We start from the raw sequence: 72,089 nt of genomic DNA, 5'->3' as shown, positions 1-72,089 counted from the left end.
TCAAATGAATGTTAGTTACAACTGTCAAAAGGATAAATCAGTGAAAAGTCTCATATTGATTAAAAATAATCAAATAAAGACCATAAGTAAAAAAAAAGCCACACAGAGTTTGTGATTTGCTATGAGAATGGTTGAAAATATAATTCAAAGTGCGTGTGAGAAGTCTTGTATTTGTTAAAAAAAAATCAAGTGTGTTATAAAAAAAAAAAAAAAAAAAAAAATCAAGTGAGCACCGAATAGAGAAAAAAAAAATCTTTTTATCCATTTTTTTTATATTTTTCTTTAAGTCTTAAATAGTTTCCTTTTTTAGTAATGGGAGTATCAAACTGCTCAGTGCACCAAATTTTTCTCCATATATTTATTTGTAGAGGTGTGCATAGATAGAATTGAACTGAATTTTTTGAAGAATTGAACCGAACCAAATTGGTTTAAACGATTCGGTTCAGATTGAAAATGGCTCGATTCATTTTGAAAATCAGTTCGATTCAAAATTGGTTCGGGTCAAACCTTTTCTGAAAAAAATAAATAAATAATAGAGAGATAAAACGGTTCGGTTCAGTTTAAAATTGATTCGTTTCGATTTTTGAACAGATTTTTAAAATTCAATTTGTTTCTTAAACTGGTTCTTTAAAAATCAGTTTGGTTCATGAACTGATTTTCAAAAATCAATTATTTTAAGAGCAATTCGGTTCAGTTCACAATTCAGTTCATTTTTTTGATTCTTTTACACATTCCTAATTATTAGTATTATATTGAAATTTTGGAATATTATATTCTAAAAATTAGAATGTAAAGTGTTATTTTCATTTTTTTTTCGTACATGAGTGGTATTTGTCTTGATTCATGTTTGGTCAACTAATTTTGGTTCCTATTGACCGTGGAAATAGTAGGGCCAATCCAAAAAGAATAAATAAATAAAAAATAAAAAAAGTAGTTTTACAAGTGCACGTGTGAATTTGGAGGCTTCGTGAAGCTTTCCGAAATACCATTCCCATGGTTTCTAGATTCTTATCTACACGAAGTGAAATCAAGTGCAAACGAATTCGGGAGTGTGCCCAACATCCCCCATTGGTTGAAAATTAAAATCCCAGCCTTGGGGCCCAAGCATATGCTAACACGCACGTGAGTCCTGAGTCAAAATTCAAAACTCTCGTCCAAACAAATTTGAACTTCTGCACTTGCAGCCTCCTTTCGAAACTTCTATCATGAAATGGATAATAATAGGATTTAATTTTCATCCCCATGTAAAATCTAACATTCAATGACATGTATAACAATAATACTACCTCGATCATAAACAGCTTCCTCACCTTTCTTTTTTAACCAAAATAATTCATAATGATGAATAAATATTTATCAACATTAAGAATTTTGATTTTGTTTCCATAAATATTTTGAAGAGTGTAAATGTAATATATTTAATATTTGTTATTTATCAATGAAATTTGGCTTTAGGCTGTGGTTAGGGGGTAAATGTACTAGGCTGGTCTACAGGAGTCTATGGCATCAGTTATATTATGTCAGGCTACATGTTACAAATAGAATAGGCCTGGGCTTTTAAAAAAAACCTACTTAAAAAATAAGTCATAAGCTTTTTTTTGTATATATCGAGCTTATAAACTTACAGGCCGGCATATATCATAATATTTATTTTAAATAAAATAAATAAAATTAATTTTAGTAATTTAAAGTAATAAAGTAATATTATTTTAGTTATTCTTTTAATTGTTGAATGTTTAATAGGTTTAAACAGGATAACAGTCTTAGGTCAAGACTTTTAATTTTTAAATATAGGTAAGGTCAGACTTGTAATTTGAAGTCGATACAGACTAACAGGCCAGATTAGACCCAATATTTTTTACACAAGTTTGACCTAATTAAACCAAAGTCTAACCTAGCTTAGCCTAGTCTATTTACACCCCTAACTGTGGTATCTACGCAGAGGAAATTAATTATTATATGTTATATTTTCCATTATAAAAACATGAATTTCAGTTACTTCACTTATATAATTCAGCAGACCCGTTTCCATTTATCAGCTCAATTCAATTGTAATTAGAAAAAACAAATAAGGAAGTTTTCTATGAAAAGACAACTGAAAAAATCATATAAGTAAAATAAACTGGAAAAATGTTTATACAGATCACGTATTTTTTTTAATATTATAAAAAAACATTAAATATAAATGTTCTCCATATAATTATAATGTCTTGTATTTTTATTATTTAGTGGTTGGAAGAGGCCATCAACAAATAAAAAGCAAAACTATTATTGTTCCTCTTTGTTGGGGGTATTGTGCTAATTTTTTATTATATTCAAAATGAAACAAGAAATATGTAAATAAGCAACTCAGTTAATTAAAGTATATTTTATTTATTTTTAAATAATTTACGGTTTAATATTTCTCTTATAAGCTTGATATAAAGTTAAATTCTATAGACACATATATAAGGGTGCGTACGTAAGATTCTTTTTCTATTTCTTTTTATAATGAAATCCACTTATTTTATATAATTGCAAGAGAGAAAATATTTCTATAATGAGAATATAAATATTTTTTTCTTTATTTATAAGGTTATATTTATCGTATGTTACGTAAAATAAACACTCTTTCTAAACACACAAAAAATGAAGGTGGGTCTCACATCTATTTTTTCCCTCTCCTCTTATATGTGGGTCTCACTTGTAATTTTATTTTTATAACATGAGATAACTATTTTTCTACAACATAAGATAAATATAACCCTTATTTATATATGGTAAAATTATTTTTGCAGCCGCTTTACGTACAGCAACGACAGGTGTATGGTTATGATTCTCCACATTTAATGCTTTCATCTTTTGTATGGTTATGATTCCCTGCATTTAATGCTTTCACGTATATATATGGTAAGTTTTTGATTGTTGTACATACAACAGCTGGAGAAATGTAAACCCCGATATATATATATATATATATATATATATATATATATATATATATATATATATATATATATGGGTAAAGGATTTCTCTAGTCAATGGAGATAAGTTATCTCCGGTGAGCCCAAAACGACGTCATTTTGGGACAGAAATCAAGAAGTTTTTGTAATTATAATATATTGCAAGGTTATATTAGTCTTTATCATTATAATTTTTTAATTTTACAACCCAAAATGACGTCGTTTTGAGCTCATTGGAGATAAATTTATCCCCAGTGACTGGAGAAATATTTTTTCTTATATATATAGTGAAAACATTTTCTCATATCGTAGGAGAGTTGTTTTCTCCTACTAGTGACCCTTAGATTTTCGTGCAATATTTTCTTTTGTTTTTATTTTTATTTTTAATAAATGTGGGCCCCACATAAGATGGGTCTGTAACATGAGAAAATCTTCTCCTACCGCAAGAGAAAATTGAAACCACACATATATATATATATATATGGGTTCGCTTTTTCTGCAGTTATTGCAGATAAGTTATCTGCAGTAAGCCCAATACGACATCGTTTTGGGGCGAAAATCATTGTGTTTTTGTAATTTAAATTTATTTCGGGTTATAATAGTCTTTATATTTATAATTTTTTAAGATTTCAATACCAAACCGACGTCGTTTTGGAAATAAATGCAGATAACTTATCTACATTAACTGCAGAAACATTTTTCCATATATATATATATGTAATTAGTTTTTCAAGTTTTGAAATTCCTAACAAATTAGTTAATTTGTTGTCTTTTATGAAATTAGACTGGAATTATTAACATCAGAGGAATAAATTCATTTGTGTAAGACAAGATCATACGAAAGAATCTCAAGTATTCTCAACCATCTAAATACAAATCAATAATATTTTCACCCTTTATTTTTCTACATTTTCTTATCATTGATTTGTACCTTAATATTATCCCCTCACATTTATCTCATATGACAAGATTCACTTTCATTACGCAATCCATTGTGCTTGCATGACTATTAAATATAATGTCGGTTTCCTTTGGGAGGGAGGATATTTTGACTACCAAAAGTTTCCACTACCACCTTACTACCTATCTAATCACCATTGAATTAACATTTTCTCTCTCTTCAAAAACTTTTTAACATTCTCTCTCTTTGATCCAATGGTGATTTGATAGGTAGTAAGGTGGTAGTAGACACGTTTGGTAGTCAAAATATCCCCCATCTTCCTTTGGAACAGAAACTTTGACAGTTTTTATTTTTTTGGGATTATAAGAGAAATTTTTTTATCTTATTGATATAAATAAAGTGAGCCCACTGATTTAAAAAAAAGAAATGACATATTATTCGATATAAGTACATAATGAGAAATAGATATGTAATATCATATAATATGAGAATATAATTTCTCTTTTTATTTTTATTTTTTATTTATAAAATTTTATATATTTATTTACATTGTAACAATACTAGCTAGCTGAGTTCAATGATGTGGCTAGATTGCAGTAATCGAAATAAGTTGGAAGGAAGAAGAATTGGGCGGTGCATGTGGAGCACATGACGACAGCATACATAAGCATTTAACGTATCAGGTTAGTAGTTATTATTAGTTAGTTTAGAGAAAAACACATTACATAAAAATCAAACTTTAACTCAAAAAAAAAATTAACTTATTAATTTTTTTTTGGGTAGACAAATTATTGTTTAATTTTACAAATTTTATAAAATTAACTTATATACAAAAATAAAATGTAGGAACTTAATTACAGGGATAAAACTTTTGCATATAATAAATTACTTATGTAGACAAATTTTTTATTTTGAAAGTTAAAAATTTATATTAGGAAAAATTTGAAAATAACTTTCAAAATTCTTGATAATATCATTCTAGTCATCTAAATTTATGTTCATTAATTACGAAAATTGGAAATTACAATTGTAAAGATTAAGAAACATACTAAATAAGCTCAAAGTTGACTGTAAGCATTAATTTCCGATTTATTCATCTTGACACTATAGAATAATTAAATCTATTATTTGCTATCGAAATTGAGCTTTGGAATCTCCATACATCTATGATTTGATTTTTACTGATTAAAATTTGATTGAGAATTTGATTTATTTGTTTCCTAATATAAAAAATATAATTTTGTTCACAATTAGTAATCAATTGTCTTAAACAAACATAATGAGACTACTAAAGAATCTTTAACACAGTGTTTAAAAACCTGGCTCGGTCATCGACCCGGCCGAGGTCAGGGGTCACGGGTACAACCGGGGGTCACGGGGTCACTATACTGACCCGGTTTTATATATTAAAAAAATATAAATATTTATATCCTATATGAAAATATTAAAAAAAAAATCACCAATCATCAAAAATTCAAAATATACTTAATATAATTCACCAATTATAGCCACAAGTCAATAGTATACAAACTAATTAAAGTATCAAGATACCAAAGTACAAAACTCATATTCTAATGATATCAAAGTATCAAGATACCACAAGTCTAGGTCGGTGGGAGAGAAGATAACGATTAAATTTAGGTTTGCAAGTATTTTTATTTTATTTTTTTAATAAAACGACGTTATTTCATGAAATTTTCTTAAAAAAAAAAAAAAAAAACATGCATTGACTCCTCTGACCCGGGAGTCACTGAAACTCGGCTAGGTTTTGGGGATTGGAGGGGTCGATGTGCATATAGGGTCTAACTTGTGACCCAACCATCAGAGGGGAAGGGTTAGGGTTGACCCAGGTCAACCCGGGGATGGAGTGAAATTTTAAAACACTGCTTTAAAATCATGAACAAATCTATGTTAATAATTTATTTATCGCTTATATTTATATAGTTACAAACTCGAAATTTACCCATTCGTGTCAGTTGCACTAATTTTATTTTTTTAATAATTCTGCATTCTTGAACCGATATAATAGATTAGTGGTAAATCAATGTAATATCCCACTCCACACATGACACACCCACTCCACTTGCTGTTAACACTGGTTAGTTTCTATTCTTCGATGTGATCTGGCTGATTGATTAATGATTATGATTCCCTTTCTTCCTTCCTGTCCCTAATTCCAACCCCGTAACTAACATAGGCGATACGACATTGCCCCCATTTTATTTTATTTGAATTTTCTTGTAATTTGGGATGCAAATTGTAGTACATTCACTGAATGATGGATGAATGAACCCCTTTCCAAGTTGTCAAACAGTGCTCATTTACAAATGTCAGCCCCCATTGACTAAGAAAAGTCGTTGGTGGTGGCTAATTGCACTGCCCTACCTGCTGGCTGCTGTGGACGAACTCTAATCTGGACCATAGCTCTCTTAATTTAAATAAAAAAGAGTAAAAAGAAAATTAATAAATAAAGTTCCTTTTTTTACTTTTCGCTGATTTTGACTTTTGAAACTCTGAACTTGACCCGTTTTCCTTAATTCGCTTGCGCTTAGTCTTGTCAGTTCTTCTATTTATCTAATTCTTACTCGCAAAAAAATAAAATAAAAAATTGATATATTAAAAAGTCTTTTTTTTTAATTGACCGAGAAAACAATTCTCATGACTGAAACACGTGCTCCATTATACTCCAACTGTATTCTCTCTGTGAATTTATTTATTTTTTATTTTTAAATCAATAATAATAGTTTCTATTTTTAATTGGGCGCTGCGCCTACTTTCACGCAACTTCCCTCAAACTCTCACCTCTTTATAAACACATCACACCCTTTTTACAGTGTCACACTTCACCTCCAACCACAACACAAGAAGCATAAGCACCTCGCCCTTTCTTTCCCACGTTTTTTTTATCTCAAGTTCCGTGTCGATTACCCATATTAGATGGCTCTCGAAGCTCTCAAATCTCCCACCACCGCCACCCCATCCTTCAATACCCCCTTTGAAGAAGTCAATCTCCGCTACTTAGAGGCACCCTGGGCCAAGCGAAAACGTTCGAAGCGTACCCGAATGGATCACCAGCCTTCAGAGGAAGAGTACCTCGCTCTCTGCCTTATCATGCTCGCTCGCGGCGGCAACAGCGGAGGAACTGTATCCACCGCCAAGCCTGCTCTATCTGATCATGAGTCGGCGCCGCAAGTCACCGCCACCGCCACCGCCAACACCAAGCTCAGTTATAAATGCTCTGTTTGCAACAAAGCGTTTTCCTCTTATCAAGCACTCGGTGGGCACAAGGCCAGCCACCGGAAACTCGCTGGCGGCGGCGCTGCGGAAGATCAGTCAACCTCCTCCGCCGTGACAACCAGTTCCGCATCCAACGGCGGAGGTAAGACCCACGAGTGTTCCATCTGCCACAAGTGTTTCCCCACGGGACAGGCCTTGGGAGGACACAAGCGTTGCCACTACGAAGGAGGTAGTAACAGCGCCGTCACTGCCTCGGAAGGTGTTGGGTCCACCCACACTGGGACCCACAGCCACCCCCGCGACTTCGATCTCAACCTTCCGGCTTTTCCGGACTTCTCAACCAAGTTCTTCGTGGACGACGAGGTCTCCAGCCCTCTACCAGTGAAGAAGCCCAAGATTGAATTCCCTCACTACTGATGAATTCCAAATTAATCAGTGATTATTTTTTTTACTTTTTTTTTTTCAGTTGTTTAGTATTAATTTGTTACGGTACATACTATTTGGATCTTGTTAATTCGTTGGTTTTAGATTCTAAATTTTAATTTGGTAGTGCTTATTCAATTCAATTTATTTATTTTTATTGGTGGAAATCTATCTTAACTTGTCTTTATCATATTCATATCCATGCGTAATTGTAATGAATGATTGAGTATTAGGACGTGGAATCGCCATCACGAAACAGCAGATCCGCGTGATCGGTGCTGCAATAACGGCAGTGCCTCTTGGTTTGAGTTTTGTTTGTTGACGTCACTTGCGCATGTTTCTTTCTTTATGTGTGCGCGCGTGACGGGCGGTTTTACTGTTTGAATAGTACACACCAGAAAGCTAGGGTCCCCCTTCTACTAAAAACTTATTATCTTAATGATTGAGATTGCTGTGAGCTAGTAGTGATTCAATTCAACAATAACTTAGTAGCTGGGCCCCGGTTGATGACATGGAATGGGAGGAAGGTAGAGGAGGTTTCGTATTTGGTGTGCGGATAAGAACGAAGGTTCGGCCTTGTCCTCCCTTTTACACGCTGTGATGAGAACGAAACGTGGAATTACTTATCCTTGCATTATTATTGTTATTTTATTTTATCTTATAGGGACTAGAAGGCAAACTCAATACTTTTGTCCGTCTAATCGTATGACGCGTCATTGAATGGTCCTTACATTGCTAAAGGTCGAAGTTTTGATCTCATACGTTTTACATGCGTATGAACAAAAAAGAATTGAAACTTCCTTTCGCAGGTGTATGAGGTAGAGAAGAGCAACTGAAATTTCTAACCGTGATACGTTGTACGTGTCAATTATTTACCATTCTTATCTCCAAAGAGTTCTATTTCTGTTTTCCTCTTCCCTCTCGCAATTACCATACTGCAGTCGCACGCGGTATCGATCTTAAAATTAGACTTAGAGAAAGGAAAAAACGTCTTTTAGTGGGCAACAAGGGATGCCCAATTTTATGCCAAACTCTGGTGTATTGTCGTATATTCCCGTCAAATGAACCATATTCTTTCTTTACAAGCTTTAATGTTTAACTCTATCTATCATCTCTCTTTCCGTGTTCATTGTTCACACTCGAATATTCTTTTATTTGGCAATCAATTAACCCGTGTATAACGTGAAATTCACGCGAAATTTAATTGCATCACATCACACAATTTCCATATTTTTGTTAATCAATCATATATGCTGTAACGTGAAATTCATGCGAAATTTAATTGCATCACGTCACACAATATCCATATTTTTGTTAATCAACCATATATGCTATACAAACTTTTGACAATGCAGAAATCTTAAGATTTTATCTAATTGACAAAATATTAAGATATTAATTTTATCTTTTTCTGGGAAAAATTAAGATATAAGAAATCGAATCTTATCTAATTTCGATGACTTTAATTAATCAATTCAGAATTGATTGAATAGATTTTTTAAATTATATCGGTGATGGTCGTTTAGGCGAAATTGATCCTGACTACCCTTTTAATTACAAATTTCATATTTTATTTATTGGTTTTCATTTGTTGCCTTAGCCTATTCACTGATTTTACTTATCGCTCTCGTAGTTGAATAATGATATCTATTTATCATTCGATTGTAAAAACAAATCAATCTTAAGTAATAAGGAGTTTGTTTCCTTTTTTTGTGTGGAAGAGTTTGTTCCCTCTTAATCAGAAATGTCAAGCTCAAAATAGGAAATTGTAAATTAGTTTTTAGAATATAAATTCTTCATCAAAATGAAATACACTAAATTTTTCTATTAAAATAATATAATTTAAAAATTATTTATAAAGGTGATATAATTTGACCATTTTTTTGATTATGCATGCATGTATCGTGACACATGTTAGCCACATGATAATAACATGTGTTATGTTTGTGCTATCCGCATAGTTAAAAGTAATCAAAATGGAAAAAATAGTCAAGGTATACCAATTTGATAAATATTTAAATAAAATAAAAAAATACTTTTCACAATATATAAAATTATCTTTTGTAAATCCCAAAATGACGTACAATATCTTTTTAGAATTTGGGGGAAATATAAGACATATAGTTAAAAAATATATATATCATGTATTTTTTTTTTCAAATCTCAAAACAATGTAATTTTAGGATTATAAGAAATAATCTTATCTTTTGTGACAAAAAAAATATTAAATCCCTAAATAAAATGAGATATTTTATGATTTATATTTTATTTAATTATAATTTAATTTTTAATATCATTATAAATATATATTACTGTTTTATAATTTATTCTTTCCTTTTTGTATCTTCCCTTTTATCTATATACAATATAAAATTTATTTTATCGATTTTATTACATCATATTTTTTAATTATTTTAAGTTTTTTTATTAACTTTTCATTTTACTTCTTCGTTTTTTTTTTAACTTTTCACATTTTCAACCTTATTTCTTTAAAAAAAATTTAAATATTCTAAACAATTAGAAAAAAAAAAGATTGATTTTGAATAAATTAAAAAAAAAACGTACTTTTTTTCCGGTAAACAAAAGGGCTTACGGCCCCAAAAAAACACGTACTTTATTACTATATAGATTGATATGAAATAGAAAATATATATTAAAAAATACAATTCAAGTAAATTTATTTATAAACTTTATTTTCATATAGTCTTATTCTATGATGTCCCGACACTTCAAAAAATCTGATTAATTGTGTCCGATATTTTCTGAAATTCCAACACACGTTACAAATACTCAAAAAAGGTTCAAAAGTTACGTTTTTAGTTTCCACAATTAGATTCGTTAGATTACGATTATCATTTTAATGAGCTTAATATAAATATTTGTGATATATTATGTTTCTTTGCAAAATTAATTGGTATTATAAATTTAGCTCCATTTTTTGTTAAATTATTGAATATTAAATATAATATACACTATATAAATTAATATTATTTAATATCAAAATGTGTCTTAATATGTTGAGATTTAAGATTTTTTAGAACTAATTAAGCTGTCACGTGTGAGTATCGTACATCAGAGGTATTATTTCATAAGTTCTTGAAAAAATATTTAGTTTAATGAGTTTAATATTTCTCCTGCAAACAAAAAGTAATTTTATCTTCATTATTATTTAATTAAAATCAATTCAACGGTTCTCATTTAATGTTATTTTATAATCATTAATTTGATTTTGATCGAATGTTAATAAAATTGATGGTGAGGTTGCAAGGGAATAGTGGTTGTAAGTACAACCTCTCCTATAATTAAATTAATAGACGAAAGTATTTTTATTTTTTGTCAAAATAATTTTTTTTGGGACTTAAGAGAAAAATTGTTAAGATTGAGTTTGATTTTTTTTTTTTAAAGACAGAGTAATAATTATAAAGGTTTTTCATGTTTTAAATTTTTTTCTTGACATGTTAAAATAAATATAATATCATATATATAAATTTAAAATTAAATTAAATTGTATAATCATCAATTTTAAATGTAGGTCTCCCTATTATACTTTATAATATTAAATAGCCAGTCCAATGATTAGTATCCTAACTAATGTTGTAAAATGACTAAAAGCAAATGAGCAAGGAATGTGGACCTTTTAGCAACATAGAATCAATTTAATATTATCAAAAACAATGAAAGTAATTATTAAATAAGTTAAAAGTAGTAAAATCATTCATTTATTTAAAAGGTTTTAATAATAGTACATTTATTTTATAAAAAAAATTACCAAAAAAAGAAGTTGTCCATGTACTATGTGGGCTAAACGAGGCTCAGACCCGGCCCAAACCTAGTCCTATCCAAGTCTCACCTTTGCATGAGTGGTATCCTTCAAGCCAAATTAAACTAATCTGTTTAACCTAACTAGTATAAACTATAAACGGAGTTATATTCGGCCTAATATAATGCGTATATGGGCCGGATAGAACCCAGACGTGATACCCAACCGATTTCATTTTATACTCTAATATACTGGCTTAATATTTATCATATAATTGAATTCCTTCTTAATAGTCATTATATCATTGATCAGATACCAGCTTGATCTTATTCACTAGACTAAGCTTGGAAAGTCAACGTTTTTTTTTGTAGTTAAGTCAACGTATTTTGATTTGGTCATTAGAAGACTTGTGCGAAATGTCCGACTAACGAGCAAATACGTAATGTTTTCGGATCAATACACCGTCAGAGAGAGAGAGGGGTGGAGAGAGAAGAGAGGGGGCCAGGGAATTAATTTCCTAGACGGAGATATTTTTATAGACATGTAACTTGGAATTTTTAATTATTTTCATCTTTCTTTAATTATTTTTTTAAGTTTAATGTTATTAACTTTAAAAGACTTAATCGTATCTCTTAAAAACACGGTACTATGGTCAGGTTCCAAATGAAAGATGATTCACTCAACACTTATTTGCAGGTTTTATTGGTATAAAACAAGTACAATAAAATTTTTCTGAGCATATTGGTGATTGGTCCAATATTTTCAATCTCTAATTCATAAGCCAACAACTTCAGTTGATGTTCATCAACTCTATCAAGATTTGGGAGTGCAAGTACTACTACTCTATCAAATAATGTTATTTATATAGTTTCCGAAAAAAAATAAGTAATCATATTTATATATTTACAAAGCCAACATTGTGCTTTGTGTGATGTTGATCGCTCACCGTTCAGCTAGTTGCACTTATCAAAATTATATGGACTCGTGATTTTTATATAGGGTAAATGAAATGTTATGTTAAGTAGTGTAATACAAATGTTCTGCGCACACAATTACATATGGGCCCATTATTTGATTTTTCTCTTTCCTCTCTCTTTTTAACTGTGTGTTATAGGAAATTCATGTTGCATAATGTAACAAAATATTTCATTTATCCTTTTATAAATTGTTCACTGTAATGCTCGATGAAATTCTATTAATAAAATTCTAGCATCTAATAAGTTGATGTCATAGTTCATTATATATTATATAGGCTTTAATATACTATAGTGAACGTAGATAAATTATTTATATTCACTCTTAAAATGATGTCGTTTTGGGTTGAAAAATAAAAAATTATAATGAAAAAATTATTATAACCCTGAAATAAATTATAATTACAAAAATACATTGATTTTCGTTCCAAAAAGACATTGAACTGAATATAGATAAATTATCTACATTAAATGTAGAAAAGACGAATCCTATTGGTAACATTAAAATTTCATAACTATATCAAATATCCGATACGTCACAAAATAATTGTATTTGTTGTGAAAAGTTAAATAGAGTTACTAAACATTTCTGCTTTTGTGGATTTTTTTTTTATTACACTTATATAAGTGAATTTTTTATTTTTTCTCTTCTCTTCTTAATAGATTCACTTAATTTCATGTGTGAGTGGTAGAGAAAGCATAAATATATTTTCTAATTTGTTTATTACTAAAATTTGAAATCCTAAGTTAAAAGCATGAGTTCGCTTTTTCTGCAGTTATTGCAGATAAGTTATCTGCAGGAAGTCTAATATAATGTCGTTTTGGAGTGGAAATCTGGTGTTTTTGTAATTTTAATTTATTTTAGGATTATTATAGTCTTTATAATTATAATTATTTAATTTTTCAATCCTAAAACGACTTCGTTTTGGAAGTAAAAGCAAATAACTTATCTGCATTAGCTGCAAAAATATTATCCCGTAAAAGTATTTGTCCCAGATTTGTCTTTTTTGACCCACGAATAATATTAGTTGTATATAATGTTCAATTCACACAATTAATATGTATGATTGTGCACCTTCAAAGAGATGAAAAAAATTAAAAAGAAAAAGATAAAATAATAACTGTGATTAAAATTTTAAAATTATTGATGTTGGGAAAAAAAAATATATTGTTAACATATTTTCTTAAAAATATATGTATATATATTTTGGTAAACTTGTTTTAAAAATATGTTTACATTTTTTTTTTTATAATAAAAAATATGTTTAAATTTAATATCTTAAAAACAGGAAAAGTGTTTAATAACTAAAAAACTGTTTAGAAATTTTAAACCATGTAACATTGTCTTGAATTATACATAAGTACTTCTACATTTAAAAAAAAAAAAAAAAACTGTATAGGGTAGGTACAGTTATCCGCCTAAGAGTTAAAAAATGTTAATATATGCTTTTCATTAATATTTATTAAATAAAAATTACTCTTATGCTACATGTGATAAATTTTTTTCTACACACACTTCGATAACTGTGCCATTTTTTCTTTTCTTTTCTTTTTATTTTTCAAATGATGGATCCCACAAGTTTATCTCTATGACATGAGATAACTTATCTCCTTTTAACATGAGATTAATAAAACTCTATTTATTATATAATAACTTAATTTTCATGGTTTGAAACATTTCTGTTAACTTGTCGTACAACACCGGTCCCAAGTTATTATAACAAATAATAAGAAAATGATTTTTTTTTCTCTTATTAAAATAAATTTTAGAAAAAAGTTCACCAATGTTCTTGTGATTTGCTTCAGAATGACCTATGTCCTTGTGATTTTTTTCATATCACATATGCCCTTATGGTTGCAAAAAAGTATGTTTTTTTTATCACATATGCCCTTGTGATTTTTTACTTTTTACAAATCACATGAGCATATATGATATAAAAAAATCTCACGAACATAGATGATTCTGAAACAAACCAGAAGGGCATTGATGAACTTTTCTCTAAATTTTATTAGTATGCTCTCATTTTTATATTATTTAAAAAAATTGATCTTTTACTAAAATTTAATATCGTTTGACTTGAATTATTTAATGGATTAAATGAGTTATAATTGATTATTTTGCTCGTTAATGAAATAATCGATTACATGTCGACCAATAACTAGTCCATAATTGTGAAAGTACCCAACTTTACACAGTCTGAATCGTTCACAAATCACAATGCAATGAAGGAAAAGTAAAGCAACACTTTGAACTGATGTGGAACAAAAAAAACCCACATTCATCCGTTCCAAAACATGAGCACTAATGGGAATAACAGCAAAAAGTTACCAGCAAAAAAACCCACATTCATCCATCTAAAAGCCTAGATAAATTCTGCAACTTGCCACAAAAATAAGAAAAATGTAAGGACTCACCAATGAATACCCATCGGGCAAGCAAAACAAACTACAAAGTGTTACGATATGATAGATTGATATGTCCAATTAGAGATTGGTATATTAATATAGGATCTATTTGCCCTCCCTCAGGTATCTATAGGAGAGGTACCCTAAAGATAAGCGGATCATTGTGCACAATAATATAACGACATAGTCAAAGAGTAGGGTGTGTGCACAGTAACAAGCTAAGAGAGAGGGTTTAGAATGTGTGTACCTTATTGGTTCAACTCCTTATTTATAGATGGGTTACCTGGCAGGAGTGGACTTTTGGGCCTCTCAGGAGCATTGGGGGTCCAATTGTTGATCCATTGCTGTCGTAGTAGGATTAGCATAATTAAGGAATTTTCCCTTAATTCCCTCTTAGCTGTTAGCCCTATTTGGACCTTATAGAATATAGGCCTTTGTCAGGTCCATAACAGTTGCCCTCAGCCCAGTAGTTTGGTTGTCCAAGCTGCCGGGGTGAATTGTCTTTCCTTTTGCTTCAGGTTTTCTGCTGAACTGAGAGCGTTTGAGTTTTTGTAAACTAGCTGCATATATGTTCCTTACATCTCAGGCTTTTTAAATCGGGATCGTTATTGCCCCTTATCTCGACGGGTTGATCATAAAGGAAGGAGAAGGAGGAAGGCGAGGTATTAACCACCAGCACGACAGGAGGGAACACACAAGTTCTGAAAGATACAAACTATGAGAGCTTTTCATAGGTTCTGGAGGAATAACAATAATCGACGAAGGAAGATATGCAACTTCAAATTTAAAAAGCATACTGGCAAGAAATTGTTCAAATGCAAAATGACAAAATAGAAACAGCAAAAAAGTGAAGATATGTGAAATACCTGTTGAAAGAAAGATGAAAAACTGAATTTGAAATGCTGGGAGTAAACGAAATGAAGTTGATGCACAATGCTCAGAAGGCAAACGAAAACATGTAAGGGGAAACAGAGGCTTATATAGCCATGACTAGTGACCACGGGGGTCGTGAATAGCAATGGTCAAGGCTATTTAGGTATTTCCGCTCGCCAAATCATAACTGCCACAATCGTGGGTGGAAACCGCAGTTATCATGTGCGGAAACCACAGTTTGGAGAAAGCCAAGGGGCAAGGGCATTACTGCCAATCTACCCCAAAAAACAATGATTAGACAACTGAAACGATGCTACAATAAATGCACACGAAATGCAACGATGGCATAAGAACGGCTGCAGCACGCTAAAGTACGCGGGCTGGAACACGTGGCGTAACGCAATGAGTATAATTCAAAAACCTACATATGAGACAAGGTGTATATGAACATACAGCTGTTCACCGAGTTCGAAGCTGATGCTGGGGTAATAGTCAACTCACGGTTATTCCAGCACAACTTCTACCCGGTTACACAACGAAATCTTAGACGAATTCTTCAACAACCCGTCCAAGGAAGCAACAGGCATACATGCATGCCCCAGTAACCCGGGTAAAATGCCGACGTTGGGAGCAGTTCAAGCAGTCGAATCGCGATTCTTCAAACGAGTCCTCTGCCCTACTGCTTCGTGAAAACGCCGACGGGATCATGCACAACCCGTCGACCAAATAAATATGCAGATACAGTCCGAGAAGAGGAATACCGCTTGGGGGCAACCCACAAGTGGTATTAAAACAACTCAAGCGTATTCCTAACTCGGAGTAGCAATATGGTTGATGCTCAACCAGCAAGGCAACACGAGGGAAATGGCGCTGCACATAACGAAGGTCAAGAACCCGAAAGCAACACGTATGCCGACATTAGGAGGCAACCCGACAGCTCGAGATTGTACCCGGCCAGAACAATGGGGTGCGCAAAATTTCTCACTGGGTTAATGCTCAACCCATCGACATAAGGAAAAAATTCCCTCATAAGCGGAGCATGCAAGTCTACAAAAACGTAAACACATTCAGGGGTAAAAACCTGGAGAGATGCACTCATAAGTTCATCCCGACTACCCAGACACCCAGGTATCCGGGCTGAAGGGCAACTATTATGGACCCGTATAGTGGGCCCATTAAGTAGCAAGCCCAACAAGGGGCAATCCAAGATATGGATTGATACCACTAAAGGATAGATATCCAATAAGGATACTAATCCTAATACGACAGCATAGCTATCAGGCCTGGACCCTCATCAGAGGAACCAAAGGCCCATCCACACTACTCTCAAGTAACCTCTATAAATACAAAGGTAAACCTAAAGGTACGTACGCTCTCTCTCTTACTGTTATGCTGTCACTGTGCGCACACACACCCAATTGGCTAACGCCGCTATAGTATTCTGTGCAATGTGATCTGCTTGACTCAAGGGTATCTCCTTCATAGATACCTTGGAGAGGGCACTAGATCCAATATCAACGTACTAGCCTATTAGGTTAGACATCTCTGTTTCAAAGACAGAACATTGGCGCCGTCTGTGGGAAATTCTTCTTTGAATTTGAAGTTCCCACTAAATCGGAGAAGGAATGGCAATTCAGACGAGGAGCAGTAGCCAGCAGCCACCCCCGAACTGGAATCAACCATTGGATCCAGTCCTGGAAGAGGTAAACCAGCCTCCGAACCAGATTGGAAATAACGTGGATTACGACCACATCCAGGTCGAAGACGATGTCTCAGATACCGCTTCCACTCCAGCGCGTCGAGATAGGGGGCTGGGGCGAACGTAGCTCCAACAAGAACCAACCCTTCCCAGCATCCTGGAGATCTGGCTGCGCGTATCGCTCAATCGGCTAATTCGAATACTCGGTTGGCCAACAACGCGTTCGCTGTAATCATGGAACGAATAACAGAGATGGAGAACCGTAATAACTTGCAACAGCAGCAGGATTTCAGGGCTATACGGGAGGAGAATAACAGAGGAATGCGAGATCTGGAGCAGCGTTTAACACGCTTGACTGGACCAGTAGCAACTGAAGCTGACATCCAACTTGTTAATGGCCGTGAAGGAGCTCGGAACGTGGTTCTCCCAAACCGAGTTCCCAATACAGAAGATCATAACAGGCCCAATCTTGTGAACGCTGCAGACCCGAATAAGGGAAACCAGGTTGTTAATGGCCAAAATGCTCAAAACCATCAGGCGCAAGTTGATGGTCAGGAGGACCGAGTTAGAATCCTTCCTGCACAGAACGCTCAAGATATCTGAGGTCGGGTAGAACCCAGCGGGTATAGGAGGAAGTACAACAGGGGGCAGTACAACAATAGCCCCTTTTACTGGTGAAATACTAAACGTCGTCTTCCCGGAGGATTTTGACTCGGCACGTCTGCCAAAGTACGATGGGAGCCAGGATCCGCAGGTCCATATAGATGCTTTCGACACGGATATGTACATATGAGGAATTGATGAACCTCTCATATACCGGATATTTGCCATAACACTGACTGGAGCAGCGCAGGCATGGTTTTCAACCCTTCCTGCTAATTCCATCGGGTCATTTGAAGAATTCGGACAGAAGTTCCTTTTGAACTTTGCAACTAGCAAAAAGCATCCGAAGTCCGAGTTCACTCTCGGAAAGATACGACAGCAACCCAGAGAAACCCTCCAGAAATATCTTAATCGGTTCAAGGATGCTGCATTGCAGGTCCCAGGGCTGCAAGAGAATTTCCATGTTCACCTTATTGTGGCGGGTTTGGATGGTGCATCCAAACTAGCCAAGTCGGTCTATAAAGACCCAGTAAGGACGTTGGAAGAATTCAAAACTCGTTCGAAGACATATCTCGAACTAGAGCAAATGGAGATTGCAAATGCGCAATCCGATGAGGGAAAAATGTTAAACCCAAGAAGAAGGAGCCCACCTCAAAAGGGGAAAGAACGAGTTGACAATAAGAAGAAAGATCAACGCCCCCGAATCCCGGACATGAGGGATCGGGTTGGGAGATATAACAAGTATACACCTTTGAGTGCGTCGCGCTCGCAAATCTGGAGGGAAATGGAACTCACGGAGATGAAGAAGGTGGAACGACCCCGGCCCATATTCGACAGACGGTGCCAATGTTACGATCTGATAGATCGATATGTCCAATCAGAGATTGGTATGTTAATATAGGATCTGTTTGCCCTCCCTCAGGTACTATAGGAGAGGTACCCTAAAGATAAGCGGATCACTGTGCACAATAATATAACGACATAGTCAGATTGTGGGGTGTGTGCACAGTAACAAGCTAAGAGAGAGGGTTTAGAATGTATGTACCTTATTGGTTCAACCCCTTATTTATAGATGGGTTACCTGGCAGGAGTGGACTTTTGGGCCTCTCAGGAGCATTGGGGGTCCAATTGTTGATCCATTGCTGCCGTAGTAGGATTAGCATAACTAAGGAATGTTTCCTTAATTCTCTCTTAGTTGTTAGCCCAATTTGAGCCTTCTAGAATAGAGGCCTTTGACAGGTCCATAACACATAGTGACAAAGTTAACCAATTATGGGTCTATAAACTCATAATATAGTTCTGTCTGAACAACCGTCACTGTCTCAAAATTCTCAGAATATCCGGATATTTGTCGGGGGCATATCCAAATACCATATCCAGATATCCATATCTGGATATCTATATCCGGATATTTCTAACCCCATATTCGGATATTTCCAATCCCATATCCGAATATTTCGCGACAAAATGTAATTTCTGCATTTTGCGAGATATCACTCCCAAGGTTCAACTTTTAACCCATTTCAACGTCTAAGCATGCATTTTTATACACATTTAGGTTCATGTTCATGTTGGTTACCTATACAACTCATATTACATGCCAAGACTCTTCTTTTAACAAGGAAAATCATGATCAAAAGTTCAAGAACATACCTCAAGCTCCAAAACAGAGATAAATGATGCTCTTGGAGCTCTCAAGTCAGCTCCAAGGTGCTCTCAAGTCAGCTCCAAGGTGCTCTCAAGTCAGCTCCAAGGTGCTGACTCTAAGGGTACATGAAAACGAGCTTTAAGACGGTCCCTTTCTTCACAAAGATTGCTTCCTGGTGCACCAATTACCAAGAAAATGGCTTCAACATCTCAAGCCAAGGAACTCAGCCCACCAACTCCAACAAACAGAGGTTGAACACTCAGAAAAAGGCTACCTCTCACCTTACAAGATTGCTCTCACCAAGTTGTGATGATTAGAAGAATAAACTAGGGCCAAAAGGTGGCTACTTTAGGGTTTCTATGGAGAAGAAAGATATGAAATGGTGAAGGAGAGGTTCAGCAGCCAAGGGGTCAGAATTCTCACGAATGAGGCACAAGGAATAAACCTAGGATCATGTGCCAAGTCCTTACATAGCCTCATTAAATTTTAATCGCATTGTATTAGCACTAATAGCTACATTTAGCGTTTTAATCACAAACTTTGGATTCTGAACCTAGCAATTTTTCTAAGATTTGTCATATATTTTTTTTTCGCAGCACTTTGCCGGTACGCGCTTTTACTTAGCCAGCATCAATTATGGCACCAATTCTCATTATTTTGACTTCAAAATTGCTATACTAGTTCTAGATATTATTCTAGTAATATGTACACACTTTTCATAATTTTCCGGGATACTTCATCGGTACGCATTTATATCGTGAGGCAGAATCGATATCTGTATTTTTCGTCAGAAAAATGACTTTCAACATAATTAATCACTTACTATAATTATTAGGGTCAATTATAAAATTATCTTATTAATCTCTTAATTAATTAATTTAATTTCTTAATTTAACGGTGCGAGTTCTTAGATTAATAATTGATTACCATAATATCTTGACACTTAATAAATTAAATAGTTATTATAATCGGTTATTTGGTCCAGTGACTCTAGTTAACAGTTAAACAGGGGCAAGGGGCATGTTAATACATAAATTTTGAATAGAGGTAAAATTGTAATTTTAAATTTAATTTGGAACAAAATGGTCAATCCTCTCAAATAATAATGATGAAGCATTCTTATAAAAAAAAAACGATGAAGCTGGACACACGTAATCAATCCATCGGCTGCATAGAAGACGAGGGCAAGATAGAGAGAACAAGAAGAAAGCGCCGCGGAAACACGGAGACGCTCTCGCCCAGAGTTTGGAAGTTTATTGATATTCCTATTCCCTCTACAGACCCACCCACCGGATCCCACCCTTGACCACATCGTAAATAATCATATAAGTTATTAGAATAAAAATAAAATAAAATAATATTTGAATTAATTATAATTACGACAATAGAAAGAAAAAAATATATTAAATTATTGAGAGTATTTAATTCCGTAGTAGTTAAGTATTTTGGCTGGAGCTGGAAATCAAACTCAACTTCAGTTACTTCCTTATACGCCTGTGCTTCCTCTCTCTCTCTCTCTGTGTGTGTGTGTGTGAAGCCATCAAATCATGAGTTGCAACGGTTGCCGAGTCCTGCGCAAAGGGTGCAGTGAGGGGTGCACCCTGAGGTCGTGCTTGCAGTGGATCGATTCCCCTGAAGCACAAGGCCATGCAACTCTCTTCGTCGCTAAATTCTTCGGCCGTAGCGACCTAATCTCTTTCATTTCCTCAGTCCCCCCAAACAACAGACCTGGTATAATCAGATTCTAATTCTTATCTGGTTTATTCAATTAATTTTTTTATTTATTTCTTTTATCTTTGGTTCTCGATGTATAATTTATTTTGATCTTGTTATGAAATCTCAGCGCTGTTTCAGTCTCTGCTGTTCGAAGCGTGCGGCAGAACAATTAATCCCGTCAACGGTGCAGTCGGATTAATGTGGAGCGGTAACTGGCACGTGTGCCAGGCCGCCGTGGACACGGTGCTCTCCGGAGGCGTTCTTCGTCCGTTACCGGAGGTTATGACGCCGACCATTGATGAGTCATCAGACAGCATATACTCTCAATTCCGGCCGTTGGAGATGATTCAAGAGTCTTACTACAACAGCACAACCTTGGAGGCGCTGAATAAGGGCAGTGATGCAACGCCACAAGCTACGTCATTGGTTACTGGAGAATCGGAGATGACGAGCTATGACATTTACAGCGAGAATGAGAAAAAGCTTTTGAATCTGTTCGTGTAAAACTACATGTTTTATATATTATATATATATATATTAGTATTAGTATATAACATAAGAAGGATAGATCCACAGGGATTGAGTCCGTGAAGGTGAAATAATTCAGAGAGATAATCAGAAAGGCAAATAGCCATCGAAATTGTAGGTCCGGAAGGTGTTCCGGCGAGATTTTGCCGCAATTTTAATTATTGTTAAAAGGCCTTTATTTATTTTCTCAAAGCTCTTTTTTTCTGCAATTCCGCTTCTGATTTTCGACTCTGGAATTGAAATAAAATTTGAAACACGGTTAGAGAAAAAGAGGTAATGAATGAGGCGTGTTTGTCGGGTTGCGTGATCCTCTGTTGCTATATGATGACGTGCAAGTGCAAGGGCATAGTCCGGACCGTACAATAACATGACGAGGTTTGTGCAATAGGTGCGACCTTTACCCATTAAATTTTTCATATATTAGGCTCATCAAATAAAAGAAACACTTGCGCAGGTGCCTCCCATGTGGGGAGTGATTCTGTTTCCATACACGAGTAAGGGTTATGTGAGTTTTGTCCAGAATCCCAAAACGAAACATTTGATGTCGTGAAAAATTCGATTTAACTTAAATAAAAACTTAATATGTGGATTGGAGTGGTCCAAATGTAAGCTGGTGCTCGCGGTGGGACACTTAACCCACTTTAGGACTCTGGTAGCTGATGCAAGAAAAGGGGCACAAAAACACAAGTAATGGGTGCATTACTTTAACGTTACGCCGCATAGGCGTCTGAAGATTTGAGGAATCGACACGAAAGAAGGTCTGAAATGATGGTGCTGAACTGCTGGCTATTTTAGCCGTAGGATTCTGCAGAGCAAATCCACATGATAAAAATAAAGATGGTGCGGTGCACGTCAGCCTCTCCCGTAGGCATGGATCTCCTCCATTAGAAGTGGGTTCCACGGCAAAAGCCACCATTGACATAATCATACTTTGATGATATACGGAAAAAACATTTCTACAAAATTTTATCTGCATTTCATTATGTATAACCGTTAATATATATTGTAAAAATAATAATTTTTTAATTAGTGGATTCCATTTTTTTGAAAAAAGATATCTTTGTGGTAGATATTTTTCTCTGTCATAACTGCAGGTCCGATGAACCTTGATATATATATATATATATAGAAAAACATCTCTTAAGCAGCTTGAGATAAGTTTATCTCCGACTATCACAAAACTATGTCGTTTTATTTATTTATTTTTTTATATTAATTGATTCACCTTTGAATGATTTTGATTTTCTTTTTCTCTCTCTTCCTTTATCACCATTGATCCATCTTTGTACGGTTATGATTTACTAACCGGAGATAAGATTGTCTCAAATAACTTGAGAAACGATAAGCCTCTATATATATATATATATATATATATCCCAAACTTAATGCTCAATATCTTTTTGTTAAAGTGTTACTGGAAAAATAATTATTCTTAAATTGACTTTTATTTTTTATATATAAATGTAGGGAAGTCTATTTTTTAACATGTTTTTTAATTTAATTAAAAAAAATACCACGTAAAAAGTTTAAGGAGTTAATTTGTAAGAAATTATTTTAATGCTCAAAAATTAAAAATTATAACAAAAGGTACATATATTTAATAAAAAAACGAAGAGCCATCACAGCCCGGAACAAATATTCTCATGCCTTGTTTTAATATAATTATTTTACGTAGAATATCCAACTCATTTATTTATAAAACAATGGTTATAATAAAAAATTTATAAAAAAAATTTATCACCACAATTACTAATATTAAAATCTGAATAAATGACTTAAATTTTCTATGTCATGTTATTTTTTTAAAATAATACATAAGATTATCCAATTAGTATAACTCAGTTGACAAATATAAATTGAGTAGGTGGGAAAAAAAAATCTGAATTTGATTCTCACTAATTTTTTTTTTTTTTAAAGAGGCGAAGATCTTTAACTGTAACCAATAATTAAGATCAATATAAAAACAATTCATAAGAGAAAATTATCATTTCAACCTCTGTTAATATATAAATAAATAACTGAAAATTTTCTAATAGTTTAGCACTCCAATCCCTAGTGCCTGTGCTCCTACTTCCTCTATTTCATTCGCTTCGTCGCATCTCACAACTTGTCCTGTCAATGTGGATTACATGCTATCCATAATTTACTTATCAAATCCGCAATTGCGAAAGCGTGTCAAGAATTGGGTGGTTTTAAGGATCAGTTTATTTATACTTTGTTTGCTTTCCATACGGAGACAAATAACAAATTTGATATGGGCTAGAATCTTTTAGTGGGAAAAAAAGGAGCTCATCACATTTAAAAATTAAGATATATTCTAAGTCTCAATGAAAATTTAAGTAAAAATTGCTGGCACAACAAGTTGATAGGGTTTAATATTTTTCAGAAATAAAATTTTCATACATATATATATAAATATGTGGAGCCTATGTGAGAAGATAAAATAAAAAGATAAAATATAAGTTTCATATTATATGTATATAGAAAATAAATTTATCTTATATCTTATTGTGAAATAATGGTTTGGCTATGATTATCTGAAAAGATTAGAAATCCTGCTATTTTTTTTATTGTGAAGTTGGCGATAGCATGATAACGAACAAGGGAGAGAAGTTTGAGTTGAGAGGAGATTTAATTTTCATTTTCTAAAAAAAGAAAAAAGGGTAAAGGATGAAACTATGTAACCATTTTCATTAATTATGTTTATATGTTTAAAATTTTAAATTTGAGGAGTGATACAACTGGTAAATACATAGATTATGCCCAAGGATTAAATTCTTGGGGCTGAAAAGTCTTTAATTCGATATATAGATAAAATAACTTAGGATCAGTGGCAAAAATAAAAAATAAAAAATTCTCAAAAAAGGAAATATTCACAAAATGGGTAAGAGAGTTTTGAAAGATTACATAATAATTACTTATTTTTTACCCTAATGTTGAAAAATTCCTAAACAAGGAAACATTTTAATTCAAATATACTATTTCTCTCCCTTTTTACTCTTTCCTCTTCTATCCGAAGTCCAAATATACTAGAAAAATTGGGGGGGGGGGGGGGGGGGAGAAGTTAAATTACATCCGGGTAAGTAATTTTGTTTAAACATTTGACAACAATGGAATTTAGTAATTTACTTCCTAACTCAGATTTATGATCTAGGGCTTACCAAAACAAGGTTAGGTAGGGATGTAAATAGGTAAACCGGTCTAATAGGAGCATACGACTCGACTTACATCAAGCCAGACTCAGTTTATTACATATAGCTAAAATGGAATAGGTTTAGACATAAAAAAAAAAAGTCTATTTAGAAATCAGACCATATGCTTTCTTTTACATGTCATGCCTATAAGTTTACGGATCGGCCCATACCATATAATTTATTTTAAATAAAAGAAATAAATTATTATTTTAAAGATTTTGAATAATAAAGTAATATTATTTAATTTTAGTTTAATTATTGAATACCTAATAGGCTGAAACAGGCTAATAGGAATATGCTAAGACTTTTGATTTTTAAATATAGATCAGACTAGATTTATAATTTGAATTTATACAAAGCTAATAGACCAGATCAAACTTAAAGTATTTTACATATGTATGACCTCTTTAAGGAAAAACCTAACACAGCCCAACCCAATCAATTTACACCTTTATTTCTAAGTAACGTGATTTTTTAATAATTACATAATAAACTATTCATATATAAAATTATTAATAGAAAAAAGTTTTAATGAGATTAAATACCGATATTTTATCAACTTCAATCTCTTTGAAAATTTCTAGGGCATAATAAGGTATGTATATATTATCGTATTTCTTACCCAATCGGCCAATAGTATTTGGCTGCTATATAAGTAACCTGCAAGTGGAAAGGAGCATTATTATATTTATATTTTGGTAAATGAAAAGAACTTTATTTGTAATGTGAGAGGTTTGAATCCCAAAATTGTCACTTCAGAAAATTTCTCACCTAACTACCACCCTCACCTGAAAATTTGATATTATAAAAATCGGACCGATTTGATCGGGTTGACTCAGAAATCAGTGAATCAGTCATGTAATCGGTCCAGTTTTCATATTAAATTTGCTCGTTTGGATGGAGTTATAAAAAAAGAACTTTTAATGCGTGCTTGTTTTAGAAGTATTTTCTTTTTATAAAAATTAGAGTTATTTAGATTTTTTAAATAATGTTTGACTTTTGACTTCTTCTTTTTTGGAAGTTAAAATTTTTAGCTTCCAACCAAGGTAGGTTTTTAACTTTTTTTGTGACTTATGTTTTTTTTTAAAAAAACAGACATCCAAACATATTGTAATAAGAAGTGTTTTTTTTCCTGGAAAAAAAAAGTCTATCAAAACAGCCCTTTAATCACCTAACACATTTCTACTTAATTCCACTTATCGCATCTATTAATTTATAACTAAATATTTAATTTCACATTAAAGTATACATAAGTCAAGATAATTATAAAATAATACCGTTACCTCACTTTACTAAAAGCAAGTCTGTCGTGCATTACACAGGAGTCTTAAATTTAGGTAAAATTAATACAAAATTTAAAGAAAAAGAAAAAAATATTTCAAATAAAAAATATTCACACTTGATTCAAATAAATAAGAAGATAAATATAATTAGCTAAAATTTGAGGGAAAATTAAATTTTAATGTAAAAATTTTACACGACTAAATGAACTCGGCTTCAACCAAGTCTTTTTTTGAACAACATGCTTCAACCAAGTCTTTTTTTGGCCTAATGTAAATTAGGCCCAAATCATGCTATGTCCAATGGCAAACTCCAGGCCTAAGCAAAATACCGATTAATATATTTTCTGTTACAGTTGATTTTTGCTGGAGGGGGTTGTTATTGGGCCGAATACTTCATTGTAATCGACCAAAAGGTTTTAATACTTTTTTTATTTTATTTATGCAACGACCAATAAGTTCGGATCTAATGCCAAACAACAGTATGTTCAAACAATGGGATGTAGGCAGGAAGCCCGTTAAAAGGAACAGTAGGAGAGCTTGATAAGGAGCATAGTTTTTATTTTATTTTCAAATTTTTAACCTCTGTTGATTGGCTCTATATGCCTCCATCACTCAAAAATATCGTATAATACGCAGCAACCCTCAGAGTAAAGATAACTATTTTGAGGTCGCTATGCACTGCGCGTAAATGCATCTCCAAAATACTTTTCTAATTGCATGTGTTTAATTGATACTTGCTGTGAACGCCTAATTTTGTCCCTAATATTTAAAAATGACAAAAAAATAGAAAATATAAGAAAAAAAATTAAGTTGTGAACACCTATTTTTGTCCCGAATTTCTTGAAAAATATATGATAAAAATTATTTAAATTATGATCCCTATTTAAACAATTAAATAAAAAAATGAAAAGATAGAAAATAAAGAAAGAAAGAAAGAAACAAAAGAATGATAGAGGAAGAGTGTCAGCATGCTTAAAGTGACTTTGCTCTCCACGGTCAAAGTAAAAAGAAAAGAGTTTAATGCTGGGAAACAAAATTGAGCCAAGGAGAGGCAAGCATTTGAAACACAAAGAAAGGACCTTGAAGAACAAACATCAAAGAGGATGGGTCAACTGTCTCTCTACACAAAGGAAGGCTAGCATGACTGTTACAAGCAGACCAACCACCAATGGGATGGAGTTCGGAAGAGCATAAAAAAAAGGATAAAGGAAAAAAAGAGGGATATTTAACCATGATCCTCTCCATCGAAAAAGGGGCTCAATTCAACCACTGTGAGTAGCTCTCATCTCTACTTTAAACCACTCTCCAGTTTAAATCGAGGGATCTTTACCTGTGCAAGTGGCACATACCGTTGTGCCTTTCGCAAGGGGATGGGTCACTGCAAACTGTTGTCCGAGATTCACACAAGTTTCAAAGAATAGAGCGATAAATGAATGCTGTGGTGATCTCGTTTGATTGTGGATTCTAAACATATATTCTGGAGGTTAGTTTAAACGTTGGAGAAAGAAGCTTGAACCTTATTGATATTAGTCTATTACTTCTTTTCTTTTCTTTTTTATCTCGACCGTATGTCAATGTGGGTGCATGAGTCTTTATGTATTCTATTTGTTGCATTTGCGATATGGAGACCGTATACTGATATCGATGCATGAGTTTTGCCTTGTGTTTCTTACTATTTTCATAATATGAGGTAGAATCAACTGGTGTCTAATATATTTTTTACTGAAGTTACCGGAAACATCAGATGCTAAAAACATCGTTAAAATAATGAAGTTAAATGATATCACATGCAAGATTCACTTTTGATGAGACACACCTGTGGATGTAGCCATGTTATTTACTAAGGAATATACATATCCACGAATCCACGATGCAGCAATGTTGCCATCTTTCAATATTTCAATGTTTTAATGCAATGTTAACATCCACTTTGTGAAAGGAATATTTTAATGTTTTATAGGTTAGCTAAGCTTCAGCTTTTTCTTGGTCAATATATATACACTCCCGATGCAAATGTTGTCGTACTTTAATGTTTTGATATTTTAGTTTTGCAACGTTGCCATCTACTTTTGATTGTTATGAAAGACAAATATTTTATTACTTTAGCAAACATCATCTTTTGTCTCTGTCCACGCATTACTATCTTTAATTCATTTTTTATATAAAAAAAAAAAATTGATTATTTGAGTACCTTAGCTGGTTCGTTTTTAATTCACAGGCTTTTTCATATTTTGTTCAGTTTATGTTGTTAAATTATTTCATACTTATTATTTAAGTCTTAATCAGGTAGTTGATTTAAGAAATAAGTAAACTGACAAATCACTTATATTTATGGTAAATTGAGGTATTAGCTGATATGTGACATCTTGCTAATCCTGTAATTTTTAAAATCATTTCGACTGCGACAGTCTGATGATTTTTTAAATCGTTTAGTAATAATAAACAAAAAAGATAATAAACAATCATAGTTTCTATTTAAATTTATTTGACGTTGGGTTAATTCAGAAAATAAAGAATAATTATTAGTTAAAAAGGAGTAATTTAACCGTGACGGTTTGTTAACTCCACGTATTTCATTTCGGATCATTTTAACCGTGACGGCTTGATGATCTGAAACAAATCAAATTTATCATATTTTCATATCAATTTAAAACATATAATAATGTTAAAATTACGCCTAAGGGTGATTTAGCCGTGACGGCTTGTTTAATCCTGCGTGTTTGGTTATGGATCATTTTAACCGTGACGGCTTGATGATTCGTAACTCATTAAAATTGTCATATATTGTTTTTTTATAACCTTAAAATCATTTAAAAGGGGTAATTTAGCCGTGACGACTTGTCAACCCTGAGTGTGATCAGAATTATTTTAGCTGTGCCAGCTTGGTAATCCGAAATTTATAAATAAAAAATCAAAAATAATCAACATGCAAACATGTTTTTTAAAGAACGACGTAGCTTTGAATTCCTCACTGTACCGGAGGATACGTCGGAGCGGAACTTTTTCTGTCAAGCTAAAAATAATATTTTAATAATTTAGTTTCCTCACTTCCTGAGTAATTATATTATTTTTAAAAGGGATTAAGCAAATATTTTTAAAAGCTATTAATAATTCGCACAATTAATTCAAGGTAACCGTTTTTAAACGGATGTGTCAGGGGTGCAGTGGGATTAAGTTTTCACCCTTCCCTGCACATAATTAGACTCCCGAACCTTTGATCTATAATTTTAAAGACCAGTTTGCAAATAAAGGTTTTCCAATTTTTCCAATGTAAATAAAATTGGTGGCGACTCCATTGTTTTATTTTCTAAATTTTGGGTCGTTACACTTGCGATTTCGATAAATGTACCGGTCGTACAATAAATATAGTAAAAATGAGTAGGGTTATCTTTTCCACAATGACTGTTTACCAAGCAATAACTTATCTATGCGACTAAAGTTGGATTGATTTTAAAATGGATTTGTTGAGAATATTGATTTAAATTGTAAAAACAGAATTTAAAAAAAAAATTATTTTTAATTTTCAATATTAAGAACCAAGAACAATATTCAAGAATGAAGAGTGCAAAGAAAACAGTTTCACTTTAATTAATAACGAGCGTAGCTAGGGTTTCGACATCCCAACAGTTTCGTAACAATTCTAAGTTTCATGCAATCAACATTTAAGATCAATTATCGACAATACTTTCTAAACTAACTAAACCCCTAATCCCTTGGTGAATTTAATTCTTTACTTTATTCCAAAGCCCTGACCACTAAGATCCTTTTTCTAGAGCAAGCATTAAGATAAAGAATCAATAGTTATAGAATTTATAAGCCTATTCCTAGAACATACAAATCCTAGCAATTAACCAAACAGAATCAAGAAAGCAATATTCCTATTGATATGCAAGATTTTAATGCCCATCCAAGATTGATCAGATCATAAACAAGACCAGAAATTTAAAATAAATTAATTGCATTATTGAAACATGAACATTAATTGCAAGAAAGATTAAACAAGGTTCAGGAACCCATTGGTTCTGTCTCGCCCTAACTACATAAATTACCTAACCGGACATAATCAGGAAACTAAGAAAACAAGATAGAAACTAATAGAAAGCATAAAAAGAACATAAACCTCGTTCTTCACGGCTAAGCTTTGACTGTTCCTCTGCTCCTCATGTCCGAAATGGAGCTTTTCTCTCTCCTAAGTTGATGCCATTCGCCCTCTGTCATCTTCGCTATGTCCCCGCATAATAAACAAAAGCCTTAGCCTCTTCTTTTTAATGAAATAAAATTGGACTTTTTAATTTGGATCAAGCTCGCTGAAACGAGCTCAGCGAAATCTTTTTAACTCCTCGCTTGCTTTGCACACAAGCGAGCTGCAAAGCGAGTGAATGCGAATTGCAAGACGTTCTCATTGGACTTGCTCGCTTGGGCGAATGAGCAGCAAGCATAATTTAATTTTGATTAATTCTCCATTTGTCTTCATCCTTATCCCTTCCAAGTCCAACTACCTTTATCCCTCAATATTTGTAATTGTCATTTTAAATATGAAACAATATGAAAAGAGATAAGAATCAACGAATGATAACAAGTATAAAAACTTTATACTCTTATGTATTTATTAAATTATACTATATTCTTTACCATATTTATCTTTATTTAATATATTTTTGATATTAAAAATATAATGTCTATGACACTCATACATGCACTCAAGCTTTATTGGTTGTCTTCTAATAAGGACGTCCCTAAATAAAGTAATCATTCAACAAGAAACAATTTCTACAATTAGTTCCCAAATTTTGTCTTTTCTCTATTATGGGAACGCGACTTATTAGCAACCCCAGAATTTGAGACTTGAAGATTGTGTATTATATGGATGCTGTATCTTAGTTGCAGAGCATAGGTGTGCCGTGTGCGTATGAACCCTATAAAAATGTATAATTGTCGGTCAGTGATCTAAAAATGTATAATTTCTGCTGGCTAAAGCTAATTCATGAGGTGATAAATTCGTGCTTGTGCATAAAAAATAAAAATAAAATAAAAAAAATCGTGCTTTGAAATTGAAATATGACCGCCCCAATACGAATACGACAGATCCGTATGGATAGAAAAGTCCTTTCCTTGATAAATATGCGCCTTAGCTTAGGGACCACAAAGCGAAAAATCAGATTCCGTTAACCCGAAACTATATGCAGGATCTTTAATATTAGGGAAATAGATTCTCTCCCGTGTACTTTAACATGATCATGTCATGTGAAAGTATTTTAATCATTAATAATTAAATTAACAGTGATAATTGTGTAATTTCTTATCCCTATGTTCTTTTTCTCTCTTCCCTTATCACCATTAACTCACCATGTATGATAATGATTGTCTCATATGACATGGTCATGTTAATTAACACACGAGAAGATCCACTCCCTAATATTAACATTTTTTTTTTGTTCATCGTGGTTGCTGATTCTTTCAATATTTTGTCTAGCAACTTCACTTGTATGTCATGATTGAAACTGATCATTTGTTTTATTGGCCATTGTAGAAATATAGAACTAGTAGGATTCAGTAGGGAAGGATGGTCCAACATTTAATATACACTATTTTCACTCATGAATGACTGTTTCTGGCATAATGCTGACATCCAAAAGCTCCAGCATGACAAAAAGATTACAAACTCTAGCAACGTTCAATCACACGTTTTGATTCCAAACAAAAAATTTGTTGCGCATTTATTTTGGATGTCTAAATAAAGAGGAGATATTTTTACTAAAAAAAAATCTATTACTGACCCACTATTTCCATAATTACCGGTGGATCAAAGAGAAAATGCTCAAAAGTTTTTGAAAATAGAAAAAAATGTTAATCCAATGATGATTATGAAGATAATGAGTTGATAATGGATTTTTTTGAAAATAAGAATATCTCCCTCCTAAATAAAATGTCTGTGATTGATATCTGGTTTATGAGACTTTCTTTGAGACTCGAGCATATATTTGGTAATACATGATTAATTCTTCTTTATTAAAAGGGATTAATATTGCTTATGTTATAGGAGATAATTTTATCTCTTATACACATAAAAGTACGTTGGGTCAATTTTTTTCTCTTTTCATTTCATATAGTACCACATACTTTTATGTATATATGAGATAAAATTACCTCCTATAATATGAGAAATAATAATTTCTTATTAAAAAAATAGAAAAAATAAAACTTAAGTGACAATAATCATAAAAGGGTAGGTAAAAAATTGTATAAAGTCAATTCCATTATTTTTTTCAAATTTAATAAAAGATGTATCAAATCTTCAATACTATAGAAGTATCGAAGATATTTTTGTAACTCAGGTATATTGTTGTCAAAAATTAGTGTAAAAATATAAAAACTTACGTTTTTACGTTTTTACTAAGTGGTTCGTGTTAAAATTCAAGTAAAAACGGTCCTTGGTAAAAACTGGTAGAAACGCTGCGTAAAAACGATAAAAACTTACGTTTTTACCGTTTTAACTGTTTTTACTTAAAACTAAAAGTTTAATAAAAAAAGAAAGATTTACAAAAAAATAAAATAAAAAATACCTAATTTTCATTTTTCCCAAATCATATTCACAGTATCTTCATACATTTTTGTTTGGATTTTTGTTAAATTGTCTTATAAAGCTGCAATTCTATTATAAGTTATACTATAAGAATCGTTTTGTGTTTTTGGATCATTGTGTGCATTGAAAGAAGTGGAATTATATCCTGATGAGCGATGATCCAAAATCTGCAGAGTGTATAAAGCAATTAGAGCAGATTGGTTATCCATTATTTGTTAATTATCACTGTTTATAATTTTGATACTTGGTTATGAAAAATAATTTTTCTTTTTAGATAGATAAGTGGCTCAACACACATGTTCATTATGTGATATTTTTTTTACTTGCATATATATAATTTTGTATCTTGACCTTAAGTGGTAGAAAGTAGAAATTTTACGTTTCATGTCGTTTCTACGTTTTACGTTTCTACCACCCATTTCTGTTTCTACGTAGAAACTCGAGTTTGACAACATTGCTCGGGTATATATTAAAGAAGTAAATAAAATTATGATATAAATAAAATAAAAAATTTAATATTTTTTGTTTTTTTGAAAATATTCCAATCGGTTTATTGCTTCGCAACTACTCCAATTCGGGACGGGTCCAGAATTAAGGCTTTAAATTCCTCCCAAAGGTGGTACTGGAGAGATTTGAACACATGCTCTTACCTCTACCTGCTTAGCTCCCACGCGCCAATTGAGCTACTATCATTTGGTAATATCTAATATTTTAATATTAAGTATTAAATACTTTCCGCCATTATTATGATGATTTATTTAATGAAGGACAATAAATACTTATTAAGCTAAGGGCATGTTTGGTGCATAGTATAGGATAAGACCTGATAGTATAAGATCTGGTAGTATAAGACCTGATTGTATAAGACCTAGTTGAATTTTAATACTATCCAGCATTATGCACAATATTGTATAAAATAATATATTGTATAAGATAATATCATCTAGTATTTGGTAATGCATTGTATAATACTATATATGATAAAAATAAATATTTTTAATAAAAATACCCTTTAATAAAGAATTTATATAATTCTTCAAAAAATGTCATATGATATTAATTTTTATAAAAATTTATTGATCAGTGTGCCCAAAATATAAATTAATTTTTATTTTAAGAAAAATATTTAATATTTTAAAAATTAATATATTGATCAGTGTGCCCAAAATATAAATTAATTTTTATTTTAAGAAAAATATTTAATACTTTAAAAATTAATATATTGAAAAATTAATTTTTATTTTAACAGATTAATATTAAAATAATATATTAATTTTTGAGAATTACATTGATCAATGATGTTAATACATCAATATCTTATCAGGCCTTATCCCTCACCCTTAGGCCGGATTAAGTTATACATCGTTTTGATGTATTAAGGAATTATGTTGTATAAGCTTATTCTATACGATGATCACACCAAACAACTGAAAATGTCATAACGTATAGTATAAATTTATACTATCATGCCTTATACGTCACACCAAACAGATCCTAAGATACCATCATCATTATTATTGGAAGATAAAAGTGGTGTTTTTTGTTTGTTTGTTGGAGGGGGTTGTTTCGTATAAGATGCCTTTTAAATCTGTCACAAAATTCCCAAATATTTAGACATGAGATTTAACAATTTTTATGAATTATCAAAAATGTTTTCCCATTGATTTTTATTTTGTATAAATATCTTTCATTCTTAGAAAGTTAATGGATTCCGTGGTTAAGCCAATATTAATATTCAAAATTCTCCGCACACAAAAAATTATGAAAATAGGGATAGGTTATTCTGTCTACCATTTTTTCTGCCTACCACTCTAAAATACCGTTAGATCAGAATCTTAACTAATCTTTATCTTTCTCTCTCCTCTTGAGATTCTGATCTAACAATATTTTAGAGGGAAAGATAAAGATAAGCAAAAAAAATAATAGCTAGAATAACCTATCCCATAAAAATATACTATTTGAATGAATAGTTTTAGTATTTTAGCGAGATTATAATCGCTCCAGAAGAGTTTGAGGATATTTAAGTAACAATAAAAATAAATAAAAAATCCTTCATCCTTACTAATTTTACCAAATAAAACTAATTTTTTCATTTCACGAACAAAATTTTTATAACAAGTTACTTATATTTTAATTAATTCTTTTTCGTTAGTATTTATGACTTAAAATTATCAATCAACTATATAATATCAAGTTATTAAAATTTATAAACTAATGATATACTATACTTATTTTATTTATAAAGAAAGAGTAGGTTTCGAAATTTAAAGTTAAATATCAGAAATTATTGAGCCTAATTAAATAACGATGTTATGTTTAGGCATATATGATGAGATATTTATCAATTTGGATAATTAATGCCTATATATATATCTTATATTTAAACATCTTAAATATGGATGAGACTATTGATCGATACTCCCTATTTCTCTATTCATATTCCCTTTTATTGTTTGAATTTCAATAGTCTAAAATTACTTTCGTTAATTTATCTATTTAATAATATAAAATTGTTAAGGATAAATAATCAAATATAAATGATAAAATATTTAATTTATTGTAGAGATAAATTAATAAACGTCATTTTAGGTAATGAACAATTTAAGTAATTAAGAAAAAATATAAATGAACAAATAAAAGTTTCAATAACCCCATTTCTTAATTTTATTCATAGCTTAGTTGATCAATTATCGGATTAATTCAATTAAAGTGCTATCATATTTATATAAGTAATTGTTCTCTCAAGATTATTTTTTCTATTATCATTTTTAGATGGCTTCAATTCGAAATATCTGATTAAGAAAAATAAATTTCTTACCACTTATATAAATCAATCATTATTGATCTTGAATATTTGAATATAAAAAAATGTAGATGTATTAAATTTCTAAGCAAAATGTAACATTAATGAGTGGTAGCTCCATTCTGGCAATTGTCACAATAATGCACAACAAAAGTTTACAAGCACTCTGGGGAGGGGCATAAGTACCGTAATCGTTGGACTCACACTCGAACTCTGTATTAGTCCCATAGGCGGCTCAAAGAGTTGAACCCGTGGGATACCAGAGGATTCTGATTCGCCTCAAAAAAGTAATTAGATAAATTTCCAAAAAAAAAAAGTTTACAAGCACTTGGAGAAGCTCTTCTAAAGGGGTGTTTGGTATGAAATCATGGGAAAGTGGGGTGGAGAATATTTATTTACCATGTTTGGTATGGGTATTGTGAACAAGATGCCATCAAATTCTTTTCCCCAGTATTTTTCTTTTCAACTACACAAAGGCAAAATATTATCCCACTTAATATTTGGTATTTTTTTTTGCGTTGGTCTTGGATTTTGAATGTAATATATTGAGTCAAAAATACCCTTGTAATATATGACATCATGTGTAAAGAGATTGCCCATGGTCTTTGATATTTTGGTAATTTCAATTCACATTCCCATCAATATTTTACTATCAACAAAACATAGCATCAGTAAAATAACCCAACTTTCCCGGTAAAATTTTAGGCAACCAAACACTTTTTCATGTAACGCCTGGCAACTTGCAAGGATCAGCGACTGTCCCCACACACTAACGCAAGACTTTTCAGCGTGCTTTATTCTCACTCGCCCACTTCTCAGGAAAATTTCCCAGGAGGTCACCCATCCCAGAATTGCCCCAAGTCAAGCACGCTTAACTGTGGAGTTCTTCCAATCCGGGCTACCGAAAAGCAGATGCATCTAGTTAGTATAGGTAGTACCAATTAATTCTTATAAGATATTCTCAACTGTACCATGCCCTTTCGCACCGGCGATCACTCCCCGCCCTCGTCAGCGCCCGAGATGTTGCATGCCCACCAGCTTCCGCCTGGTTCGTCCTTGAACCACACCGTACTGGAAGATAGGCCCTGCTCTGATACCACTTGTAACGCCTGGCAACTTGCAAGGATCAACGACTGTCCCCACACACTAACACAAGACTTTTCAGCGTGCTTTGTCCTCACTCGCACACTTCTCGGGAAAACTTCCCAGGAGGTCACCCATCCCAGAATTTCCCCAAGTCAAGCACGCTTAACTGTGAAGTTCTTCCGATCCGGGCTACCGAAAAACAGATGCATCTTTTTAGCATAGGTAGTACCAATTAATTCTTATAAGCTATTCCTAACTGTACCATCTCATACCAGCACAGTCTCTGGAATCCCTCTCTTTCGGGTGTTGATTCGATTCATTCATGTACCCCCGTCGCTGGAAGCCTGCCAGGAGCTGCTCCTTGTCCATGCCCTTTTGCATCGGCGATCACTCCCCGCCCTCGTCAGCGCCCCAGATGTTACATGCCCACCAGCTTCCGCCTGATTCGTCCTCGAACCACACCGTACTGGAAGAGAGGCCCTGCTCTGATACCACTTGTAATGCCTGGCAACTTGCAAGGATCAACGACTGTCCCTACACACTAACACAAGACTTTTCAGCGTGCTTTGTCCTCACTCGCACACTTCTCGGAAAAACTTCTGAGGAGGTCACCCATCCCAGAATTGCCCCAAGTCAAGCACGCTTAATTGTGAAGTTCTTCCGATCCGGGCTACCGAAAAACAAATGCATCTTGTTAGTATAGGTAGTACCAATTAATTCTTATAAGTTATTCCCAACTGTACCATCTCATACCAGCACAGTCTCTGGAATCCCTCTCTTTCGGGTGTTGATTCGATTCATTCATGTACCCCCATTGCTGGAAACCTGCCAGGAGCCGCTCCTTGTCCATGCCCTTTCGCACCGGCGATCACTCCCCGCCCTCGTCAGCGCCCGAGATGTTACATTTCATAACTTAGCCGGAATAAATAATTTCCTACCAAATCCCCAACAATCTTTTTTTCTCGGTAAACAAAATATCTCTCATACCAAACGCCCCCAGAGAAAAATAAAAATGAAGCTGTTGATTTAAATGAGATAAAAAAATTCATTTTAAGAAAAGAGAAGTACCGGTACTCATGTAATACTAAAAAAAAATCTTATCTAAATATGTGTTTATAGTTTGATTGAATTTCATTTTTTATATTGTATCAAAGTTTCAGAGATCATAAAGTCACGAGTTTGATTTTAACCGCCTCCCACTTTTAAGTGAAATTAAATAAGCATAAAATAAAATTAAAAAAAATTGGATCTGAGTAATATTCACGCTTCAAGCTCAAAGGGGCTCTTGCATGAAGGGGTGTATTATTCTCTAACACACTCCCTTACATAAGAGCCATTTGAGCTTTAAGATGTTGGATGAAGACATTTTTAACGATTTATATTATTATTTACTAATGTATGATTTGCAGGGAAAGATTTATGATTTTTTTTTAATTTGAATGTCTTGTAAAAAAAAATAAGAGAGAGAATGAGAAATCTTTCACAACTTCATGTTAAACATTTTCCAGAGTTTAGGGTTGTAAACTTGAGTTAGTAAACTGTGTTTATATTGAATTGAGATTTCATGCGAATATAAATATATTCATAAATAGAAAAAATATGTATCATTTTGAAGGATGTAAAATTATGTCTTTTAAGTGAGAGTTATGCGAAAAGAGAGTGAATAAAAAAAAGTGTAGATTCTATTTCTTTGTGAGAGTGAAATGACACAAATTGTATCATTTAAAAGATAAAATTTTGTCCATTCATAAATAAAGATTTATGTCTAAGACTTTCAATATGAATACCACATGCTCATTTTATCAATTGATATGATACAACACTAATAACTTATTAATCTTAAAACATCTATATTATTAAACGAGTTAATATGACACGAATATTTTATCAAACTTTAAAATACTGCTAATTATAATTATTATTGGGTATATTTTTTCGCCTGCCAATTGTGCTACAAAAAATAAATTTATTTTCAATAACTCCAAAATTATATCATTTTGATGATTGTGTGAATTAATGAATAGTATTTTAGTAAAATTGATATAACAAAGAAACAAATAAATTTTTTAAAATATCATTTATTAATTTTCTCAATTTTCAAAACGACGTGATTTTGAAGTTCTCATAAATAACTTTATCTCTTGTGATAAGAAAAAAAAATTTATTATTATTATTATGGGTTAATTATTTTTTTTGTTAAAAAGGAATTAGTGATTAGATCTAGAAAACAAGAAAGTTATTTACAATAAAAACATGCAAATTTTTATCCTTTTTATAAGGGATATCCCGGGAGCACCCAAAATTTGTTGCTTTAGATAAGAGGGCCAGCGAAACTGAGTGGTTCTTCCACTTTAAACTTTTGGGGACCACAACTAGCAAGTCAGTGGGTTTGTTGGAAGAAATGACATTAACTTAATTAGCATTATCTTAACTTTGACTTGTTATTTATCCTTTCCCATGTGAAATAGACAAGGCAGAGTACCCTTTTCTAAGGGAGAGTATCAGAGTACCCATTTTCTACATGCCAGATCCTTTATTGTCAAAAAAGCAAGAGATCACTGTCATTTAATTTCTCTTTGATTGGAGAATACGCTTAAATTTCTCTGTTTAGAAGGACAGGATGATAAAGATGTATCTATACACTTAAGTCTAGTAGGCCACTAAGAAAGTGGCAACTGAGTAGAAAAGGGAATAAACTTTAATGAATTTATTTATGAAAAATATTACTCTTATTTCACATAAGAGAACTTCTCTTATTTTGATTTTGGTATCTCATCTTTTTTTCTTTTTTTTCTTTTTTTCTTTTTTCTCATAATAGCCGGATTCACTCATTTTTTCTCTATAACATAAAATAATTATCTTATGTAAAAGAAGACTAATAAAATCCTTCATTTATTATTAAAACATTGCTGTCTATCATATATTCTCCTTCAGATTTTCTCATTTTTTAAATCAAGTAACTTACTTTTTCTCTTCTTTAATCAGCTAGCATTTGTAGCCAACGGATGGAAATTTGAACCTTGCTTCTCATTTTTAGTGGAAAGCCAAAGTCATCACACATATTGTAATATAAAAACTTATGTTTTTCACATTTTTACCAAAATGATATGTATTAAAATGTAAATAAAAGTTCTTCTCGATAAAAATTGATAAAAAATTTGTATAAAAATAATAAAAACGCAAGTTTTTACGTTTTTATATAAACAAAAAAACTGAACCGGATCAACTTTTAACTCATAACCTGGTCTTAATTTTATTTTTATTTTAAAAATAAAATAAAAAACCCTATTTCTATTTTCCTCAAATCAAATGCACAGTATCTTCTTCTGGTTATCTGAAGAAAAAAAAAATCCTCACACGAGGTCGCTATATTTTCATTTATGAGTTGTTAAACCATATTCTTTTGATGTTTTGGAATGAGGTTATAGGAGTTGTTAAACTCTTTTTGTGTTTTTGCACTTATGTCTTATATAATTATGTGACTTAATTATATCTTTTAAATATGAAGTTGTTTATTGATTTTTGAGTAGTGATTTATATGATATATTTTTTTACATGCATATATATAATTTTGTATCTTGACCTTAAGTAGTAGAAACTTCACGTTTCGTGTCGTTTCTATGATTTATGTTTCTACCATTTCCTTTCATTTCTGCATAGAAACTCAATCTTGACAATATTATTCACACGAACTATAGCTCAAGTAGTTAAAATAATTTTTTTATTTAGAATTTTTTAAATACTATGAAAGCATAATTTTTTTCAGATCTATATCATTAATTTATACAGAAATATTACAAACATATATTCTTTTAAATATTTTTTTTTTGTATAAAGTTTAAATATTTTTATTATATTATTTATTATGGGATACGTTTTATATTCTTCTATAGTTAAATTTTTTAAAATAACTATATTAAATAATTCAATATTTTTAAAAAAATTAAAGTGGTGTTTTAATAAAATTCCTTTTAACGTATATCAACTTGATTAAGCGCACCATCATCCATCATCTCCTATTTTTTTTTCTTTTGGTATCCTTCATCATCTCCTAATTTATTCACACTTACAATTGGAATAATACACAGATTATAAACAAAAAAAATCTGAATGTCTCCCACTTTCCAGACACGAAACCTTTTTTTTCAAAGAACATGAAGTATGACATGTAAAGTATATTAGGGAATAAAGGAATTCCATTGAACTATGATATATGAGTTTAAAATTTTCAAATGTTTTAAGAGATAAAATTATTTCCTCTATACAGATAAAAATGTGAGAATTATGGGAGACTATATGTTAAGAAGAGAGAGAGAAAAAATTAGGTCTCATATATTTTTATATATTTATAAAGGGGCAAGTTATATTTACAAATTTTTTTGTTTACAAACTACATTAAGTACGACCGGTCATACTTTAATCATGCAGTGTACGACCGGTCGTACTTAGTGTAATTTGCAAAAAACAATTTGTAAACGGATCCTATCCCATTTATAAAAGATAATTTTGTTTACCTAATTTTTTTTTTTTTATCTTTACAATATAAGAAACTTAAAAATCATGATATGTATTATGCATCGTAAAAGATGTATGGCGAATCACCATATCTACGTTCGGGAGGCGAGTCAGAAATTTAGGCTGAGGCGTTATACTTTTTTTTTTTTTTTTGGAGTTATCCAACCCTAATTATTTCTTTGAGACGAGTTGGCTCCCTCCGGTATTCCCACGAGCTTCGACTCTTTGAGCCGGCTATGAGACTAATCCGGAGTGCGGGGGAACAGTGATGGCTAAAAGTTTTTTAATTAATATTTAGAAATAAAAGTAAAAGAGAAAGTAAAATTTGTTATAGAAAATGTGTTGTTAAAAATGTTATATATACATCCCACTTCATGACGTGATTTCTTAATTCTTAATTAAAATGTTATTAATATGTTCGTCCCACTTCATGATTTTTCTTTCATTTTGTATATATAAATCTTATATAATAATAAAAATTGTATATTTTGCACAAAACTTTTTAATAACTAAAAGAGTATGTATTTAATTATTTTATAGAAAAATATATGAAAAAAATTACAAAGTTAGAGGAACCATAGAATACCTATATTCACTTTACTTTGCCTCTGTACACATGATAGTTCTTTAGATAGATAAATGATCTCCAATTGATTGGTCTCCATCTCAATGCACGAACACATTGAATTAAGAAATGTTAACAACACATTTTTAATATTTTTTATGGGGATGGTTATACTTACCACCAAGTAAGTTTACCACCCTTACAACCAATCTCCTGACCGTTAGATTAGAATTGAATCTAACGGCCCATAATTATCTCTTATAATTCTAATTTTTTTCTCTCATCCCTCCCTAGGTTTGGAAACTGCGCCTCTCCAAAATTCATCTCTTCATTGTTACAGTTTCTATCAAAATTCAAGGTTTGTCCCAGTTTGTTTCATGAATCCGTTTCTGATGATGGTGGGAGGATATTATGAAATCGCTTTTTTATTATTTGCCATCGATGATCTTCCCATGATTATGGTTGAATTGTTTATAATAAAAAAGTTGCGAATTAGATTTTTTAAGGAATTCACAACTTTTTATTAAGGAGCAATTCCCATCGCTTTTTAAGGAATCAGATTACAATGAATTCCCATCGCTTTTTATTAAAGAATGATTTTTTAATAACGAATAAATTAGTATAAAATAATGGAAGAATTCCCATTCAGCGTATACATAGCAATTCGTAGCATGCATCCATGGCTGTATACGGTGTTTCAAATTCAAACAGAATAAACCACAAAGCATCATAAAGATTGTGACCAATTTAGTTTACAATCGAAATCAATCGGAGGAAAAACATGAAATGAAAAAATGAGGATGATAAAGAGAGGATGAGAGAGTTGATTCCCAAATCTAGAGAGAAAGGTGTGCAGATCTCAAACCTAGAGAGAGACAGAGAGAGAATGGAAGAAAAAAAAATTAAGATTATAAGGGATGGTTATGGACTGTTAGATTCAATTCTAATCTAACGGTCGGGAGATTGGTTGTAAGGGTGGTAAACTTACCTGGTGGTAAGTATAACCGTCCCCATTTTTTATTACTACATAAAATTTTATATTAGTCTTAGCAAATAACAGGATCCTACTTTCTATTAGTGGGACTCATAAATTTTTTGGGAAATAATTTTCTTATGTTGTAGGAAAATGCTTATCTTATGTTGTAGAAACAAGATTACAAGTGGGACCCATAGGTAAGAGGAGAGAGAGAAAAAAAGAAATGGGACCCACCTAGCTTTTGTGTGTGTAGGAAATGTAGTTATCTTATGTAAAAGTAGATAAATATAACCCAAATTTTTTTACCTTAAAATAAAAATATCAAAATATTTTAGCATTTCTCCCCCAAATTTGTAGAAGATATGGCAAGTGGAATGCCTACAATCCAAGATTCAATCACACAATCAACTATCTCTGAAGTAGAGTATCCATAAACCGAAGAAATAAAGAAATAAAATCATCTTTTTTCTCTTAATAAACAAGAGGCTGCAAATAACCTTTTCTAGATGCCCTCAACACTCAAAAATATTAAAAAAAGTTATCTTCTTTTTCTTTTTAAATCTGGGATAAGATTTATTTATTATTTCATGAACAACACAATTTCATGTCCTATTGTCATTAATGGTATCTCTTAGGGGTGGCAAAACAGGTCATAACCCGGGACTTGACATGCCAAAATGCGTGTCATGTCAACCCCTGAGTTCAAACGAGTTGTGTACGGATTCGAATTTTTGATACGAAATAATATCATGCCGTGTCAAAGGTTGACTTACGCGACCAGCATATCAACTCGTATTGGAGATATTTTTAGTAATTCACATTATAAAGTCCTATTCGAGTCGTGTCGTATCAACCCGTATCGTGTCTACTCGCAAGTATGCATGTCAATTTCAGATATTTTTGATATTTTTTTAAAAAATAAATTCTCAATTTTTTCATGTCGTGTCGACCCGTGACCTACGACAGGTCGTGTCCGGATTAAAGTTTTTGACCTATTAATGAAAACTTGTCATCATGTCATGCGACTCACTTTTGCCACCCCTAACTTTATCACCTAAAGAATTATTAAACAAACCCTCAAATAGAAACATGTGTTAGCAGTAAAAGAATCACTGCCTATCTCCGCGGACTCGAGTTCCAAATCAACAATAAATACCAGCTATCCCTGCATTTCTGCAGCAAAGTCAAAAGAAGCCAGAGACTAAATTGGCTAAGACTCTTATGCTGGAAAGAGAGCACGGTGACAAGATGAATATGCTGATTTTCAAGTGTCTTCAGATTGCTTTGCTGCTAGTTTTCTCTGGCAGATACACCATAGCAGAAAAGAAAACACAGCAATCTAAGTGGACATACATAATTCACATGGACAAGTTCAATATGCCGGCAAGTTTCAACGATCATCTCCACTGGTATGATTCATCCCTAAAATCAGTATCAGAATCTGCAGAGATGCTGTACACCTACGAACATGTAGCTCATGGCTTCTCCACAAGGCTAACTAACCAAGAAGCAGAGTTACTCGCAAAGCAACCGGGAATTCTGTCGGTTATCCCTGAAGTTAGGTATGAGCTTCATACAACTCGAACACCAGAGTTCCTCGGCTTGGAAAACACCACCACCACCACCACTCCTCTTTCGCTTGCCTCTGGAAAACAGAGCGAGGTGGTTGTTGGACTACTAGACACTGGTGTATGGCCTGAACTAAAAAGCTTCGATGACACGGGACTTGGTCCAGTACCCAGTAGCTGGAAAGGCGTGTGTGAGACAGGTAAAAACTTCAACTCATCAAACTGTAACAGGAAGCTTGTTGGTGCAAGGTTTTTCCCCAAAGGCTACGAGGCAGCTTTTGGACCCATTGATGAAAAGGAAGAATCAAGGTCACCAAGGGATGATGATGGCCACGGAAGTCACACATCAACTACAGCTGCAGGTTCTGCAGTTGCAAGAGCTAGCCTCTTTGGTTATGCTTCTGGGACAGCAAGAGGCATGGCCACACAAGCCCGAGTGGCCACTTACAAAGTATGTTGGCTTGGTGGGTGCTTTACATCAGACATCGTTGCTGGAATTGACAAGGCCATCGCAGATGGTGTCAACATCCTTTCCATGTCTATTGGGGGAGGTTTACAGGACTACTACAAAGACATTGTTTCTATTGGAACATTTGCAGCCACAGCACATGGAATACTAGTATCTATTTCAGCAGGAAATGGTGGGCCTAGTGTAGGAACTTTGTCTAATGTGGCGCCATGGACAATCACTGTGGGTGCTGGAACTATAGACCGTAATTTCCCTGCCTATATCACCCTTGGAAATGGGAAGAGATACACGGGTGCATCTCTTTACAATGGCAAACTACCATCTGATTCTCCACTACCACTTGTTTATGCTGGTAATGTTAGCAAAGAATCCGACGGAAATCTGTGTACCACAGGTAGTTTGATTCCTGAAAAAGTTAAAGGAAAAATCGTGATATGTGATCGAGGAAGCAGTGGTAGAGTGGCAAAGGGTTCGGTGGTCAAGAGTGCTGGAGGCGTTGGGATGATTTTAGCAAACAATGAATACTACGGGGAAGAGCTATTTGCTGACCCCTATCTCCTCCCTGCAGCAGCTTTGGGCCAGAATGCCGGCGATGAAGTAAAGAAGTATGTTTTCTCTGCTCACAATCCCACGGCTAAATTTGCATTCGGTGGCACCCAGTTAGGGTTACAACCGTCCCCAGTTGTGGCAGCTTTCAGCGCAAGAGGACCAAATGTGCTGACGCCAAAAATACTCAAGCCAGACCTGATAGCTCCAGGAGTCAACATCCTAGCTGGGTGGAGTGGTGCAGTTGGACCAACTGGCTTGGACGTTGACAAAAGGCATGTGAGCTTCAATATCATCTCTGGAACATCCATGTCATGCCCCCATGTCAGTGGTTTAGCTGCACTCCTTAAGGGAGCTCACCCAGAATGGAGCCCTGCAGCTATAAGGTCTGCCTTTATGACTACAGCCTACAGAACCTACAAAAATGGGCAACCCATACAAGATATTGCCACTGGGGTACAAGCTACACCGCTTGATTATGGTGCTGGACACGTGGATCCAGTAGCTGCTCTTGATCCCGGTCTTGTGTATGATGCTACTGTGGATGACTACTTGAGCTTCTTCTGTGCCTTGAACTACACTTCGTCTCAAATAAAGCTTGCTACAAGAAGACAGTTTACCTGCAACAAAAGGATTAAGTACAGAGTGGAAGATCTCAATTACCCATCTTTTGCTGTTCCTTTTGATGCAGATGATTCAGGCATACGGGGTGGTTCTCAGAAACCAAGCACTGTCCAGTATAAAAGGATTTTATCTAACGTGGGCACCCCCTCAACATATACAGTTTCAGTGTTATCGATGTCTCCCTCAGTGAAGATTGTAGTTGAACCACAAACACTAAGTTTCGGGAAACTGTACGAAAAGAAGAGCTACACGGTTACATTCACGTCTTCTTCTTCAATGCCTTTTGGCACAAACACCTTTGCTCATCTGGAATGGTCGGATGGGAAACATAAGGTCACTAGTCCCATTGCTTTCAGCTGGAATTGACTCTGATATTTGAAGGCCCTTACTCTGAATTACCTGCTGCAAACATTGGTCTGAGTACAAAAAATAATTGTATCTCTTTGCTGTGTTGTTTTGGCCCAGCGAAGAAGCCTAACAGAGCCGGTCATGTGTCTTTTTGCTCTTCTTTGGACATTGATAAAGAATAATTGTACAGAAAAAACAGGCTAATGGCACATCTTAATAATGGCATTGAATGGTAATTCATATTTACCCATCTTTGCGCTTGTTGGCTTACGTGACGGGTGAATTTATCAAATGATTGATTCATTGCACGCATCCGAATAGCATTTCGCCAACACGTTTAAATTTTTTTCTTGTCAATTACCAAGTAGTTAGCACTGATAAGGAAGAAAAATATGAAGCATTTGGCAAAAACTGAAGGCATATCGTTGAGTAACAGCTACACATCAGAATTGAAGTGATCCACAGCCTACATTAAATTTATAGGTTGTTCGTGCCCGATCCTCTGATCACCTCGGTGGACCAACCTGGTAGGATTAAACGTATCCCTGCTTTCTCTGTAATAAGGTCAATGGTTACTTGGTTAGCCATAAACTCATGCACCTGAAAACATGGGACAATGCCTCTGACGGATAAATACGGGATTGTCCCTGCCATCGAGGCCATCACCATAGACTCCCATTTTTTTGCATAAAGACAAATAAAAACAACTTTGAAAAGAAATCTCAGCTAAAAACAATCTCCAAACAATCAATACCACCTATATTGATAAGAAAAAAAGACCCGTCTTTCCATCAGAATCCTAAATAAGAAACGTTACCATGTGAGTAACTACATTTGACTATTTTTAATTGGAAACATTTCCAGTAACAAATCATTTGCTTAGTTGGTTTAAGAAGATGATGACATTTGCATATGAATCCACTGGATTGATTGTTACCCCAACTTCATATTGAAAAGCTTGACAAAGGAAAAAAGAGGAATTAGATTAGGCTCTTTTGAAAGAGAGACAAGCTGACACTTTTAATGCGAAATTCATAGTTTTTCTAATGATTATATTCTAAAATGAAATCCTTCCATATTAATTACAATGCATTTTCTTGAAACATGTTGGTTATAAGCCCATAACTTCTAGATTCAAAGGACAACCAATTTAATCAAAATATCAAATTTCCAAATAAAGCTCAAGATTTCAATTGGACACTAACAGTATTCTTATTCCTTACAATACCATTTACTACGTTACACAAGCAACTAACACATCATGTGCTAGACTCATTTTTTAAGATGTGATCAAAATCAAAAGCTAAACATCACTCAGAGTCCTCTACAGACTGACAGACAGGGAGGTAGTACGTATCAAGCTGCCAATATCTGTGTTTCACACCTTCCCAAACCTGTTCTCCCAAACAATCCTTGACAGGCAATGGAATTAATTGTGTGGAATACCCCAAATTCTCAAGCTCAAGAGATACCAAATGGCAGTAAACAACATGGAAAAATGCATTACCGCCACAAAGGCCATTAAAGAATGAGTAGATTCCACCCGGCTTCAACAGTGCTGGGAGATGTTGGTGGAACTCTCTCAGGTCTTCATAGTACTCCCCGTAAGTGTCGAAGAATATTCCTGAACAAAATTCACCCAAATGCCCCATTATCAATGAGTTAACAAAACATAATTCATATACAATTCACCAGCATTAGAAACAAATAAACAGATAAATTACCATCATATGTTTCAAGCTGAGACAGAACATCTTGCCAGCGGCCAAAAATTAACTTAACATTTTCCTTCTGACCCCAACCTGTGCTAAGCATGCGTTCATAAACCTCTGGATGAGCCTCAACAATGGTGTGTGTGGCAGGTGCATACTGCTGAATGGCTGTGTCCACTAGACCCATTCCAAATCCAATATTGAGTATGTGACCACCTCCTGAACAAACAGCTTTAGCATGAGCCTCCATCAATGGCTTCTCCCAAGCCATCATCACAGCTTTGCTATCAGAGTCCATAAGTTTATCTTCACTAAAAGTAACCCTATCTTCCAAATAATCATGATCGGAATTGGAATTTTTATTTTCTTTCCTTGCAATTGTGCCCAGTATTAATTCAGCTTGAATCCCTAACAAATCCCAATACGAACAATAAGTGAAACTTGGCAGTGTATTAAGACATAAATCATGGTTTGAATTTGCGCGTACCGGTATTGAGGAGGAGCTCGAAGGCCTCATCGTGACCTTCTTGCATAGCAAAGTCACCGGCGGAGAGGTTGGACGGAGAAAGAGCATTCCAGGGAGCGCCTGCGGAGAGGAGGATGTTGATGACGGGTGCATGGCCTTGTTTTGCAGCGTGCATCAGAGGATTAAGGCCTTCGCCGTCGAAATGGGTGACGTCGGCGCCGGACTCTATCAGAGCCCTCACTTTCTCCGTGTCACCGTTCTTGGCCGCCTCGCATAGTTGTTCCACTTCGTTCATGTTTGCTGACTCAAACCCTCCTCTGAAGCTCCATACTCCAAAACGTTAATATTTCTTCCATTTCCCTTTTTCTTTTAATCAAAATACAAATTTATTGTTATAATGTTTACTCGTTTCTTTTAATAATAGTTTTCACATTTTTAATAATTTATCTTTTAATTCATACGATTAAAATATCAGTTTTAACCTTTTTAAAATTTTAATGGGTGGTATGATTCATGTAGTTTACCCTCCTTAAAGTAATAATAAAGAGTAGTATAAACATGGAAGGATGGGGCAAAAAAATTAATTTATTGTTTTTTTAATAAAAAATTACGAATAAGTACTCGTTTTGAAATTAATTACGAAAATATAACAGTTAAATACGCCTCATAGGGGCGTGATCAGTTGAAGAGAGACACGCCCAATGTTGGGCGTGACCTAAGCGTGACTCACGCCCACATGGGGCGTGACCAAGTTGGAGAGAGACACGCCCAATGTTGGGCGTGCTTCACTAGGTGCTGCCACGTGTCACAAAAGTCAATAATTTGACCGTAAAACTTTGGAAGTCCATAACTTTTGACTCGGGTATCCCAATTAGGTAATTTTTTTTTATTTCACATAACTTTTCGAGATCTACGTAATGACACCTAATTTGACCTATTTTGTCTCTCACAAAAAAATTTGAATTTACAACAATGATACCATAATTATTAAAAATGACATGACTTTGTTACCTTTTAATTATTACTAAAAATAATCTAACATTTTTATAATCACGAACAAAAACTTAAAAATCAAAATAAAACGAAAAGCACTCACTTTAACTTTTTAATATAAATTATTTGATATTCTGTCACCGACAGATGTTAACTTTTATTAATTATAAATTTCATAAAATTCTTCATTCAAAATTTCAATATATATCTCAATAACATATATAATTAACCTTATCATAAGTTACCATAATCATAATGATCTTTATTATGAATGTTTCTAATCATAACAGTGGTTTTCTGTCCATTAATTTTTGTTTAAACGTTCTTATGGTTTCATTATTGAAAATTCAATTTTTTTTGTGAGAGACAAAATATGCCAAATGAGGTGTCATTACGTAGATCTCGAAAAGTTATGTGGATTCAAAAATTTTTTTACCTAATTCGGATACCCAAGTCAAAAGTTATGGACTTCCAAAGTTTTACGGTCAAACTGTTGGCTTTTGTGCCACGTGGCAGCACCTGGTGAAACACGCCTAACATTGGGCGTGTCTCTCTCCTCGGTCACGCCCAACATTGGGTGTGTCTCTCTCCAACTCTCCAACCGGTCACGCCCTTATGGAGCGTGTTTAACTGCTATATTTTCGTAATTAATTTTAAAACGACTACTTATTCGTAATTTTTTATTAGAAAAATAATAAATTAATTTTTTTGCCGGAAGGATGGATCGTTTATAAGTTTTTGTTTATAAATCTTTGTAAATTACACTGCATAGTATAACCTAGTGTATTTAGAGGAGTACATAACGTTATTTTTATAACTATAATCCTCTCCAATAATAATATTGGTTATTCGAACTTAATCAGTAATTTTGAGTTTAAATTCTGTCATTTAGTTGGATTAAAAACTTGATAATAAAAGCTTCATTATTCTTGTGGTTCTTACCAATTCAATTGAATTAATAGATTAATTGATTTTTTTAGGGAAATTACAAAAAAAAATGTTTTAATATATAAAGCTTTCTAAATACACATAGAATTAAGATATTAAGGAAAAATGTGTGCCAGAAGAGGTAAAATTGTGTTATTTTAAGTAAGGGTGTTCGCGGGCTGGATTAGATCGATTTTGGAAGCAAAAATCATCTGATCTAATTCCTTTGGTTTGATTATGTAATTATTCTTTCGGTTTGAATTTTTTTCAAATCCGATTCGAACCAATCCAAATTTTTTTCGGTTTGGATTAGATCGATTTTCGGTTTTTTGAAAATCCAAAAATTTATTTCATAATTATTGTGCAAATAACATCTTTTGTATATATTGGCTTTCTGAAATTTTTTGTTGTTGTTAAATACCAAAGTATCAGTGAACGATAATATAATTTTTTTTGGCAAAATGATATATGAAACTCTACACGGATGAAATTTTGTTAACGAGTTGTGACTAGATTTTTTCTTGGGTTTAGTTGATGGGTTAATGGATCTTGGGTTTAGAAATTTTTGGGCTATGATTGAGGAAAGGTCCAAGCAGGTAAAGAAAAATTAATATATTGGATCGATTTGGATTGAATCAATTTTCATCAACCAATTTAAAAATCGATCCAATCCAATTAAAATTTGTGATTTTTTTCAGTTATTTTTAAGTGAGAGAAAGAGATTCATGAAGAAAAAAAGTGAACAAATAAAATAAAAATATAGATCTCACCTTTTTATAAGAATAAAAGGACATAAATATGTCATTTAAAAAGAGGAATAGTTCTCCCAATATATAAATGATGAAATGGACACAGCAAACGATAATCCACCTTAAGAGGGTTGTAAACTTTTTATTTTAAATTTATGGGAAAAATATTTATCCTTTTAAATGACATAATTTATATTTTTTCACTCTCACAAAGAGGTGAGATCTATACTTTTTCATTTTTTATTCACTCTTTCTCTCTCTCTCTCTTCCTTTATCTATCTCTCTCACTTAAAATACACAATTTTACATCCTTTAAAATGATACACATTTTTTCCTAAATTTATATTACTTGAATTAACTTTAAAGGCTTATTAAATTAGCTGGCATTGTTATTGATTTTCATACGAAAAAAATAATAGAAATAAGCCGCTATCAAAGCATCTTCTGGAAAAATATTTTTATTCAGGAAAAACGATTTTTAAATGTTACAAATATATTCGACAGTGGAATACAAGTAGCGACGAATATCGTCTATTTTATGTACGGTTATCCTAAAATAAATATGAAACTTACTAACAAATTTAAATGAACTTAATTCAGATTGATTATTCGTAAAAAAACAATAAATTAAGAAATTTTAGTTTTGAAAATGAAAATTAACAAGAGAAGAACAATGAAAATTTAGAAAAACTTTTTTTTTTTTGGTAAACAGAAAAACTTATTTTTAACTTGACGAGCTGATTGACGCTCGTGGATATGCTCTGGTGCAACTAAAAAAATCAAAGCCACGTCCTCTTTTAAAAAACGTTATGGATTAATTAATCTTAATTTAGAAAAGCTATTTTAAAAAAAATCTAAATAAAAATTATTATTGCTCAAAATTTAGGATAATATAATTATTTATAAATTCTTATAAAATTTACAAGATTTAATGATGGCGAGGCATATAAATATTAATGTATATAATTATATGGATTCTAAAAGTTTTAGCACCGTTTACGGGTAAAATAAAATTATCAGTAATGTTATTATTTGAATCAACTATTTATTTGCATAATTATTTTTTAAATAAATAAAAATAATAATTTCAAACAAACAACCGCTGAAAATATTTGACCTTTCTAATAATAAGATAAGTTATTTTACTTATTATTTTTTCTATTTATTTTTGCTTACTACCTTTCAATATCATTAGATCAAAATCTTAAGAAGAGAAAAAATAAATATTACTTAAGATTCTAATCTAATAGTGTTTTAAAGTGATAGACAAAAATAAACAAAAAAAGTAATAGATAAAATAACCTATCCTCTAATAATTATCATATCTATTTATCAGACATCAACCACAAAAAATTTAAAAAAATCTTACCTTTTAATGATTACCCCTTCTCCCATCTTCACTTTCTCGCTACTTATCTATTTTTATTTCAAATCGGATATAGATTTCCTACAAACAACCATTTTTATTTACGAAAATACATACCTCATGTTCTAGAAAAATATTTAAGTCATGTTATAGATATAGTTAATGTGAATTCACATTAATTATATCTATAACATGACCTAAACATTTTTCTAGACATATGTATTTCCTTTTAAATAGAATATATATATTTTTTTCTTTTGTTCATGCGACATGTAGTGAGGGTATTAGAAAAAACGACGCCGTGGAGACTGCCATGGATATCATTAGACATGTGGTATATTCATAGTTTTCCCATGGAGAAATTTTCGTTGAGTGCAGCCAAAAATAATTTGGGGAGAATCGCATGGAATAAGAATCCGTTGTACATCTCTCTCTGTAATTTCGTTTCGCACCTCTCGTGCAACTAATCCGATCCGTAATTTCATTGACGAGCTTCCTGGGGAAGCCAAATTCATCATTATTGTCACTTCTTTCTTTCTTTTTATTTAATATTCTGATTATTATTCAATACTGATGGCATCGAGTTTTGATCGATGGGAAAAAGATCCTTTCTTTGGCGCCGCCGAAGAAGTTCAGGAATCTGCAGACAGGTACCTATTATTATAAACATCGTTCCATTCTTCCAATTAGGTTTTCTTCTTCTATTTGTTTTTCGTCGTATGGTTTTATTTAATCTTTAATTTGCTTTTTTTTTCCCCCCTAATTAATTCCATTGCTGAGGAAACAGATGCGCATGCCAAATTCTACCCCTTTATTTATTTAATTTTTGTTTTCATTTGAACTCAGAGATTCAAAAGCTTAGTATTTTTAAGTTCGTTTGTTTGCACAATCCTAAAACCTGCATTGCTCCAATTATATTGCTATTGATTTGCTATCATTGTCTTTTCAAAGGATGGAATCTACGTATAGGACATTGATTCACGCAAAGAAAGATGCATCCAGCCCGTGGAACTGTGATGAAATCCGTCGAGATTTACATACTTCCCTTGGCACTACTAAATGGCAGGTAATCTCTCTTAGTAGAATTTGCTTACCACCATTACGATTCACAACAGATGCATGCATGAATTATGCTCCCTTCTAGTAAATATGATTTGACTTGTTGTATAATTATAATGAGCATGTGGTTGCGTTCGGGGTGGGAAATGCAGTTAGACGAATTTGTACGGGCGGTCAGGTCAAGTTATAGCAAAAGCTCAAGTGAGGATGCAAGAAATAGGCACCAAGAGTTCATTGTTGCCATTGGTGACAAGATTACAAAAGTTGAGCAATTGTTACAAGAATCTGTTCATTCAGATAGCAAGGCATCTCTGCCTTGGGTGCGTTTGGATGAAGGCGAACGAAATGAGCTTGCAATGTTTCTTTCAGGATTGCCAGCTGCTGCTGGAGGTAAGAATCCCATTAAATGTATAATTAAGTGCTAAAGATTCATTCAGCAATTGTCCGAGCAATTTACATGTTTCATCTGGGTGGTGTTCCTCGGAAGCAGCAGAGGAGAAATCACATGGGCACCGCAGGGCGGCTAGTGCTGATGCTGATATTAGTTCTTGGCAAATTGCTGTTTCTGATGATGTGCAACAATCGAGTTCCTCCAATGATTCTTCTGGTCAAATGCATAAGGTAGCCAGTCTCTCTGGATTTCTCAGTTCCATGGGATCCGTCTCTAAGTTGAAGTGGCCTAAGAATGGTTATAGAAAGCTGAAAGTTGTGAATCATCATCAAGAAACTGATAACACACTACTACCGTCAACTGCATTGAATGGGGTGTGTTCTTAGTCTGCTTTTATCCCCCCCCCCCCCCCCCCCCCCCCCCCCCCCCCCCCTTTTAATGGAGACTTGCTTGAGCTTTTTTAATGCATTTTGCTGAATGACTAATACTTCATTTTTTTCAACCAAAAAAGGGCATCAATGCATTCCATGAACGAAGTAAGAGTTGCCTTGCTAGTTGTGATGAATGTTATGATAAGGAACTCCATGGGTGGTATGGGGCTATCCAAAGACAGCTTCAAAGATCTCAATACCAAATGCAATACAATCGGCATGTTCAAATAACTGTCTGGATTGTTATGCTCCTTTGCATGATTGGTAAGCTCTGGATTTTTGTTTGTGATTGTGTGTCTACCGAAACATGCTCTCCAATTTCTAAGCCTTAGGAACTGCTTCGTACAACTTTGAAAGTGGTGGAATTTCACCTTCTTTCTCTAATTTTGTGTTTTATTTCAATAATTCGTGTGGCCTTGTTGATAATGCTATCCATTTACCCTCCACCCGCACTCTCGGGTCATGAAACCCTTTTTTTGTCCTTTTTTTTGGGTTCCTTTTGTTGGTGAAAGCTACTTCTTGGTGCTCTACATGCTTTTACATGATTTTGTTGTTTGTGCTTTCTTTTTGTGTTCATGATTTTGTTGTTAGTTATATATTTCAGAATAGACATGAGGCTATTTTGAATTTATAGAACTTCATTATGCAATATGCTTTTTGTTGTGGGAAACTTCCAAATATCATGTAAGAATGATCAGGAAAGTGAATGTGAAGTGGGGAGATTTTGTAATGTTTGCCCCGTTTAAAGTTTTACTAAGAAATTTATAGTTGGCTGTTTTTACCTACCAAGGGGTGTTCCGTGAGCATCCTTACGCTTATATCTTGGTCTATATTTGGTAACTATTTAATGTTTTGTCCCCACGCCTCACAGGCCGAAGGAAGACTGAGAAGCTATGTCAATTCTAAATGCTATGTGCAATTGTTGCTCATATGGGTGTTTCTGTTCAATTATTATTTCTTTTTTCCTCCCTTTCTTGCAACAGTATAAGTTGGTTTACAAGTTTCATTTCTCTGCAGTTTTAATGACTTTTTGCGCAATGTAGAAAGGAAGATTTAGATACATTCTCTGTCAGTTTTGAGTTGGCGGCAGCATGGGGGACGCATAAACAATCTTTTAATATAAGTTCATACAATCTATGTTGTCGCTTAAGCAAGCGAGAGTTTTTTTTCTGGTTCTCGCTGGCGTACAAGGTGTCAACATAACATTTCACGAAGTTTGAGATTACTATTTAGAGTCTTCCATAATCCATACCAGTGGCACTTCCTTCTTCCGTTTTGGCTATTTATTTTTCGTTTTTGCCCCTCCCATTGCAAAATGGTCTCGTGAAGAGGGTTCTCTGTTGTACTATATGACTAGATGTACATGACAAAGTGAATCGAGTTATTAAATGTTGTGATGTATATTATGATGCGAGAACGGTGTTATGTACCAAAGATTTTTAGCCTTGTAAAATTTAGGGACGATATGCTATCTTCGTTCATGTCAATTAAAAAACATCCATGGAAGTAAAACCGAGCTGGGCACGTATGTAAATAACTATTCTTATGGAACGCCCTCCATTTTTAGGGATAAATCATTAAAGGCTGTAGATTAACTACTTGCTATGCCAAAATCTAGAGCTAAGAAAAAATAAGAGGTTTTTAGTATGTCCTAAAACATGAAGCATATATTAATATTGCCTTCTCCAAAATATTTGGAGGGTTCAAACTCAAAGCCTGTATTAGTCAATGAGATTATTATTAATTAATTTTATTCTATTAAACTGTTATTTTAGTTATTTGATGACACATTCAGTTTTACTAGTTTTCTTTTTAGTTTCAGAGTATTTTGTTTTGAAATTTCATACTTTAAAGATGTCTTTACTTTTATTGCGGTATATTTTTAGGTTTTTATTTAAATATAGTATTACATTTAAAATAAGTTTTAAATAAATAGTACGTCTTGATATTTGGACTGGAAATGAATGAGAATGCGCTTTATCATTACTTTGAAGGTCAGAGTGTGTATATGTACATGCTACTAAATTTTCAGTACTACATTATTATGCAATTCTTACTAAAATTGAAAGGTAGAATATGTTTACAAATTTTCTATACAAGGTACTAGTTTATGTTAAATAAGACAAAAATAGTATGAAATAATTAGATTAGCTGCTATAAAAGCTATTACTTTTTCAGACAGACATTTGGATTGTGTGTTCTTTCCAAATCAAATCAAATCAAATAAAATGAATTCTGTAATAAGATGATAAAAGTAACTGAATCGAATTACTTTTATTTTCAAAGAGTTCCAAACACAAAAAGGTTTCCCCGTTGAACCCATATTTTATGAACCTAGCGAAAGAAAGATATCAACTCTCAATTAAAAGCGAATATAAGCAGTACAATCACATTCAGAAAGAGACTTTCAATAAGATGATGATCTAGTAAGTAATAGGGTCTGCTCTGGTGAGGCATCGGTAACCAAAATAGAGAGTGGCAACAAGAATTGGAACAAAGAACTCGTAAAATGCCACAGAGTTGGACATGGCATCTTCTTTGACCACGAAAGCACTCATCTCTTGGCTCTTAGATTCCTTGTCCGTAACATCCTTTAAGTCAACCTCTTGAATTGCGGCACCTTGGAGGACACCTACTTGGTATTTGAGGAGCAAGTTTTGAGCACCACTACTGTGTCCAATAGCATCAAACTCCTTCGTTGCATCTTTCCCAGCAAACTCTAGCAGCACCTCTTCCCCTCCAGGGTGTTCCTCCAAGAACTTTGTGACATCCACCACCTACAAAAATTCAAATAATAGTCATGACCCTCTTAAAATCATGCCTTTGGGTGCGTGTTTTATTTATTACAAATTAGTGAGACACCGAAAGAAGGACCTACTCTGCCATTGATCACAAGCCAACAGTCTTTCTTGGATTTGTGTTGGGCAGCCTGTGAGAGAGTGAAAACCCTTCGTTCTGCCATGGTTCCAAATGAGACTTTTGAGTGCAGTTCCTATAACAACAAACTTTCTAGTTTGTAACAATTTAGCTGGGTACACAAATTTATAGAATGTTGAAAGGTAAGTTGCACATACCCGTTACTCCTACCACGTTTTTTTCTTCGTCCGAAGGTCATCAACTACCCCTCCACCACGTGGATAGGAAGAAACGGGTGTAGCTTATAATTATTCCAAAGATATATCATCGTCATCAAGAAGATATATAAAGAACTACATTTAATTATTACAATTGCGTTTGATTTTAGTTGTATATTTTAATATACAATTAATATTGAGTTTAATTTTAATATATAACATAAAGTCATTTTATTATCACTTAAAAAGTGAACATTTTTACGTCATTAAAAAAATGTTAGTTTTAAAGTAAATAATATGATAGTCAAACTTTTCTAATGGTTTTATAAGACGTGATTAAATAATAATGTAAAAAATGTTATTTTAACAACAATATGAAAATTAAATCTATTATTATTTAACTATGAAACAATTATTATTACAATTTTTTTCATCCAAAATGATTCTAATTTTTGCATTATAAGAGTTCAAGGGAGAAATACAACTCTAATTTTGAGCTTACGCAATTAGATTTTACTGGTAGCCTCTTCTTTAGCATGGGTTTTTTTTTATTTTATTTTATTTTATCATTTTCATTGTCATACTTTATAAGCTTGACTGGAAACGAAAATATTTCAAATATAAAAAACTTTTAAGAGGTCCGTTCACGTTAGAATGGAAAAAAGGACTAGTTAAACATAACCCACAACTCTTATCCATTTATAGAAAGGGCGAAATAGATGGGAGTAAAACCCAAAAAAATGAGAAAAAAGAATCTTATGGCCTGTCATTTAACTAGTATCAATTTCTTTTTGACACGACACCAAACCAGATACTCAATTACGAAAGCGTTGATCAGTAGCTAAAGCTTACTAGATACGAAAACCCTGTCATACTTCTAAGTGAGACCAATACTCCATTGTGACATGACATATAAAAAATAATTTACGTGTGCAAATTCTTACTTATATTTAGGGTGTTTGATGGCTTTCATCTAACCCGTGAATATGGGACTTTTTATTCAATGTAACTCATAAAATACATACTAGGTTGAGTTTATAGCTTAAATTGTGTTGAAAAATATCCCACCTCGCAAGATATAAGTCAAATTGGGCTGAACTTATTATTACTATTATAAAAAGTTGTTCAGTCACAATTATTTTAAAAACTTTATGATTTTAAATTGAAACATATCATTTTATTTGTCAATAACAGGATTTTTTATTTTAATTTTCGTTTAATGTAACTTAAAAAGAACTAAGATTTAAAAAGTTGAATATGTCATCAAGTATTTTATAATAATTTGAAAAAGTAATTTAGGATGAGATTATAATGGATCCCTTAAATGGCAATAAGAGGTTGGAAAAAGTGAATGATTATCTCACTCCTAATTATATTTGTAAAAAGTATAATAAAATTATTTATATTTCTTTCCCTAACAACACAAATTCGAGAAAAAAGTTAATTGATGACAATATCAAAGCCTTAATAACCAAATATTTGATCCTTGTAATTCTTCTTATGAATAAAATGAATTTTTAACACAGGTAAATCTGTGTGCTGTCCATGCTATAATTCTGGCTAAGGGAGAACTATAATAAAGGTATTGATATTCTTTAGTCCAATAACCTAAACTTTCAAAATAATTAAATTTTGACTATATCTAATTTGACTAATGAATAATTTTTTTCCACAAATAATTAATTCATTATGTAGAATATTGTAAGTAAAGAAGCAGTTAATTCAATCTCATAATCAATCAGTAAAAAATATATCCTACTAGAAAACAAAAACAGACAAAATAACAATGATTGAGAAGTTAGAAGCCCATAACCTGACACTGAAATCAAACAGATCAGATAACAATATTCAAAGATAATTATTTATATATCATTCATTTCATAAACTGCTACTAACAGGTAAGATTATCCAGGAAATGCGAGCTGTAACTGGCACTGCAGTGCAATAGTTTGAAAGGACAATAAACGGAAACTCAAGCACTATTTTATCTCCACAGGCTTCTTGTTATTACAAAGGTTATATATGTCCAAGGTGCAAGCAACCATGCAGATCACAAGGTCGACCTGCAATAGGTAGCATTCTGCACTAAGTTGAAGATGCACACCTGTTATGGAGCAGACGCTACGATGAACCTCTTAGTTCTGGGCTGGGTTTAGAGATCTCTGTACTGTTACCTTTCTCTTTATTATCAAATTCCACTCCTTGAAATGTGATCCGTGATGACCGATACTTACTACCAAAAGCAGTCCCAAAACCCCAACCAAGTCCTACTCCAACGCCACAGCCTCCACCTTCAAAATACAATCCAACATACCCAATTGAATATGAAAATACAATTCATAATATTTAATTCATTAAAAAAAGGTTCAAATAAAAATTGGTTCTCTGGCCAATGGATATCGTTATCATATCTGACTAACCAAAACAGAAGAATAAATATTAGAAACCGTGTAGCTGCGAAGTCATATACTACCTTTGATGAAGAGATATTGGGTTTAACCCGTAGGAATGTTTTAGAAGAGAAAGGCTACCCACATCATATAGCATGCCAAAGGCCGAAGCCATTAAATACTGAAGATCAAAACTAAGAAACAGAGAAGGAAGCAAGATTCATGAGTAATATACCTACACCAAGACCCAAAAAGTTCAATGGCATACCTGTGAAACAGACAAGGATAACAGATAAGTTAACTGTAGCGTAAAAGAAAGTCAGGGGGGAAAAGCTGACTGGGCCTTAAGCAGTTGCTGAGATAAAATTGACAAAAATTACAACAAAAGACTCAGATCAAGCCTCAATTTGGAGGAGCATAGAGCAGCAAAAACTGAAAGATCTCACTACTCACTACACATTTCTTCATTCAGATAATTTAACTTTTGCATCATTTTTCACAGGATAAAACAAAAAGAATGGAGATTTAGCCATCAATTTGCCACGTTTGTAAAAGGAAGAATCCAGAGTGCAATAGTTAGATGCTGTATTTTTTACTTGGATTATGATACACAGAAAGAACATAATGCAGGGAAGACCAACTACATAGCAATTCTTCTCATATATGCAGGGACGAGAAAATAAAACAAGCAAACATAGTAGATTGCCATGTAGTCACTTCAAAGTAAAAGATATCAATAGCAAGTGTCCTTATTGTCCACCTCATGAGTCATGACTGCTTTTCCTGATAGCCTAAAGAAAGTCAACAGACTTTCTTATATCAGATTCACTCTACAAAATCCATAAAAGAAATCAATCTTTTGAAATTACTAAGCTGTAATACCATAAATGACAATCTCCATACTTAAAATTAGAGTATTAAACAAGTTGAACCTAAGAAATTAACCGAGTTTGACTATTTTTCTTCTGAGAAGCCATTTTGGCTGTAACCTGATTTATAGTGAGAAGCAAGAAATAAATATGACGGACCTAGAAAGTAGGAGTAGGGTATCTTCTTACTAAATCACGCATTCCAGCTCTCACGTATTGACTCCAAATTAAATACAAAATTTTCAGACATCACTTCCTATCCATCAATAACATATGGAAGTGAAAATAAATTTCCAGTGTACCAAGTGAGTGAAGTGACCTTGAGAAATGAATGTAGTTAGTTTATCACTTATATGGTTAATATAGCTAGAGGCTAAAAGTCCACTCACCGCACGCAGATAACAAAAAAGGAAGAGAGACGGGGCTGGAGATGAATCTGAGAATGATACTTTTATGGAAAACTTGACTAAGAAAAGAAACTATAATAGACGGAATTTGAGTAAGAGAAACAGAATAAGAGCGTGCTTGGTTGAGCTAAAAATATACAGGTGAAAATTTTAGAATGAAAATTAATTAACACATAATGAGTACCACAGAAGTGTGGGATGGTAGAAATTGGAATGCAATCCTTTTTCATTCCACGCCACCATATTTGTTCCATAACCAATAAATAATCCTATAGTATGAAAGTGAGCTAAACTAAAAGTACTTGTCCATCCATTGAAACCTTTCCATCTCACTTGATTTTCCCTCTCCTCTCTATTTTCCAGATTAAATAGTTACCAAATACCAATATACAATCAGTTATAAAAGCATATATAACGAATTCGCCTAGAGCGACAACATTAATATTAGAATAAAATAATTAAAAAGGAGACTGGAAAACTACTTCTGAATTATCTGCACGGTCATAAGAACTTGGATAAAAAAATGATTCCAGCAACTCAAAAAGATTGCTAATAAATAATTTCAACATCAACCAGCCCAGTATACAGATTGCGGCCTTAGGGCGCTTGAAAACAATTTCAAAAGGTAGCAAAATGTCTAAAATGAACCGATTAAAAGAAGTTCGAAATGAAAGAGAAGCAAAGAAAATAAATGCAGCATGAGACAACAAACCTCCGAAGCCCCATCCTACCCCGAAACCGCAACCTACACCGAAACCTGAAAAACAAATATCAGCGTGAGATAAAAATCTGACATTTCGAATATGCAGAAATCGTGGCACCCAAATCAGCATACCAAATCCGACGCCGGCTCCGTTGAAGTTTGTGATGACCATATCTTTGTGTCTGGCTATGCAGAGTAAAGCCAGAGAAGCGACCGAAAGAAATCACAGCAAAATATACAACACTAAATAATAGTAATTAACTAGTAAAGGGTATTTACCCAAAATAAATAAATAATAATAACTAGTAAAGGGTAGAAACTAGAAAGTGAAAGGCCATATGGACTCTGAAACTCATATTGGACCTGGACCCGAGAACCAAGTGCACTCTTTACAATTACTTCGGACGCCTAACTCAAAAGTATGACTGAAAAAATTAGATAGGCTGTTATCAAAAAAAAAAAAAATTAGATAGGCTATTCCAAACTTTTTGTATCTTTGTATATTTTATACTCGGATTATATTACCTATCAATTTTAGAGTAAATGCTTTTTTTAGTCCCTGACAATATACACAAAGTCCTTTTCAGTCCTTAGCAATAAAAAAAAGGATAAATTGGTTCCTGAAATAACAAAAAAGAGGCCACGTTCATCCTTCGGTTAACTCCCACTTAACGGCCCAACTAACGGTGCACAGTTGGCACGTTAGTTTGCTGACGCGGCTTGGATGTGGGACACTGTGAAAAACGAGACGACAACGTTTTGGTCCCTGTCAAAACCATGAGGGCCATTTTGGTCCCTGTCAAAATGCACGAGGACGTTTTTAGTCCTTGACAAAAAGCACGGGGCCCTTATTGGTCCCTAACCAGAGAAAAATAGGCACATGACTTCATTGCTTTTCTATTCAGTCCAATTTTGCAAAACAGAAGTGCATTACATCAGAAACAGGAGTGCAATCCATTTGTTCATCACAAAGTAATTAAACTAAATTTCATCACAAAGTAAAATACTCCTTCTTGGCATTTTATTTCAATGAAGTTTGTGTTTCTAACTGAAGTTTCGACCTTATTAACGATTATTCATTTCTTTTTCAATGCTAATTAAGCTTCCCACTTTGTTAAAAGGGATTCTTGGCTCTTGCAAACAGCTTTTACGATCCCTAGAATACTATGAACTGCTTTAATTCTCTTAGTCTGTATAAGACATAGCGTTATGCGATTTACGAACAATATCTTCAGTAGTGTAGCATTACAATTATACTATTTATTTTTCGATAAAAGATAATTGCATGATTGTTGATATTTAAATACAGAGAAAAATCAGAGAAGAAGTCAGGTAAATGATTGTTAATAATTGCAATGCATGGCAGTTGACTGGACTGCAGCAGTTGGTAGTTCTCAGCCACATGAAGACAACTTGAGAGGAAGCAGCTCACCTCCATCAAATCCACAACAGGCAAATGAGTTGTTGAGTAATGAAACAATGAATGCGGCAACCAGTGGCACACGAAGCAGATTATTGGCCTTCATGAGCACACCTGTTTTAGGCCACCAAGGACTACCTCAAGAAAATGACCTGCTGCTGTATATGACCTGGGAGTAGTGCATGAGCCAACTGAGAAGGGTTTATTATTATGTGACTGACTTTTTTTGAAATTTCTGGCCACTATGTATTTGGAGGCCTTATTATGTCAATATTTTTTTTTGTAAATTCTGGCCATATTGTATTAGAGGCCTTTCTTTTAATTCCTGGCAGTTGGCTTTATTTTGTAATGCACTACTGTACATCCATGTCTTCAAATATAATGATACTCAAATCATGTTCCAGCTATTATGTTTCACAGGGTTGATGAATGTTTAAGTTTACCATTTTTGATGTTTTTTAACTAATATACGTAGTTGTAGTTCTTGTACATCCATGTCTTCTAGTTTAACAAATTGGACTGCATACAAATCCAATTGAATGTCATGTTCCTGTTTTGCAAAATTGGAAGTTTCTGATGTAATGCACTTCTGTTTTGCAAAATTGGACTGCATAGAAAAGCAATGAAGTCATGTGCCTATTTTTCTCTGGTTAGGGACCAATAAGGGCCCCGTGCTTTTTGTCAGGGACTAAAAACGTCCTCGTGCATTTTGACAGGGACCAAAATGGCCCTCGTGGTTTTGGAACCATGTCTATGAAGGTTCAAGAATGATGGTGGGAAATGGCAAGGGAACATCCTTTTGGTTTGACAAATGGCTATCAATTGACCCTCTTATAAATCTTAAAGTGCTGGATATTCCCATAGAAATGCAGGAGGTGGTCTTGGCTGATATGGTTGATGTTAATGGAGATTGGAAATGGCAAGATTTTAGCTATCTGATTACTCAGGAAGCTCTAAACCTCATTGCTGGAATCTGTCCTCCGAATCCAGAAGAGGATGATGACAGAATTATTTGGGATTTATCCCAAGATAGGTGTTTTTCTATAAAGTCTGCTTTTAATATGCTATGTGAGGGGGAGCCTAATAACCTTCAAGTTCAGTGGAATGTTGTGTGGGAGTGGGATGGACCTCTTCGAGCAAAAACTTTTCTTTGGCTTTTACTTGGGGAGAATCTCCTAACAAACCTAAGAGTCCAAAGACATATGGCAGTGTCGAGTATGTGTCCAAGATGCCTAAGTGTGACTGAGGATTGCCTGCATGTGATGAGGGACTGCACCTGGTCAGAAAGGACTTGGAGATTACTGATTAGTCCAGCAAAGTGGCATGAATTTAACTCCTTCCCACTTCAAGCATGTATATATGATAATCTGGATCCAAAAAAATGCATGGTAAGAGGTTTATATGGAAATATTCTTTTTGGTATAATTTGTTGGTTTATCTGGAAAGATAGAAATAAGTTTATCTTTGAAGGAGAGATTCCAAGCGAAGGGAACACAACTAGACTGGCCTATACTTACTTAGCAAATTTCTTGGATGCTAAAAACTTATATGGCAGAGCTGGGCTGCAGCAGAAGATGAGAAAGGAGATTCTTGTGCAATGGAAGACACCACCCTTAGGTTGGATAAAAGTAAACACTGATGGTTCATCTAAGGATGGGCAGCTGCAAGGAGGATGAGGGGGTATCATAAAAGATGAGGCTGGTCGATGGCTGAAGGGGTTTGCTAAGAACCTAGGAGCATGTAGTGCAGTTAAAGCTGAATTATGGGGAATTCTGTGTGGCCTTCAAATGGCTTGGGAGCTTGGGTATAGGAAAGTCATCATGGAAGGAGATCCCTGATTGCAGTGGGAATAATTGAGAAGGGAGTTACTGCAAATCACCCTCTAGCTGGGTTAATCAACAAAATCAAGCGGATTAGGAATTGGGAATGGCAATTGGAATTTTCCCACATATATAGAGAGAGGGAAATGGGGTAGCTGATTGGCTTGCCAATTATGCCAATTCATTAGGATGGGGTATTGCTTACTTAGACTATCCTCCTGAAGGATGTACTGATGCAGTAGGGAGAGACTTTAGAGGTGTAGCCTGGCCCAAAATGGTCAAGGATATGTTGTTTGTTTTTTAATTCCTTTGATATTCAAAAAAAAAAAAAAGAATTAGCATTAGTCTATTTTACATTTTAGAGGAATCATGCATCGACTTTTTTTCCTAAGGGATTAAATTGGGCCTTGTAATATTTGTTGAAGTCCCAAAAAATACTTTACTCCAGCGATATTTGTTGAAAATCTAAAAATATTTTACTCTATTTTCTTTTTATCTTTATTACTATTTTTGTACCATTGGAGAGGGTATGTGAATCATTGGCTTTCCAAAGACATTGGATCTTACTACTTTTTCTTTGTTTCTCTTTTCAAATAGGGATTACCGGTGTGTTTAGAAACCTTTAATTTAGATATTATCTAAGGGTACAAAAATAATAATAAAACTAAAAAGAATAAATTAGTAGGCAAATAAATTTTCATCTTTTCAGCTTTATGCAGCTGTATTTATACAAGTGAGAACCATGTCAATTAAAATTTTGTAGTGTAAGTTTACGTTCCTTTCTCACATTTTATCAAACAAATTGAATACAATATTATTTTCGACAGTCCTGGAGGAGAAGGACAGAAACTCGTGACTACGAATTATCAAACTTGACAAGATCCTAATTTTTTGCGACATCAGTGCTACTACATACATGTCTGTCAATCCAGTTTTACATAGCGGTAGGAGAAAATGACCATATGTATCTGTTTGATTTGTGAATAAGATTTTTCATATGACATGTCATTTCCAACTTGCAGTTGCAGAAAGATTAACCAAAGCAGTGAAACACTCTCAAGACATCGTCACCTGCATCTTCGATCCAAGATTGATGTTCTCGTGGAATCCATTCTTGCTGGGGCGTTAAAGGACAATTCCAGGCCAGATGTATCTCAATCCACTCTCAATGATTCTAGGAACTAACTAGAAACATTATTCTCTCATATTCAAATGTATTATCTCTTACTATTCCATGTATCAGCAAATACATACAATATATTTGTACATCTCAAAACAATGTTTTTAAATGAATGCTATCATTTTCCAGAGCACCCTTGGTACGTGCAATCATAATGATGATCAAATGCGAAGTTACCGAACATAAATTATCCAACAAACAACTGTGCAAAGCAACTATATTACAAATAAATAATTGACTCTACATTCATCAGAGCTTTCTCAATGAGCCACTACAGAAAAGTTTTCAGGTTTCATTTCGCGATAATTCTCAATGGATTTCCAAGAGATAAGAGATTGTGCAGGACTTTCATTTTGAAGGTAGTTATTTCATGAAAAGGCCAGTCGTCCAATTCACTTGTTTTAGACAAGGAGCGAATCAACTAAATAGCAATGCCTTTTATAATCAGAAGATAAATGGAACGAAGTTGTCACACAAAATATTGTAGCCTTTTAATTCTCATGCCATTTAAGTTTTGTTTCCCCTTTTGAAGATACTAGAACTAAATAGATGCGTGCGGCAACAAATTCATTTACAAACACATAAATTCATCTCCCAATACAGCATCATTACAACACAGAAACAGAACACACAACATAAACCTGGATACACAATATCCTTCTTTAAACAACTATTTCCCTCGAGTTTTATTATTCCAAATAAATTAGAAAAAAAGAAATTCAAAGCAGAAGCAGAGTAGCATATCCACTGACCAGGACCAGGAATATCAAGATTCAATTCAAGGCACAATCTTGTAAGCTCTGGTCTTATCTATCCAAGCTACGAAGGAATTCTTGGAGTTCCTGAATCCCAAAAATCCATGCTCTTTGGCCTTGTTCATGCTATCTAAAAGGCCCCCAACTCCCAATATAAGATCTGCAAACCACCACTCAGCAACCTCTTCAAGCTTAGTAGGATGAAGCTGATTCTCCCTCACAATCTCATCCCACACAGGACCCTTGTCCTTCATCATCTCCGACAACCTCAAATGAGAATCCTCCTCAAACCCATAATCATCAATCCCAAACTGTTCGGCCAACACTTTCCACAGATGCTTCCACTTGAAAACATCTCCGTTGCTACAGTTAAAGGATTCGTTTTTAGCATAAGGATCCACAGCAGCCCAAATGTGCTGCTCCGCAATCAAATCCGCATCGGAAGCCGCATAAAAAGATTCCCACGCTTCTTTGGTGCCGGGAAATCTCAAGGGAAGCCCCTCGTGCTTGCAAATGGCGGCGTAAACGCAAAGCGTTCCGATGAGGTTCATCAAACTGTAAGGGGAAAAGCCAAAGATGGTTTGAGGTCTATGAACGGACCATGTCAAACCCTCCTTTTTTTCAGTCTCTTCGAACAATATATCCTCCTGTGTGAAATAGAAATTGGGTGCGTCCAAGCGCGGCAGATCCTCCGTGAACGGCGGTTCGTGGAACTTGATCTTGCCGAGCAGCTCGAAGGGTCCTAGGTAGTGCTTTGTACCTGTCTGGAGGGACACGTGGCGGAGATTGGGAGCGTTTGGGATGAGAGCGCGTAGGACGTTCCTGAGCATAGCACCGTTAACCTCGCAATTCTCGACCTCGGTGGGTCGATTGGTCCACGACACGTAGAAGATGTGAGTGACATCGGTCAATACGGAGAGCTTGGCTTGGGCGTCGTTGGGATCGGAGATATCGCACTGGATGTATTCGATGGGGTTGTCGGCGTTCCAGTCGGGACGGGGCCGCCGTGCGACGCCGTAGACCTTCCATGGTCCACCGGGCGTGTCGACGAGAGGCAGAATCTCAGCTAGGCTGTTGCCGACGATGCCGGTCACGCCGACCACGAGTGCCACGCTCTGGAAGCTTCGCGGCGCTTCATCTTCGTCGAATTTCTTCTGCAGAAGACAAAAAGAAAATCATGAAAAGAAAGAAAAGAAGAAAAGGGAAATGGAGATGGAACAGAGAAAGTTAGTTGGGGTTGCCTTGGCAGCGCCAATAGCTCCAGCCCACCACCAGCTCATTTTTGAAATTGAGTGAGTGAGTAGTTGGGATAGGCCACAGAAAGAGGAAGAATGGCAACTAACTAAAGGGTTTTGAGCTGACAGTGAGAGTGAACCGCTAGTCTATGTTTCAATAATTCGATTTAGCGGATGCCAATTTTGCTTCTTCGACCTACAGATTTGCATAGATAAAAAGATGGTGGTCGCTCCTTTTTTTCCGAGATATATATTCTGTTAAGAACTGACGTGATAACACGTGATGAGAAAAAATATATATATAAAATTATAACAAGGACCATTATTTATTGAGGAGGGCGAAGTTAATTAATATTACTTTTATTTTTTATAATTTGATATTATTATATTTACAAATAATATGATAATATCTAAAATAATTTTATAAATGTCAGCCATCAAAAGACCTGTGGGACCCAATCTCCCGTTGGCCTGTACTGTACTTATCTGAATGTTTGGTAGATGATCAAATTTTCATTTTTGGAAAATAAATAAATCATTCAGATGTCATGTAATTTTAGAAATGCCACGTCACAAAACCTCCTGACAAATATATTCGGTGGCGGAGACAGTTCAAAAATTTAGGTGATGTCAAAATTTTTGCCATATCAAATTATCAAAATATTTATTATAATTACACAAATTTATCAGAAAACAAATTCACTATAAATTCTAGCATAGCCCAAAATTTTAGGTGGTGCCAAAAAATTTGACATATCAAATTATTAAAATATTTATCATAATAAAACAAATTTATAGGAAAAAAATGTACTATTAATTCTAACATAGTTATCTAAATTATGTATTAAATAGTATCACATAACATTGAAAATTTAAATGAACAATCGCCAACAACTATATATCAAAGTAAACAAATTTAGATGGTTTATTGTTACTTTGTATTGGGTATTTGATTTTCTAGTTAGGTGATGCCAAATTATAATTTTTAACTTTGATTAATTATAATTAATTATATATTATATATAATAAGTAAAAAAAATTAAAACAAGCAAGTGCCAAGGCAATGTGACTACGCCACTAAATACAGTGGTCTTCCTTGAGAGAACTTTCGGTCCTAGACGAGCACATGTCTTCTATTAAAAATGTGACACTTGAATTAAAATTTTATTTTCCTCTCTCCTCCATAAACATATCACACTTTCTACCTAGTTTTGATTGGCTAGTCCCACTTAGCGAATGGTGCTATCACAGCACTGTAATAACTTTGGTCTTATTTGGACACGTGTCGTAGCGATGAGAATATTGATGTCAGACACAGTAAATTCTTGTTCTGTTGCCCAATGTGTTGAAAACCAATTGCGTATAATAGTGGGATTTTGCCACTGCAACACATGGCGAATTCGTAGCCTCTGCCACAATGCACTTAATATGTTCCACCAGTATATCTATGTTCCATAGGATAATTTTTTTACAATCCTAGCTAATGTTTCATGATTTCATCCACACATTTTAAAAATGAATTCCAATTGTGAATTCTTAATGGTAATTGTATACTACAATGATAAAAAAAAATATTATGGTCATAAAGATTTTATTTTTTAAGGAGATTTAAGAATGATGTGCATCAATTCTCGTTATAATGTTCTTAAGAAGGAAATCCATAAAAAATTGAGGCTACTTGAAAACCAAATTATTTATTGTTCAATGACTAGACATGACGCTAGTGATGGACAATGACATTGTGTGGAAGTTGCTAATAATGATAATGTGATGTATGTTGTAGTTACATTTCTTATCCAGTTGCGGAAAAGATTCATTAATCTATATATGGAAGTTGACTCTGGTAAACACTATGTATGAGTCATCATTCTCTTTAATTCAAACAACAAACATTTATATAGTCATATTTTGATAATGTAGAGATATATGTATCCTCCCCTCTACCTTTACCTCCTCCTCCACTAATTTTAAGTCAAATGGCAGTCAGTGAGGACAAATATGATCCTACTCGGGGCACGAACAATGATGAAAATGATGTTGACGAAAATCTACTTTCGAATAGTGATAGTGGGATTTTGCCAATGTTAGACACAACAAATTTTTGTTCTGTTGCCCAATGTGTTCAAATCTTATTGCGCATGACAGTGGGATTTTGCCATTGCAACACATGGCGAATTCGTAGCCCTACCACAATACACTCAATATATTCCGCCGGCATATCTCTATTCCATAGGATACTTTTTTAGAATCCTAGTTATTGTTTCATGATTTCATCCACTCATTTTGAAAAATGAATTCCAATTGTGAATTCTCAATGGTAATTGTATACTACAATGAAAAAAAATATTATAGTCCCAAAGATCTCAATTTTTAAGGAGATTTAAGAATGATGTGCATTAGTTCTCAATATAATGTTCTTAAAAAGATAATCTATAAGAAATTAAGGCCACATGACAACCAAATTATTTATCGCTTAATGACTAGACATGACGCTAGTTATGGACAACGACATAGTATGGAAGTTGCTAACAATGATAATGTGATGTATGTTGTAGATACATTTCTTATCCAGTTGTGGAAAAGATTAATTGATCTGTATATGGAAATAGATTATAGTAAGCACTATGTACGAGTCATCATTCTCATCAATTTAGACAATAGACATCAATATAGAGTCATATTTTGATAATGAAGAGAGATATGTCTCCTCCCTTCTACCTTTATCTCCCCTTCCACTAATTTTAAGTCAAATGACAGTCGATGAGGACAAATATGATCCTACTTGGGGCACGAACAATAATGAAAATGATGTTGATGAAAGTCTACTTCCGAATAGTGATCGTGGAATTTTGACGATGTTAGACACAACAAATTATTGTTCTATTGCCCAATGTGTTCAAAACCTATTGCGTATGATAGTAGGATTTTGCCATTGCAACACCTGGAAAATTCGTAGCCCCTACCACAATACACTCAATATATTCCACCAGCATATCTCTATTCCATAAGATATTGTTTTACAATCCTAGCTATTGTTTCATGATTTCATTCTCACATTTTAAAAATGAATCCCAATTGCGAATTCTTAATGGTAATTGTATACTACAATGATAAAAAATATTATGGTTCCAAAGATCTCATTTTTTAAGGAGATTTAAAAATGATGTGCATCAGTTCTCGTTATAATATTCTTAAGAAGATAATCCCAATCATTAATCGCTCACAATCGGTTTGCAAGGCTTTTGCAATTGATAATAAGTATTTATTCTTTTTGTTTGTTTATTTATTTATTTATTTATTTTTGGTTAGGAGGTAGAGGCCACACTACTACTGAATTGATAACTAGAAATAAACATAACAGTAATATATATTTTTATGGGAAAAACTACTCTTATGTTGCATAAGAGTATTTTTATCTCTAATAGACTCATCGAAAACTGTGACACTCTTTTTTTTTTAAATAGTGGGCCCCACCACATGTGAGTCTACAACATGAGAGATCTTATCTCATGCAACATGAGATTAGATGGACCTTATTTTTATTATTGCAGATGCACCTTCGTTCTTAATTTTTTTCATTGTCTTTTGTTGTTATTCTTTTATTTTTTAATTTTAATGGTCCTTTTCGTGAATGTTTTCTTTTTTTAGTGGTCATATTTTAGTATTATTTTTAAAATCACATTGGTCATGGACCAGCAAGTAATGGATAGTTCACTATTTATCCTCTCATTGATAAAATCATTAGACTTGTACTCACCCTTTCAGTTTCTATAGCAACTACTGAAAAAGCTTATCAACTACGAAGATAATCGAAAACAGGCTCCGAAATAGAATGGAAGATCAATTTCTTGATAATTTCTTGATTATTTAA

At 33.4% G+C, this 72,089-nt stretch overlaps 7 protein-coding genes across 8 annotated transcripts; 4 read left to right on the top strand and 3 right to left on the bottom strand.

The window, feature by feature from the left end:
• The first annotated feature begins 6,700 nt into the window (after window positions 1-6,700).
• Window positions 6,701-7,661, top strand: LOC133298894 (zinc finger protein ZAT10-like). The gene is given in 3 exon segments (XM_061498281.1): window positions 6,701-6,988; window positions 7,038-7,059; window positions 7,062-7,661. Coding segments are annotated over 3 exon segments (666 nt in total). The 5' UTR covers window positions 6,701-6,781; the 3' UTR covers window positions 7,499-7,661.
• A 13,353-nt stretch (window positions 7,662-21,014) lies between these two features.
• Window positions 21,015-21,687, top strand: LOC133298900 (LOB domain-containing protein 38-like). The gene is made up of 2 exons (XM_061498288.1): window positions 21,015-21,198; window positions 21,311-21,687. Exons 1-2 carry the CDS (start codon window positions 21,015-21,017, stop codon window positions 21,685-21,687), a joined length of 561 nt encoding a protein of 186 aa, XP_061354272.1.
• Window positions 21,688-43,870: 22,183 nt separating this feature from the next.
• LOC133298891 (subtilisin-like protease SBT1.7) lies at window positions 43,871-46,473 on the top strand. The gene has a single exon (XM_061498278.1). It carries the CDS (start codon window positions 43,938-43,940, stop codon window positions 46,287-46,289), a length of 2,352 nt encoding a protein of 783 aa, XP_061354262.1. The 5' UTR covers window positions 43,871-43,937; the 3' UTR covers window positions 46,290-46,473.
• Window positions 46,474-47,434: 961 nt separating this feature from the next.
• LOC133298896 (protein arginine N-methyltransferase 2) lies at window positions 47,435-48,801 on the bottom strand. Its single transcript, XM_061498283.1, has 3 exons — window positions 48,471-48,801; window positions 47,996-48,391; window positions 47,435-47,895 (listed from the first exon to the last, which is right to left on the bottom strand). The coding sequence occupies exons 1-3, from the start codon at window positions 48,742-48,744 to the stop codon at window positions 47,582-47,584; spliced, it is 984 nt and encodes a 327-aa protein (XP_061354267.1). The 5' UTR covers window positions 48,745-48,801; the 3' UTR covers window positions 47,435-47,581.
• Window positions 48,802-52,812: 4,011 nt separating this feature from the next.
• LOC133298895 (uncharacterized) lies at window positions 52,813-55,828 on the top strand. The gene is made up of 6 exons (XM_061498282.1): window positions 52,813-53,134; window positions 53,436-53,550; window positions 53,696-53,933; window positions 54,034-54,308; window positions 54,446-54,629; window positions 55,383-55,828. Exons 1-6 carry the CDS (start codon window positions 53,058-53,060, stop codon window positions 55,406-55,408), a joined length of 915 nt encoding a protein of 304 aa, XP_061354266.1. The 5' UTR covers window positions 52,813-53,057; the 3' UTR covers window positions 55,409-55,828.
• Window positions 55,829-56,617: 789 nt separating this feature from the next.
• LOC133298892 (cytochrome b5) lies at window positions 56,618-62,074 on the bottom strand. Its single transcript, XM_061498279.1, has 6 exons — window positions 61,941-62,074; window positions 61,818-61,862; window positions 60,065-60,097; window positions 59,574-59,730; window positions 57,244-57,289; window positions 56,618-57,142 (listed from the first exon to the last, which is right to left on the bottom strand). Exons 1-6 carry the CDS (start codon window positions 61,978-61,980, stop codon window positions 56,789-56,791), a joined length of 675 nt encoding a protein of 224 aa, XP_061354263.1. The 5' UTR covers window positions 61,981-62,074; the 3' UTR covers window positions 56,618-56,788.
• A 4,724-nt stretch (window positions 62,075-66,798) lies between these two features.
• On the bottom strand, window positions 66,799-68,477 carry LOC133298882 (3-oxo-Delta(4,5)-steroid 5-beta-reductase-like). 2 transcript variants are annotated; one of them, XM_061498266.1, is made up of 2 exons: window positions 68,225-68,477; window positions 66,799-68,134 (listed from the first exon to the last, which is right to left on the bottom strand). In XM_061498266.1, the coding sequence occupies exons 1-2, from the start codon at window positions 68,261-68,263 to the stop codon at window positions 67,007-67,009; spliced, it is 1,167 nt and encodes a 388-aa protein (XP_061354250.1). In that variant the 5' UTR covers window positions 68,264-68,477; the 3' UTR covers window positions 66,799-67,006. The 2 variants fall into 2 exon arrangements, with proteins under 2 accessions (XP_061354250.1, XP_061354249.1); XM_061498265.1 differs by having other exon boundaries at window positions 66,799-68,137; window positions 68,225-68,476.
• Window positions 68,478-72,089: the final 3,612 nt, after the last annotated feature.

This window comes from Gastrolobium bilobum, unplaced genomic scaffold (genome assembly GCF_033153095.1).
Source record: "Gastrolobium bilobum isolate Gb01-03AN ecotype WA unplaced genomic scaffold, APGP_CSIRO_Gbil_v1 utg46590, whole genome shotgun sequence".
Classification (NCBI taxonomy): domain Eukaryota; kingdom Viridiplantae; phylum Streptophyta; class Magnoliopsida; order Fabales; family Fabaceae; genus Gastrolobium; species Gastrolobium bilobum.
The sequence above is the reverse complement of the archived record's forward strand: the minus strand, read 5'-3'. Positions and strand labels throughout refer to the sequence as shown.

Coding starts and splice junctions, on each gene's coding strand:
- LOC133298892 (XM_061498279.1), bottom strand. CDS start 61,980: ATGGTCATCACAAACTTCAACGGAGCCGGCGTCGGATTTG. Junction 61,863..61,940: donor CGGAGCCGGCGTCGGATTTG/GTATGCTGATTT, acceptor TTTGTTTTTCAG/GTTTCGGTGTAGGTTGCGGT. Junction 57,143..57,243: donor GGCTTGTGATCAATGGCAGA/GTAGGTCCTTCT, acceptor GAATTTTTGTAG/GTGGTGGATGTCACAAAGTT.
- LOC133298895 (XM_061498282.1), top strand. CDS start 53,058: ATGGCATCGAGTTTTGATCGATGGGAAAAAGATCCTTTCTTTGGCGCC. Junction 53,551..53,695: donor TTGGCACTACTAAATGGCAG/GTAATCTCTCTT, acceptor TGGGAAATGCAG/TTAGACGAATTTGTACGGGC. Junction 53,934..54,033: donor ATTGCCAGCTGCTGCTGGAG/GTAAGAATCCCA, acceptor CCTCGGAAGCAG/CAGAGGAGAAATCACATGGG.
- LOC133298900 (XM_061498288.1), top strand. CDS start 21,015: ATGAGTTGCAACGGTTGCCGAGTCCTGCGCAAAGGGTGCAGTGAGGGG. Junction 21,199..21,310: donor CCCCCCAAACAACAGACCTG/GTATAATCAGAT, acceptor ATGAAATCTCAG/CGCTGTTTCAGTCTCTGCTG.
- LOC133298891 (XM_061498278.1), top strand. CDS start 43,938: ATGCTGGAAAGAGAGCACGGTGACAAGATGAATATGCTGATTTTCAAG.
- LOC133298896 (XM_061498283.1), bottom strand. CDS start 48,744: ATGAACGAAGTGGAACAACTATGCGAGGCGGCCAAGAACGGTGACACG. Junction 48,392..48,470: donor CGAGCTCCTCCTCAATACCG/GTACGCGCAAAT, acceptor GGGATTTGTTAG/GGATTCAAGCTGAATTAATA. Junction 47,896..47,995: donor TCAGCTTGAAACATATGATG/GTAATTTATCTG, acceptor AATTTTGTTCAG/GAATATTCTTCGACACTTAC.
- LOC133298882 (XM_061498265.1), bottom strand. CDS start 68,263: ATGAGCTGGTGGTGGGCTGGAGCTATTGGCGCTGCCAAG. Junction 68,138..68,224: donor GAGCTATTGGCGCTGCCAAG/GCAACCCCAACT, acceptor TGTCTTCTGCAG/AAGAAATTCGACGAAGATGA.